The 69,231-nt window shown below is 48.4% G+C and overlaps 1 protein-coding gene across 5 annotated transcripts; it reads right to left on the bottom strand.

Moving 5' to 3' along the window:
• Positions 1-35,959: 35,959 nt before the first annotated feature.
• LOC122392128 lies at positions 35,960-60,173 on the bottom strand. Of its 5 annotated transcripts, none has more exons than XM_043386691.1 (4): positions 59,963-60,164; positions 45,194-45,367; positions 37,156-37,987; positions 35,960-36,542 (listed from the first exon to the last, which is right to left on the bottom strand). In XM_043386691.1, the coding sequence occupies exons 3-4, from the start codon at positions 37,984-37,986 to the stop codon at positions 36,231-36,233; spliced, it is 1,143 nt and encodes a 380-aa protein (XP_043242626.1). In that variant the 5' UTR covers position 37,987; positions 45,194-45,367; positions 59,963-60,164; the 3' UTR covers positions 35,960-36,230. The 5 variants fall into 5 exon arrangements, with proteins under 5 accessions (XP_043242626.1, XP_043242625.1, XP_043242629.1 ...); XM_043386690.1 differs by having other exon boundaries at positions 45,194-45,377; XM_043386694.1 differs by lacking the exons at positions 35,960-36,542; positions 37,156-37,987 and adding an exon at positions 38,405-39,861 and having other exon boundaries at positions 59,963-60,173.
• Positions 60,174-69,231: the final 9,058 nt, after the last annotated feature.

Here is a 69,231-nt window from a genome sequence, read left to right on the forward strand (position 1 = left end):
AATTTGCCGTTTATTTTAAAAGAGAGAAAATAAATGACTGTTATTAAACAAAGCTCGATTTAAAGGGAACAGCAATGCATGAGAAATCGAAATCCGATGATTTTTTTATTTGAAGAAACTGTTGTGGCATGCGCCATTCGTAACGTCCGAGACCGCCTTTCTGGATCTGCCTATGGCCTATGCTTCAGGGACAATTTCCCGGGAGCGTGTTTCCGCTTATCTTCGGCGCTTAACGACTGATTCGCCGCTGATACAGAGTGTCTCCTATACATCTGACACTTTTTAAATGTATCTAGGTACCGAACAACTCAACAAAAAATGTTTTCAAGCACACGAAATTAAAGCCCATGAATTTTTATTTTCATCCATGTCATTTAACTCACTTGCAGTCATCATGCTTTTCGATAGATAGCATAAAACCAATACCATTAATTTTTTCGCTTCTTAGCTGGTTATTGAAACGCAACGTAATTTGATGCGTCACTTTAAGTAGACCCAAGACTCCTTCAAGTGGCAAAATATTGCGGCAAGCTGATAGATTTAGGAATGAAGGAAGTTGAAAATCTCCATGGTATGGCTGGCTTTTGGCAATCACCAGAGCTGTTCACGAGATCAACGAGGAGACATGCGAAAGAGCCATCCCATCAGGTGTCGTTTTAAATCGACCAAAGGCTCCTTTAAATAGCAAAATATTGCGAATAGCTGATAGATTTAGGAATAAAAGAATTGTTGAAAATCTCAATAGTCAATGGTACGGCAAGCTATCACAAGGGCTGTTCACGAGATCAGCGAGAAGACATGCAGAAGGGCCATCAGGTCTGTTTTGAAGAGTGGAGCTGTGCGGTGTGCCTCGCTAAAAAATGGGAACATTTTGAGCACGAGCTCTTAGGAGCAAACGATGTCCATGTGAAGATTGTAACACGTCTCACTTAAAATAAAACTGTTTTTGCTACATTATGTCGTCTTGCACTTGATCATTTGTCGAATGGTTCAAAAGTTAAGGCAAATAAAAAACTGTGTCAAAAAAGGTCACGTGACCTAAGGTCAACTTTTGACCTTTCGACCTTTCGAGGTCAACATACATATGTTTCGATGTGGATCGACGAGAGGATCACGATGGTGATATTAGTTTGTTCCTAGCTGGGATACCTTGAAAGTTATTCGAGAAAAACTTCATATATATGTAGTACCGCAATTTTGACTTCCTTTTTGCTCCTGTGACGTCATCTTTGACCTGACCTGAAAATGACCTCAGTAAAAATTATAGACCTTATCCATTTGTACCCTGCACCGTTTACCGCTTGTCGCTATCTTGCTTTATTCTCGAGATCTCGCTGTCGCTCCCGCTCGTAATAATGGACAGGTCATAAAAATGACCTGACCTGAGGTCAACGTAGGGCGATATCCACTTTTTATTTTCGCATATGACCATTGCTAAGGCTTTAATCGTCATCAGACAAAATTGCAACTTTCAGTGGGAAAAATATCAAGGTCACTCTTCGAAAAATAGGTCAAAAGGTCACGTGATCAAAATTTTCAAAAATTGAAAATCCGAGATAGCCAAAATGTTTGTTGGTTGATTGTGAGTTGAACCATATAAAGTTTTTATCGTAGAAAACCAATAGTTTTTGAGTTATAGGCCGCCAAACATAGGGCTGCAGCGCGACATCCAGGAATTGCCCGAGGCTATATCTCGGAAACCGTTGTTCGAAGAAAAAAAATTCTTGCCACAGCTGGCTTCCCCGCCCATCACAACCCATTAGACCAATTTTAGGCAAACAATAAAATATGAGGGTGCAGGGCACTTGTCGATTTGTTGTGGAACGCCCCAGGCTAACAAATTGTACTGATTAAATGTTAATTCGGTTATCGGTACCTTGGGGAAAGATGCCCCCTGCCCTGATGGGGAAAGACGCCCCCCTATTTCCGTACGCTGTCCTTCAAGCAACCCGTCGAATCATGATTACATACTTGTGATAGGAGACAAAAGCCGATCTGAGACTATTGAGAGTCCAATACGGTCGGGTGCTCTCCATGCCGGTCTCTCGGCCAACACAACTTTTTGGGCGGCATCTGACTCTGAGAGCCCTCATGACATCCTCTGTGAGCTTCATTATTGACTCCAAGGCCCCTCACGACATCCTTTGAGGGCTCCCACGCTGGCTCCACGGGCCGCGCTAGCATCTGAGGTCCCCACGATGGGCTTGAGGGCCCTCAAGCATCATGAAGACCTATAAGGGCCCCACGACGGTCTCCGAACGCCACCACGGAGGCTCGTTTGGTCGCGCTGGACATGATGACCCTCACGATGACCTCTGAAGCCCCTCACGACGACTTTTTAGGGCCCTTATGATAGCGTTTAGTGTCTACCGCAGGCTCGAAGGGACTACTGATTCCTTCAGGCAATTCACGTGCCCATTTATGTCACTTATAGTGCAGGGGGCATCTTCCCCAACGCCAGGGGGCGTCTTTCCCACCCTCTGGGGTAAGATGCCCCCTTTCACTTCTTTGATAGCAAAAAAGTTATCATAATTCAGGCACGAAAGTGTGATATTTTTTTGCAGAAAAAAATGATGTCGGCTTCCGTTGAAACTCCAAGTTTTTTGCTTCCCGATTGTCATTTTCGAATAATATATGACATTGCAAAACCCTGGGCATCTTTCCCCACTCTTCCCTATCATCAAATAAAACACTGAAATGAATTCATAAAATGAAGATATTTGCTGTAAAAGAGATTATGTGCAGATTTGGTCAAATTAGGTGCATTCGCCGGATAGCCCGTCGTGAAAACGCCAGCCAGCAGTATAAATACTTCGGTAGGTATTAACACCAGTCGGACAGTGTTTATACCGACCGGGCATTATAATTGATGCAACTCAATTTTCCCTCACGTGCCATTTCAAAACTCGGGCAAAATCAAAACTAGCCTACAAAATAGTATCTATTTCCATGTAATGACTAATGCTTCGTAGGTAGGCCTGCAGTGGTCTTTACCATTGCAACCACGGGGGGGGGTCGGTTGGACCCCCTGCCGTTTGGCTTCTGATCGAGCTATAGCTTAGCTGAAAAAAAAACGAGCGTGTTGCCCGTGACGAGAGGAAGCCGATGATACCCAATTTCAATATCCTCGCCGGCACAGGCCATTTTGCGTCCTTCGACGGCACGGGGGGGGGGGGTAAGACCCCCCCCCCCCTCAGTCTCGCGTTTGGCCCCTGATTGATCTAGAGCCTCGCGAAAAAAAAAACATCGTGTAGGTCATCACGAGACGTAGCCAACGGTACCCGGTTTTAAAGTCATAGGTCAAATAGTGACCTCTGAGGTCAGGTTAATAACCCAAAAGTCGGGAAAATCGGGACCTGTGAGAACGTCGTTAAGTGTGGCTGCTATGGTTTTTTTTTTATTTCGGGGTGCTGATCACGAATATCATGTTAGTTTTGATCACAGATGATGTCTTCATGCATTTAGACCAGGTCGGGTCAGGTCAGGTCAGGTCAACCAGTAGGCGTCCTGCCGGTATTCGTAGTGGATGGCAACCGGCTCTGACAGCTTCGTAATGTGTTATGAAGGCACCAAAACTACTTCGTAAATGTTCAAATGGTTGCTAAATTCAAATTCAGCTAAAAAAAACTAGCCAGAAACGTGTAAAACTCGAAGAAGTGAATCGTGGTCATCAAAGGTCAATGGCCTGACCTGACCTTCAGGTGACCTTGACGACTACCCTAATGCATGGGACCAACATCATATCACATGTTTGAACGCTTGAAACCACAAAAAGACTGCAGGGGTTGCATCAACACCTTGTGCCGGCGAGGGTTAAATAGGTACATTCACCAACGATGCCTGAGCATGGAAATATATACCTACCTATCCTGGATCTATGATCTCCTAAGATCTAACGATAAACCAAGAACAAGGGTGAATGATCCGAGTGGATCCCACAATGTGCAGCCTGTGAAACAATGCCGAGTTATTGTAATGAGAACAAACTTGACACATCTTCATTTTGAATTTTTCATGTGCACTGGGAGCTACGCGAATGCATTGAAAGTATCCGATGCTTGGAAGAAAAGATGCAACTACCCAACTAAAATTATCTCAGGTTAATTGCCACAGCGGTTTCTAAGGTACAGACCTGTCAATTCGGATTCGGCTAGCGGATTCGGATAACGGATTTGGCGTGAAAAATAAGCCATAAAACATGTGTCGCATGCCCATGTAGCAGAAAGTGAAAACCGTGACCTTTCGTGACCTGACCTGACCTTGACCCGTGCTTAGTATGACCCTTATACGCACATGGTATCTTCACTAGGCCTTTGAGGTCATTTTTGGTGAGTTTCGAGCAGCAGCTATCGATTCCGCTGTCCGTAAGCCTCATCATGCAAAACCCCAGAATTTGACCTTTGACCTGGCCTGGACCCTTTAATTGTGTTTACTATAAGGGTAACTAGTAATTTCATAGGGAAACGTCCTGAGAACGATACCAGGGGAAGTTTTGTCGGAATCTTTAATTCTCGCAATTAAAGGGTTACGTGTTGCTACTAACGATCAACAATTTTATGACGATTGAGTAACGATTTGCAAAAACTGCATTTGCTTTCTCAGTCCAATTTCATCAACACACTTAGCTATGCCTATTATGTTTCATGTTTGGTTTCGCGCTACAGTGAGGTGAAACACTTAAAAAATATTTCGGCCTCATCCACTTAACTACCTACTGGTTCATTGGTTTGTACACGGCAGTGTTCCGATGAAGATAAAATGACACTTGTTAATTTCTATTTAGCTCCTACTATATAACTGCCTGTTTTCTTACACTTCATAGACATAAACAAACGTCAAATCGTCCCAGAATTTGCAATCCCATTCTTTCTCTCGCCCCGACCCCCTATACTCTACCCGGCCCAAGCGGGTCCGCCCGCGCTCCACGTGGTCCGGCCCGGCGGCTGGTGCTGTCCTCCCCTCATCCGTGCCGCTGAGCTCTGAAGCGCGGGTGCCCTAAAACCATGAATCACACCCACCCGGCCCGAGCGCCAGTAGGCCCGCATGGTCCGGCCCGGGCGGGTCTGGCGGCTGTGGATGGCACCGGCCTCGTCCCTATCGCGTTGTTGAGGAGTGTACCTGGCAAAGCACAGTGGAACGGGCAGCCTCATTGGTCGACCGCTAGCCAATCAAAACCGTCGCTTTTTTGAACCGCCTAAGGGCCTAATGGCGTCAGGCTCCCTGTAGGTCTTAATCGCACTTACGAGCAGTCGCACTTCTGAATCTGTAGCACTCGTGTAGTATTTGCACTAATGAACTGTCGCATATTTGATATACACCCGTGATATCATTGGCGGTTATGTGCGGCGCGTATGCCGCATGATTAGTAAGCGGCGACCACTAAATTAAAAACTCAATAGCTTTGACCTGTTTTCAATGGATAACACTGCATACCAAAAATGTCCATCGCTCTCGTCATAGGATATTATATTTAGAGTTAAATAACTAACTTATCTCACTGGCGGTCCCAGGGGGGGGGCCACGGGGGCCATGCCCCCCCCCCTTTGGTGCTGAAAGGTGGGGCCATACTATCTTTTGGCCCCACCTTTCAGATCGAACAAAAGTCCTAGAAAAGCTTTTCGTATGTTTCATTTTCTTTCTTGCGCCATCAAAGGACGTAAATTTCACTCATGAGTGGGCTCAGTTTCGCATTCTGTCAATTTGGCGGTCAGCGTCTCTGGCACCGGTTCACGAGTATGGCCGGATCTTATATGAAATATCAGCGTGGGTTTACTTGAGGCTCTCGTAGGCCCAGCAATGGCTGGCATGAGACCCTCTTCGGCAGTGGTGGGTGGGCCCTGCTAAAGGAGATTGGCGTAAGACCTCATGGGTTGGTGCTGTGTACCTCAGAAGCCCGGTGGTGACGCCGCATGCCGGCTTGGTTTCTTAAGGATTAGCGTGGGAACTCCGGGGCCTGCATAGAGTTTGCATGAGCTAGTATGTAATCTCAGAGGCATATGTGTGTAATGTGTACACAGTGGCGGTCGCGGGGGGGGGGCATCAGGGCCATGCCCCCCCCCCAAAGGTCAATAAAGGGGGCCATCATATCATTTGCCCCCCCCCCCCCCCTCAAACAACCAATGGGCCCCCATATAGGTGTATGGGGCCCTGGCAATTATTCGATCGTCACGAGGCTAAAAAAAAACCATGGCCCAGCTATTAATATAGCTCCCACACCGGTCTTTGAGCGTCCTACACTGACCTCTGAGGGAACTTCAGTGGCGGTCAAGCGCCCACGTTGGCCGCTAAGAGCCTACATCAACCTCTGAGACCCCACATCTGGCCTATGAGGGCCCCTAACCGGCCTCAGGGGTCCCAACCGGCGTCTGAGGGTCTCACACCGGTCTCTGGTGGCCTTATTTCTGTATGTGGTGTCCCAAGACGAACCTTTAGGTGCCAATGAGGGCCCCGCACTGGCTGCTGAAGACCCGACGCCGGCCTCTAAGGGCCTGCATTGGCCTCTGAGGAGGGCCCATCTTGGCCTTTGAGGGCTCTCTGCTGGCCTCTGGGGTCCAACGACGGCTCATGCCGGTCTTTTAGGGCCCCACGCTGACCTCTGAGGGCCCATGTTGGCCTGTAATGACCCACATTAGCCTCTGAGAGCCCAACTCGGTCACTGATTGTCTCAAACTACTTGCCTTTGTAGTTTGCAGGCCCTGTACTGGTCTCTGAGGGCCCTAAACTCGCCTCTACGTGAAAAGATACATGGGTGGGTTTCTGAAGATCAGAGGGCTCACGCAGTCACCGGCACAGCCTTACGTTGGTCCTGATCGAAAACGACGGCTCATGCCGGTCTTTTAGGGCCCCACGCTGACCTCTGAGGGCCCATGTTGGCCTGTAATGACCCACATTAGCCTCTGAGAGCCCAACTCGGTCACTGATTGTCTCAAACTACTTGCCTTTGTAGTTTGCAGGCCCTGTACTGGTCTCTGAGGGCCCTAAACTCGCCTCTACGTGAAAAGATACATGGGTGGGTTTCTGAAGATCAGAGGGCTCACGCAGTCACCGGCACAGCCTTACGTTGGTCCTGATCGAAATTACTTTACGTCCTGATGGTCCGGCTCAGATTCCCTCATATTTCGACGTCGGGACCCCATGAGCCGGTGTGGGTCCTGGGGCTGGCAGAGACTGATGAAGTCCTTAGGGCTCAGGGCCAGTCTTTTTAGCAGTAAGACTAGGCAGGTTGAGTGAGCCCCAATAGAGCCGTTGCGAAGCCCCGCAGGAGTCGCGCGCGGCCCTCAGATGCCAATTTTGAAAGCTCGGAACCTGTGGGGGGTCTCCAGAGGTCGGTGTACAGTAGGTCTATTAAAAAAGTCCCCAGCACTAGTGGGCGCTGCCTTCGCTGAGCCGAACCCCCGTCTGCCCGTCCCATGTCGCGCCGGGCTCAGGTCAGGTAGGGTCAGCGGGACCGCTCGGTCCGGCCCGCGGGCGGTGGACGGGCGGCCGGTAACGCTTTCCGCCAGCCAGCTGTAGAATCCAACAAACGAGACGGCCAATGCTCAGCGCAGCAAAACCGGTGTTAAAGAATGGCAGTAGATGTTCATGGCCACAATGATTATGAGATAGTCATTGTTAGCCCGTGCCCCACAGGAATGCCTAGACTCTCACGCCCTGTTGGAGGGGAAATGGGGATTGAGCATCATTCTTATAACTCAGCTTTGGGCATTTAGTTTTTCTCACAGACAATGACAATACAAAAACAATGTAATAAGACCAGACGTTTCGACAACAAAGTGCCTTCTTCAGTGGAAAACAAGATATAGGCTTTACATCGATAAAACATAGCTATAGAAGATAAAAAAAATGTAAAAAATCTATATTTTTATCTATGTAAAGCCTATATCTTGTTTTCCACTGACGAAGGCACTTTGTTGTCGAAACGTTTGGTCTTATTACATTGCTTTTGTATTGTCATTGTCTGTGAGAAAAAAATGTCTGACTCTTCTAATTTGGGCATTTAAGTGGTATTCGAAGTAGCGTCGAAAGTAGCAAAAAGAAGAAAAAATACTTTAGCCAATTTTAGATCGGTTCAGAGCAAAAGGTCATGTCACCAGAGGTCATCGATGGTAAAATTTTGCTAAGACAGGGTGCGTTGTGCGCACCGGTGCATTGGGTTTCCAATTTCCATGGAAACATCAACAGACTCGGAAGCTCGTAACGCTAGCGTGGAGCCGAATTCATATCAACCGCCGCTACAATGCATGGCAGCGCAGCGCAGCGTGCTGCAGCGCGGGACCTTGAAACGCCGCCCAGGGCTATCCATGTGTCAGGGCAATCCAACCCACGTGATGGGCTCGGCCCCAGCGGAGCATGAGGCTCAGGACTCCCGCCCAGGCCCCCTGTCTCCCCCTAATTCCTGTCATCCTTCCCACTCTGAAATCGACCGAAAGAGCCTAACCTAACACAACAAGCAGCTCGTTTACCGCTATGTCTGAATAATATTGTCAGATTTAATTAAGGTCGACGGCTTAGCACGTAAATAACAGCAACTGCCACCATCGGTATTATGTGAAAACCAATTGCTTTTCCACAAACACTAAAAGTTTTAAGCTAAACTTGCATGAAATTAATTTTACCAGCCTCGTGTTCCTCTTATCAAAACGCTTCGAATGAATCAAAAGTTGATCTTTAACCCTCGCCGGCACAGGCTATTTTGCATCCTTCGACGGCACAAGGGGGGGGGGGGGGGTGGCACGACCCCCGTCGCGCTTGGCCCCTGATTGAGCTAGAGCTTCGCGGAAAAAACGAGCGTGTTGCCCGTCACGAGAGGAAGCCGATGGTACCCAATTTTAAGGTCCTTGGTCATCGGGTGACCTTCCAGGTCAGGTCAATGACCCGAAAATCGGGAAAATGGCGACCTGTTAGAAAGTCGTAGAGTGTGGCTGCTATGGGGTTTTCCGGGGTGCTGATCACGAATATCGTGTTAGTTTTGATCAGAGGTGATGTCTTAAAGCATTTAGACCAGGTCGGGTCAGGTCAGGTCAGGTCAACCGGTAGGGGTCACGACGCGTATTCGTAATACCTGTCATCCGCCTCTGACAGCTTCGCAACATGTTACGAAGGCACCAAAACTACTTCGTAAATGTTCAAATGGTTGCTTAATTCGAATTCAGCTCCAAAAACTAGCGTAGAAAGTAGAAACATGTAAAACTCGAAAAAGTGAACCGAGGTCACCAAAGTTCAATGACCTGACCTGACCTTCCGGTGATTCAGATGGTCAAAGGTCATTTGGGTCAGGGCCATGAAATTTTCAGGGTAGGTGTAAAATTTATCAATGCGAGGGTACTGAAAGTTTCGTCGCGATCGGCCGCTTTTTACGCGAGTTATTCGCGAAAAACCTTAGGGGGGGGGGGGGGGTTGCATCAACCCTCCCTCCCTTTGCCGGCGAGGGAGGTCATTTGAAGAATTTGGCCTATGTTCAAAGACATGACCTGACCAAAAATGGTCATGATGGATAGCAGGATATTAGATCCGTATCGTGAAACTTTACAAACACTTTAGATGATTTCATAACTTAAGCATGTCTATCAAAAATATTTATTACATGGCTCATGTGTAAGCTGGGTGTGTGATCATGCTTACGAGTATGTTGAACGCAACTGATAATGTTCTGTTGGCCACAATTTCTATATTTAATTTATCCTCCCTGATTTCATATTTTTATTAATGACACCTTGACGTTGTCGAGAAAAAAAAAAACGCTTAGGAGATTTAACAGCCTGAGATACATTCAGTATAAGGAAGGGTCAAGGGTGCTAGATTCCTTCCGTCCTCGCTATGCTCAGGAAAAACCAATCCGCATCGCCCCTAGTCTTCATGCTTCCCTCTCTGGACTGGAGGTCACCCCACCAGCCAACCTGTAGTTGATGTCGGTTCCATTCCAAGACACATAACCCTCTTCGGGTGACCGTTGGGGAGACGGCTCACTGAAAACTTTTTTACCATTTTCTGAAGGGTAAACCCGCCATAGCATGGTACACTCAAAACTTTTTTACTACCTCCTGGAGGGTTCATTTTCATCAAACCAGCAAGATAAGAGTATATTGAAAGGGTAACTCTTTGCTACCATTATGTGCATGGTAACGGTACGTGGTTAATATGAACTTATTCGCCAGCGAAGAGTATTATTACCATGCAAATATCAACATTACTCCCGCGATCCAGAACATCACGAAAACTCTTTCCTTCTGGGTATCGTGACTCGTGTACAGATAGTCGTTTCATGCGTGGATCTTGTTTACCCTCGTGAAGATGATATTTGAAATGGAATCACTCAGCCAATCAGAAACGAGATCGGCCGTTTGCGGTTTGAAGGCCGCGCGCATCTGTCAGTTTTCGGCCGTTGGTCTCCGAGAGCGGATGTGAGCAGTGTCGGTGCCGCGCGGCGTGGCCGTTGGTGATTGTGCTTGCGTGTTGTTCATCGCCTATAGAGCCTCTGTGGACATTTTATTGTAAGTACCGATGTGCTAGAGCATTGCATGCCGTTGAGTGGTGCTAATTTGACCTGGTTAACAGGACCCCGTGCACGGCCACGTGGCCTAGGTTGTGAGTACGTACATTAATTTTGTTGTGATGCTACAAGTTTATGCATTTTGTTGGTGACTTTGAAAAAGTCTTGCACTGTAGTGATCCAGTCTCATTATCTCACGCAGACGGGCGACCACCCAGGAACGCCGTCGCTCTCTTCAAATATTGTGCGCTGTGCCTTATCCAATATGAGGGCGCTGAATGTGTTGTATTCACATTCAAAGTGCATTCAAGTTGTATCGTGGTGTTTATTTACCGCTTGTGCATTGCTGAACGCTTCGTATAAATTCGTATGCATAAGTGAAGAGTCTCACAATGTTCATGGCTGGTGTGCCCCTCGTATTGTTTGTACGGAAGCCAAATATACATTGTTGCTCTTGAAGTATGTTTTTTTAGTTGGTGAGCTCCGGTTAACAGAAGCTTCGTGAAGCTTCTGAAGCAAGCGTCTGTGAGTCTGTTACCATCCTCTGGGGGGTTTACACTAAAGGAAAGAGTAAACATTACCATGTGACAAAGGGTAGGCCAGAAGAATATGCTCTCTGTAGGAGGGTAAAGCACAGAGTAGATGATGCGTTACTCCCTAGAAAAGGGTTCCGTTTAAGATTTACCCTTTCAAAGAGTGTAACCCAAAAAATGTTACACTCTAGACAAGAGTAAATCAAAAGAGTTTACCATTCAGAAGATGGTAAAAAACGTCTGTGTGTCATGTTACCCCTCCCTGGCGAGTTTACTCTTCATGAAAGAGTAAAATTTACCATCTGGAAGGTGGTAAAAAACGTCTGTGTGTCAAGCTACCATGCTATGGCGGGTTTACCCTTCAGGAAATGGTAAAAAAGTTTTCAGTGTAGCTTGACACACAGACGTTTTTTACCACCTTCCAGATGGTAAATTTTACTCTTTCATGAAGAGTAAACTCGCCAGGGAGGGGTAACATGACACACAGACGTTTTTTACCATCTTCTGAATGGTAAACTCTTTTGATTTACTCTTGTCTAGAGTGTAACATTTTTTGGGTTACACTCTTTGAAAGGGTAAATCTTTAACGGAACCCTTTTTTAGGGAGTAACGCATCATCTACTCTGTGCTTTACCCTCCTACAGAGAGTATATTCTTATGGCCTACCCTTTGTCACATGGTAATGTTTACTCTTTCCTTTAGTGTAAACCCCCCAGAGGATGGTAACAGACTCACAGACGCTTGCTTCAGAGGCTTCACGAAGCTTCTGTTAACCGGAGCTCACCAACTAAAAAAACATACTTCAAGAGCAACAATGTATATTTGGCTTCCGTACAAACAATACGAGGGGCACACCAGCCATGAACATTGTGAGACTCTTCACTTATGCATACGAATTTATACGAAGCGTTCAGCAATGCACAAGCGGTAAATAAACACCACGATACAACTTGAATGCAATTTGAATATGAATACAAGACATTCAGCGCCCTCATATTGGATTAGGCAGAGCGCACAATATTTGAAGTGAGCGACGGCGTTCCTGGGTGGTCGCCCGTCTGCGTGAGATAATGAGACTGGATCACTACAGTGCAAGGCTTTTTCAAAGTCACCAACAAAATGCATAAACTTGTAGCATCACAACAAAATTAATGTACGTACTCACAACACTAGGCCACGTGGCCGTGCACGGGGTCCTGTTAACCAGGTCAAATTAGCACCACTCAACGGCACGCAATGCTCTAGCACATCGGTACTTACAATAAAATGTCCACAGAGGCTCTATAGGCGATGAACAACACACAAGCACAATCACCAACGGCCACGCCGCGCGGCACCGACACTGCTCACATCCGCTCTCGGAGACCAACGGCCGAAAACTGACAGATGCGCGCGGCCTTCAAACCGCAAACGGCCGATCTCGTTTCTGATTGGCTGATTGTTTCCATTTCAAATATCATCTTCACGAGGGTAAACAAGATCCACGCATGAAACGACTATCTGTATCCGAGTCACGATACCCAGGAGGAAAGAGTTTTCGTGATGTTCTGGATCGCGAGAGTAATATTGATATTTACATGGTAATAATACTCTTCGCTGGCGAATAAGTTCATATTAACCACGTACCGTTACTATGCACATAATGGTAGCAGCGAGTTACCCTTTCAATATACTATTATCTTGCGGGTTTGATGAAAATGAACTCTCCAGGAGGTAGTAAAAAAGTTTTGAGTGCTGGACCGCCCGACAGAGCAATCGTCCCACGGGAACAGTCACGCTTCCGGAGTCCGCAGATCACTGTCGCTGGCTCGCACAACCAAATTACTACACCTGAGCATAGTTATGTCATAGCTCTGCAAGGACCTTCTCAGACCGAAAAGATGGCTCCCAACAAAACAAACAATTTTCTCATTCAGTATTGTATCTCATCAGGCACCACATGTTTTCAGAGTGTTTATTATGCGTTCCATCAAAAAAAGCGCAGTTCAACTTTCTCCCATTGACTTTAGCGATCTCAAAATTGACCTTTCTGTCAGCAATGTCAAACTTGTAAAGTAAACGTTTTAAATGCATATACTGTTGCCCATTGAAATCGCTAAAGGTTCTAAAGCGATCGGTTAGTCGATGTATTTAGATGTGATGAGCACAGGAACTTTCCTTGAGGTAAGACAACTTGACGTGACCTGGTGTTATGACCTTGAATTGAAAGACTTGGGCGGGAGAAATGGATCATTTGAAATCTTAAAATGTTAGACTTTAACAATAATTGCAAACACTATCCCGGCCAAATAGTGAGTGAGAAGGGAGCGATTCCCCAACCCCATGTTTAGCTCCTATAATTGAGCTAATTGCTAGAGCCTCGCGGAAGAAAAACGAGCGCTTGCGTCGTTACGTGACGCAGCGACTGTCACCCCATTTTAAAATATCAGTGACCTCTTAGGGCAGGTCAAGGACCCCAAGGCATTGGATCGCTTTTTGGTGAATAACTTCGCAAAAAAAGGTCGCATTATCGTCATTTCGATACAATCGTGTTTTCTGTTCTCAGACGCGTTGATTTATATGCTGTTTTGCTTAGGTGAAGCAATTTAGGATGTTTAGGTCAATGTCATGTTAGGGCAACACAGGTCACGAAGCTGTTGAAAGGAGGACATGCTGCATAACATTTGATTCGACCAGTCTTGCAGAGTCCATTGATGGCTGTCCCGACTGGCTAGCTCATTTTGATCGGGAGTTATTGACGAGCACTCCTATTGACGAGCACTCCGTCACGCAAGGTGAACAATGCAAAAGTGAAGCATTAAATCTTGCCAAGAATGTATGAAGTCACGATTTCATGTGCGTGAGGTATAGTTTTAGCTCATTTCCGACGCCAAATTAACAGTTTCCATATTTTCCCATTATGCTTATATGACACTAAGTGCATTACGGATTTGCATCATTTTATAACCGACAACCGTGCAGTCTGCAGAGGTTTACTTAAGACGTCATAGTTAAGTGACCTGACATGAAAACGTGCTTGATTTCAAATGATCCGGCTTGAATCAAATGTAAGGCATATGAAATGTTAGCCTTCTATCATCAGTGTGCTTTGAGCTACCGAAAAAAAATACATGGTGGCGGCACCCACCCCTTCTTCTCGACCGGCGAGGGCTAAACCTCGCTTCGAATTATTGCAGATAATGATGCAACCGAAAACAAAGCATTTATCTGTGTCTAGAACGGCCGCTGACTTGTTGGACAAGATCCCCAATCTTAAAGGGACCCTCCCACCTTAACATTAGATTTGAGTTGAGATAGCCAAAATGGGGTCCCTGGCTCACAATTACCGGTTTCGGCACTCACAACACCGAGAAATGCCTTAAATCGGAAATATTGAATTTCAAAATTGCAGCATTTTGATTCAGAGGGGCTAATGCATAGGTATACCCCTCTGAATGTGTGACGTCAGCGCAGATATCTAACGGTTTTTAAATGTTTGACTAAAACGTTTTGTAGCACGCGGTGGTATATGCTGCTTTGCGCGCAACAAATGCCGCACTTTCAAATTAAGTCGCTATAGGAACAGCGGAGATCCCAAAAAGTAAACAAAAGTAAAAGTCTAATATCTTGAAAACCGGTGAATATTTTTCGATGAAATTTGGTAGATATTCGTTTTTGCTCTTTCTGAACCGAGCGACATCACTTTCATGCCAATTCATTAACTTTTTTGAAGGTGGGAGGGTCCCTTTAATTTGCTAGATGGGAATAAGATACTCAGCATATGATACATATATGCCCCTCGATTTACCCTCGCGCAAAGTCAATTCTAATCACCACTGTCGCTTTTTTTTTTATCCGAGATGATGTCGCCACGAAACGGGTTGTTTTGTTTGCTTGCTTGCGTTGAATGGTCATTACGGATTATTGAAGGGTTATGATATAATAGGAATGGGGCAAGGGAGGATATGCAGTATGCACTGCAGTGCAGGTGTTTAATTTAGATCACAAAGGCATCGTTTCCGGCATCGTTTCCGGCATCGTGCAGTCACTATCTTCCCCTCCTCTGCACTGCGGCATCTCTGCGCCCCACACACGGCGTCCTCACTCCACGGCCGGCCGCCGCCAACTGACCCACTCGTCGGGCGCCGCGACCTGACCCGTGTCACTGCCGCCTGCGCCTGCGCAATAAAGTCGGGGCTGGAATCCGGGGGTTCGGCCGGCCGGCCGCCTCTGGAGCGGGGGACTTTTTTAGTAGACCTACACTGAAAACAATTTTACCCGAAGCTGGCGAATTAAGCGTTGCTCTGCGGGTGGTATATGTGTATTAACTCGCCATGTCCAGATTCTAGCTAGAGGGTAAGCAGACTTGCCTGCCTTATTACTCGTAAATATGCACCGTACCCACAGTCTGCAGTAAGGTAGCTACTCAGCACCGGATATTGTCCCCGCGGGTGTCGGGTCATTGGCATAGCCCTCACTGAAAGAGTTGGAACTACTCGAGACATCGTAAACGCGTATCCGTGGATGGCGAACCTTTACATAACCTGCCCTGAAGGAGTTGGATCTACTGGCACAACTAGATGGCGTTGTCTCATACAGTTTTGAAGTACAGCAATTTTTTAACTTTTTTTTGCACCAATGATATGTTGGCACATTGTTTGGCGGTTTCAAGTGGGGGCGAAAGTACAATTGTTAGGGTGCATCTTTAAAACCTCTGCAATATTCATCACGGGACGATTGGCAACGCTTTTTCTTCCGAAACTACCAAGTGAGACCATTTTGATTCTTATATAGGTCACGAAAGCAGCGGCGACACATCTTCTTGATCTCGGGCGGTCTGTACGACTACCGGTGACTGGGTCATGTCGAAGTTTCTATGGGAATTCGATTTGACCGTTCCCACCAACGTGAAACTTTCTCACCGATGTTTTCTAGGTGTGAGATTGTCATAATATAGATAATTTCCCTCAAATATGGTCAGGCGTGGGAGTTTTTTTTGGTCCTCGTGACTTGGTCGGCGAAGGGTAGGCGTAGAGGGTAACCCCTTTTAGTCATACCTGCTCTGAGCGGATATAACCACTGAGGCAGATACGGCTACACTGCAATGGGACCTTACTGTACTCCTGGGAGGGTGGTTAAAAATGGTTGCGGATAGGGGTACCCGCGAAACACCGGTTTACTCGCCGGCCCTGGGTTAAACTGTTTTCAGTGTACTGTACCTACTCTCTCCCGCCGCCACACAACTAGGTATGTTACCTATATGGGTAGGTAAATGTCATAGTCTGAAAATGCTCTCTGGGTTTCACATGCTTGTTCAAAGCAAGAGGTATCTGTACTTTTCCGAATTGTTTTATAGTGGTAAGGTCATGAATCCGCGTGCCTGACCTTCCAGTATACCTATGCTACACTGATCCGTCGTCATGGTGCAGTGGGCCGACCGGTGGGAACACCGTGGGACGGGAAATGGAACTGGTGATTTTGCCTTAAATTGAGCTTAAAGATTTCACGCAAGAATCAGATGGATGAAGCATAAGTAATGCCAACTGCGCGGCACCTCGTGGACGTAAAAAATTAGCCGATCACCCCCCCCCCCCCCCCCTCCCGGTGACGGATAAATGTTATGTCACGCGAGTGTGACTTTGGCCCCCCCTTTTGCTAGCGGCTGCGACCGCCAGTGACTTATCTACATCATTGTTTTGAACCAAATTAATACTCAGCCGGAAACGTATAAGGTATAACCCCTTGCCGTTTCGCTCCTGATCAAGCTAGAGGTTCGCGGAAAAAACGAGCGTGTTGCCCGTGACGAGAGAAAGCCGATGATACCCAATTTTAAGGTCCTAGGTCATCGGTTGACCTTCCAGGTCAGGTCAATGACCCAAAAGGCGGGAAAATTGGGACCTGTTAGAACGTCGTAGTGTGGCTGCTATGGGTTTTTTCGGGGTGCTGATCACGAATATCATGCTAGTTTTGATCACAGATGATGTCTTCATTCATTTAGGCCAGGTCGGGTAAGGTCAGGTCAGGTCAACCAGTAGAGGTCCTGCCAGGTATTTGTAGTAGGTGTCAACCGCCTCTACAGCCTCGTAACATGTTACGAAGGCACCAAAACTACTTTGTAAACGTTCATGTGGTTGCTTAATTCGAATTCAGCTCGAAAAACTGACCTAGAAACATGTCAAACTCGAAAAAGTGAACCGAGGTCACCAAAGGTCAATGACCTGACCTGACCTTCAGGTGACCTTGACACCCACCCTAATGCATGGGGGCAACATCATATCACATGTTTGAACGCTTGAAACCACGAAAAGACTGCAAACGCGCTGCTAATGCGAGCCGACATACGCTGAATCGCGGTTCCGGCCAAACATGGTCTCGAAAAGTAGGTCACAGGTCAAAGGTCATTTGGGTCAGGGTCATGAAATTTTCAGGATGGGTGTTAAATTGATCAATGCGAGGGTACTGAAAGTTTCGTCGCGATCAGCCGCTTTTTAAGCGAGTTATTCGCGAAAAACCTTAGGGGGGTGCATCAACCCCCCCCCCTGTGCGGGCGAGGTCATGTTTTGATAGCAAGACTGAAACAGACTTTTTTGGGTAGCCAGGAAATCGCATGCCAGAGCCTATTCAAATTCTTTTATCGGCCTTTATATGCACCAGTCGCATACAGGTACGGGATTTAGCATACGATTTCCAGACAATCGAAAGACTGTTTGGAGACAACAAAGGAAGGAATGAGTGAGTTAAGTTGAAAGTATTAATTTGGTTCAAAATGATGATGTAGATAACCTAGTTATTCAAAGCTAAATATCTTATGACGAGAGCGGTTGGCATTTTTGGTATGCAGTGTTATTCATTGAGAACCGGTCGGAGCGTTTGAGTCTTTAATTTAGTGGTCGCCGCTTACTAATCATGCGGCATACACGCCGCACATAACCGCCAATGCCGCAACGTCGCTTAGATTTCGAAGTAAGCATTTAGTCCCACCCATAAAAACGCCTTTAAAGTGACAATCTCCCCGGCGAGAATGTTGAGGGTAAGACGCTTCAAGGTCAAAAGTCATCACCAATTGACGTCATTCTATCTAGATTGTTTTACATACGATTTATCCACTTTTTATCGAAAGAAAATTCATCTGATGTTGTTGGTTCATACAACTGATGAAATATTACCAGCCGCCTATCAGGACCAGACCACTTGAATATCACCTGAGGTCGAATAGCCATTTTACTGTGCAGAGTGTTTTATTAAAGTTGCCATCGCAATTCGCACCTTAAAGGGACCCTCCCACCTTAACATTAGATTTGAGTTGAGATAGCCAAAATGGGGTCCCTGGCTCACAATTACCGGTTTCGGCAGTCACAGCATCGAGAAATGCCTTAAATCGGAAATATTGAATTTCAAAATTGCAGCATTTTGATTCAGAGGGGCTAATGCTTAGGAATACCCCTCTGAATGTGTGACGTCAGCGCAAATATCTAACGATTTTTAAATGTTTGACTAAAACGTTTTGTAGCACGCGGTGGTATATGCTATTTGCGCGCAACATCTGCCGCAAACGCCGCACGTCTAAAATAAAGTCGCTAGAAACAGCGGAGATCCCAAAAAAGTAAACAAAAGTAAAAGTCTTATATCTTGAAAACCGGTGAATATTTTTCGGTGAAATTTGGTAGATATTCGTTTTCGCTCTTTCTGAACCGAGCGACATCACTTTCATGCCAATTCATAAACTTTTTTGAAGGTGGGAGGGTCCCTTTAATTCCAGACGATGAATAGATTAGACGATGATTTTCTTTTTTTAGATAAGGTAGGTATTGTACATACCTACCTACCTTGTACCTATTTCTATTCAGGGCATGATTGATAATGTAATTTGAATGAAAAACGTCATGTGCTTGTGTTATATATGCTGGAAAATGGATAATACTGAAACTGAATAAATGTATTTCTGTATTGCATTGTCATCAGAATAAGAGCAACCAATTATGAGAGACTACAAAGCAAACTCAGACGGAATACAACAACGTATACCTACATCATTACGGAGAATTTTGATTATATGATTAAAGGGACCCTCCCACCTTAACATTAGATTTGAGTTGAGATAGCCAAAATGGGGTCCCTGGCTCACAATTACCGGTTTCGGCACTCACAACATCGAGAAATGCCTTAAATCGGAAATATTGAATTTCAAAATTGCAGCATTTTGATTCAGAGGGGCTAATGCTTAGGAATACCCCTCTGAATGTGTGACGTCAGCGCAAATATCTAACGATTTTTACATGTTTGACTAAAACGTTTTGTAGCACGCGGTGGTATATGCTATTTGCGCGCAACATCTGCCGCAAACGCCGCACTTCTAAAATAAAGTCGCTAGAAACAGCGGAGATCCCAAAAAAGTAAACAAAAGTAAAAGTCTAATATCATGAAAACCGGTGAATATTTTTCGGTAAAATTTGGTAGATATTCGTTTTCGCTCTTTCTGAACCGAGCGACATCACTTTCATGCCAATTCATAAACTTTTTTGAAGGTGGGAGGGTCCCTTTAACCCGCGCCGTGCTGGCGGCCTGAACTTGACACCGAGTGCTGGGGGGGGGGGGGGGGGCGTTTTCACGTCCCCTGTCTAACTCGGCTCCTGGTCTACGTAGCGACACGCGGTAAGCGGCAATCGAAAGAACATCAAAAGTAAGGAAAAAACATCTCGGTTATTGTTAAGGTCAGGTCACCAGAGGCCATCAAAGGTCAAATTTAGTCCGTTTCAATAATTTTGAAAACTGCCAACGGCTAACTTGGGAACCAATTGAGCTACAGCGCCGGGGAAAAGCGCATTCGATAGCCCTTTTACGGACCTTTCTGGATAATGTTCTCAGATTTGACCTCAGGTCAACGGTTTAGCCTCAAGATGCCAAAAACTGTAAAAATAGACGTTTTCACGAAAATGTTTTTCGGCAATAACTTTTGACTGAAGAGAGCCACGTTATTACTTTTGGCAGCATGGTGTTCCTCTCGTCGAGACGCGTCGAATAAATTATTTGTTTACCTTGAAAGGTCATTTTGAAAATTTGACCTCAGGTCGACCGGAAAGGGTCATGTTGCATATCAGTCGATCCGTGTCGTCGAGCTGAACACATCTGACGTGTTTGCACCGCTCTAGCACATCTCTATCAAAAGTTATAGCCAAAAAACTGCTGGTGACCGCTGATGACCTGAGATGACCTCAGGGGCATACAGAGGCGTCACAGGTGCATTTTTCTTGTTCAGTGTGTCATGTTTACGTATGAACCGATGTTTGAGAGACTCTTGAACGATATTCGTCCAAAAGAGGCGCATTTCAATTTATTTCCCATTGACTTCCACTGTGACATCGGCTTAGCACCGATGTCAAAAACCAACTACGTGTACCGGCTTATTTTAAGCAGGCTAAATGGCTAAATGGAGCACCCGTGTCCAAAAGAAGCTCCCTGTAATGGCTTATTTCAAGCACCCTATATGGGTGCAACCATTTAGGGTGCTTAAAATAAGCCGGTACAGGGAGCTGCTTTTCGAAATGGGTGCTAAACTTAACCCGGCAGTTGCTGGGGTCGCCACTAGTGGTGTCAATCGGAACTTGAATCTTCGGAATTCCGATTTTGTCCAATGTCCAATTCGGAATTCGGTTGGACAATGACAGCAGGCTTTGGACAACTTTGGACAATCGCTTGCTACACCTCAACATTTTCATAAAGTAATCGTGTTTAACATTGATTGGCTATGAAAAAGCCCAGCTTTCGATATGATAAACACTTTTGAGCTGGTAACGATACATTAACAGCAAATTAAATAACGGTGTTGAGTGTAAACTATTGCGTAAATGTCGGACGTCTTTGGAAAAATGGCTGGCTTGGATATTTTTGGACGGACAGTCGACGCCAGCATTGGACATTGGACGGACATTGGACACATGTTTTCTGAAATAGACATCACTAGTCGCCACCCACCGTTTGCTGGGGGGGGGGGGGGGGCGTTAAACGCCCCCAGCCGATAACTCGAGAACCAATAGGCGCAGCGAAACGCACGAGGCGGCAAACGAAAGAACGCGACGAGACGCTTCAGGTGAGTACTTTAAAGTTAAATTTTGAGGTCACAGGTCGGGTCAAGGTCAGGTCAAACACCTGAAATCGGGCTTTCAGTAGCATGGAGTTCAGGACTTCGCAATGGGCGCCTCTCGTCATAAACTCTGTCAAAACGGTGCACAATCCATCATATAAGGCCTACAAGAGTGTCAGCTCCATGTAGGGGTCAGTCAAGCATAGGTCAGGGTCAAGGTCAGGTCAACCGGGTAGGCACATATCCCCGAAAATCAAAACTGATATTCGCAGCCCGTGACACATGTTTTATGGGTAATTTGGGGCGTAGAACACGATGGTGACATTCATTTTATCATATGTGTACGTGTTTGGCTCAAAAAGTTTACTTTCAAAAATGCATGTATCATGGCCGTGAAGTAGTCACCAGAAATTGCCAAGATTCAGTTCAAGATTTTGGAAAATGCGGAACGATAATCAATAATCGAAGATAGCCATTTGAATGTTCATGGTATTGGCAGTATAATGGCGTTTACTGCATGTCTGTATGTTGCAAGTGGCGGCTGCCTGATTTTATCTTTAATATTGGCTTTAATTTGTTATCAAGGATGCATCACGTCAGGTTACGTTAAAATCAAATCAGTGGTATTAAAACTATAATCCCTATATATATGGCCTTGCTATTATCAGAAAATCAATTCATTGTTCCGATCCAGGTCAATCTGGGTCAATCTATATTTTTCTGTCACCATTTTTCTCAGCTCACATTCATTTTTCTTTGATCATGCCGCTGCACGTGCTCAAATTCAGCATCATCATCTGCGGCACATAACACCCTCCCCCCGTGAGACACACGTCTCACCTCTAACCTATCCTGCCCTCCAACAGATGAAGCCGCTGGATGGGTCGCACGACGGTGCCATCCACGGTGCGAACGGAGGCGGCACGCACTCGGGCATCTCGGCCGTGGTGTAGCTCGACGATGATCCCTGTTCTCCACAAGGCACGTGAAGAGCGTGGATTGTCTCCAATGAGCACCAGGTCGTGTTCCGCGGGTTTACGTTGGCCGGTCTCCGGACGAGGAGGTAGACGTAGCTCCTTCAAATACTCAGTCTTCCATCTGTTCCACAGATGCTGAAGAACTTGTTGCCGGTATTTTCTTCCAGCCCTGAGACGCTGGCCGCCAGGGCCTCGTCTAAGGAATTTTCACTGGGGGGGCCAGAGCCTGAAGGAGCCAAACCTAAGGTACCCCCAAATCCTGTTTTCTCACCGGATTTAGACCACTTGTTTTTCATCACAGCCCTGACACCATGATTTTTTTTAACTAAAGGAAAAAATAATAGGGCATCCGACCCATGGTGTTGAGCGTTTTTGAGTGGCAGTGCCTTGTCTAAGGAATTTACATGCCGAGCCTTATGTCGGGGGCCCACACGCATAGACTGAGCGCTTGACTCTGAGCTCTGCCGAGTTCTGAGGGCTAACACCAGCTTCTGGGCCCACGCCGGCCTCTATGGTACCCCACACTGGCTTTATATGATCCATACCAGGCTTTAAGGATCAAGCTGAGTGGAGACAGTATTTTCCCACTAGGGCCCCCTCAGACGAGTGTAATGCGTACGTATCAACTTGGAGACTGATGGCTTCTCAGGTGGATTCTCCGTAAGTCGTAATCGCCGTGGATCTCCGACACAACCTTAAGGTTGTCAGAGGCTATAGATTAAACAAAAAATGAAGATTTCCCCGTGTTGTAGTGCAATTTGAGGCCCGCTGGGACCCTACAGGCTGGTATTTGGCTGGCATTTGCCCACCGGGACTCCACGCCGACTTCTTTAGATAATCCAGCGACAGACCACCAATCTGCGCCTACGTACGACCACCACGGGATCCTGCTTCATTACGACTAGGAGCTACTCTAGCCGCACACCGGTGACCGTCCAGCCAGAAGCTGGACGCCGCATAGTGAGGACGACGATAGGCAAAAACAAGAGATTGACGCCCCGAGGACAGAAACAACAGATTGATACGTAAAGGAGAATTTTTTGTCGGTAGAGCGTTGGACTCCGCGTGGTGAGGGCATGCGTCCCGGTTATAACAGTCCGGGTTCGAAGCGCGACAGAGTCGCTTGATGTTTATGAGCCTCCTGGCGAGTATGGTTACGGTTGGTGGCAGGCCGTAACCAGTCGAAGTCAGTGAGGGGACCGGCCGTGCGCGGCTATGTGCATACGTAAAACTTTGGGCTCTAAATTCTGCCATAGATCAGGAATTGCGCGATCGGAGGGTAGAGGGCAGGGCCAACGCAACAAGATCGGCTTAGCGGGGGCTCTGTCCTTGTGAATCCTTCCATTCAAAAGGTTGGGACTAAATTTATAAAAAAGAATATCCGAGACACGGAGTTGGGCGCCAAGACGAAATGTAACGTATTGCTGAGCGAAAAAAAATGGTTAAGGTCAGGTAAACAAAATAAACACTTGATAACAGGCCTAAGTAATCGGCTAGGTATCAATGTGCTCACATTGCATCCATGTTTCGTTTACACATTTCCTTTTATGTGCACTGACGCCTCGACCTAAAAATTCGTTTGCCTTTTGGCTATTGCCGGCCCCCCCAGTAGTGACTTTTTGCCCTGACTGGGGGGGCCAGGCCGATGACTGCGGGGGTTTGGCCCCCCCAGTTAACATGTTAGACGAGGCCTTGCTGGCCGCCGATAGAAGAGAGGTCAGCATCATGGAGACCAGTTTCATCGCCTGCAGAGTTGCCATGCAGGAAGTCTTGCGGAGACAGAGGACGGACGTCCTCAGGGTCATCAGTAAGGGCCGTCAGGGGTCTCGCGTTGATGGCTGCCTCTATTTGACACAGCACAGTACTCAATTCTTCCCACGTTAGGAGGCTTCTTCTTAGAGTTCGACGCAGAGCGTCCTTCGTCATGCGTATCAGCCTTTCCCAGAATCCACCCCACCACGGGGCTCGCTGTGCACTAAACTTCCACTTGATTCCTCTCGTGGCCAAGATAGGTGACGCCCCTTTGAAGTTCAATCCATTGTCGCTGAATATCACTTCAGGCTTCCCTCGTCGTGCTGCAAACCGTTCGTACGCTTTCATGAAGTCGTCTGTCGACAGAGAATCTACCAGCTCCAGATGTACCGCCCTAACAACAGTGCAGGTGAAAAGAACTAGCCACACTTTCAGGGGGATCGATCCAGGAACTTTTCGATAGATGGGGCCTGCTATATCTACACCTACAGCGGAGAATGGTGGTCTCGTTGTCACTCTCTCCCTGGGGAGCGGAGCAGCCTCTTCACTGAACGGTTCTGCAGAAAACACCTTGCATCTGCTGCAGCCTCGAATCAGCTTTCTCACGAGTTTCCGGCCACATGGGATCCAGAACCTTTCTCTGAGTGCATGGAGTGTTTGTTGTACGCCGCCATGGCATGATGTTTGATGGCGGTCGAGTACCAACAATTCCACATACTTGTGCTCCGCGGGAATGATGACTGGATGTTTCTCTTCCTGGGTGAGTTCAGCCAGCTGTATTCGTCCTCGCACTTTCATCAGCTGATCGTTGTCCAGGAATGGATTCAAGTTGAAGATCCTTGACTTCTTGTCGACTCCATTCCCTGATTGTAGTGCCGTGAGCTCGGCGGCGTACGCATCTTTCTGCACTTCTTTGAGCCAGATCGTTTCCGCTCGTTGGATCTCCTCTGGAGATAAGCTTTCCTGCCGCTCTGTTAGACCCGTACACACCGCACTCCATCTTAGCACCCATGCCGTAACTCGATGTAGTTTAGCCAAGCTGCTAAACCTGCTGATGTCAATCACGTTTTTCAGACCACCGTTCCCGTCCGGGTGAGCGTGTGCTCTTGATAGTATGACTGGTGCTATCGTGCCCCTTTCTTCACTGAGACATTCTCGTGGCTCAGAAACCCGGTAGCTCGGGGGCCACTCTGTTTCGGGCTGCTCCAGCCATGTCGGACCATTCTGCCACAGCTCACCTTGCATCTTCGTCACGGAGGCGCCCCTGGAAGGCAAATCCGCTGGGTTGCGTTGGCCAGGGCAGTGACGCCAGGTCTCCGGTGGGAACTTTTGTTGCACCTCGGTCACCCGGTTGGACACAAAGGTCCCCCACCGACGTGGGTCACTTCGTATCCAAGCGAGCGCTACTTCGGAGTCAGACCACAAGTGCACCGCTTCAGGTTGGATCCCCAGAGACATGATGACGTATTCTGTGAGTCGGGCTCCGATGACTGCCGCCATTAGCTCCAAACGCGCCAGACACATCGGCTTGGTTGGCGCCAGTCTGCTCTTTGACATCACAAGTCTGCTCTTGCGTGGACAGTCACCACTGGGCCGCAGGTACACGGCGGCGGCGTAGGCTTCTTGGCTCGCGTCGCAGAAAGTATGAATCTGAAAGGAGTCAATGTTCTCTGAGTCGTACGGTCTTGGAAAACAGATCTTCTCAAGCTCCTGAAGTTCCTTCTTCCAAGCGAGCCAAAGTCGCTGCACCTCTTGATTCATCGTATCATCCCACCCTCGTCCATGTATCCATAGCTGCTTCAGCATCAGCTTCGGTCGGACGGTGAACGGAGTCAGTAAGCCCAAGGGATCGAAAATCCTGGCTGAGATCCGCAGAATGTTCCGTTTTGTGGGACGCAGAGAGTCGCTCAACAGCATCAGAGAACTGGGATCGAACCTAAGGCTGTCGTCTGCTCTCGCCCACAACACTCCCAGGACCTTCTTCTCATTTGACCCGCCGTCAAGAAGGGAGACTGGGCCACTGCAGTCAGCATCCCTTACTCCTGACAGAGCTTTGTTGCTAGCCCATTTTCGCATGTTCATCTTCGCTTCACAAAAAATCTGTTTCGTTTCCTGGATGAAGTTTTCCGCCTCCTCCTCGGTTTTCAGACTGGTGAGCAGGTCGTCGCAGTACAGATCAGTGCTCAACCGCAAAGCCGACGAACTCCAGACGTCACTGTACTGACTCAAGTGTCGCTTGATGGTCGCTTGGAGAAGAAATGGCGACGCGCTGACCCCAAAGATGACACGTGTCATCCGAAATACGGATGGTTCTTCTCCCGGGGTTACTCGCCACAAAAATCGAGTCACATCTCGGTCTTGTGGATGCAGACTTATTTGCAAAAAGGCCTTCTCAATATCCGCTGACACGGCGACTTGATAGAGCCGGAAACGCAGCAGTATTCCAGCAAGATCTGTGATCAGATTTGGCCCGGGAAGAACGCAGTTGTTGAGAGAGTGGGGCTCCCCGGCGGATGCGTCAAACACGATTCTGATCTTCCCATTTTTGCGCACAGCATGGTGTGATAGAACATGTACCGGACCGTCAGGCTCGGCGGGGGCTCTCTCTGCGTAGCCCTCGTCTATGTATTGCATGAGAGCCTGACTGTACTCCGGTAGTCGTCCACTGCGCTCTAACGTCTTCTCACAACGCTCTAGGCGTGCTCGTGCGAGACTGTCATCCTCAGAGAGGTCGGCGAAGTTTTCATTTTTGGGCCAACGAACCTCGTATCGACCGTCGTCAAGACGCGTGCACGTGGTTTCAAAATGAGCCACCGCCTCCTCTTCTCGAGTTTGTTTTTCTTCACACGAACTTGCAAACGATGGGCTTCTGATGCCAATGGATTCTAAGTCCCAGAGCCGCTCGAGTTCATCACTTGTGTTGCTTGCCGTTTGCAGAAAGAAGACTTGTTTCGTTTCTTCCTCAGAAGAATGGAGCCGGCCTCCCAAAATCCACCCGAAAATGGATTCCATCGCGATTGGGCCCGACTTGTTTTTACGGATCCTTCCCGTCATGACATCCTGATATACATCCATGCCCAGCAGTAAGTCTATCTCTTGACCTTCCTTCCAAAGTTCCGGTGGGTCGGCCAGCTGCAGCTCCTTCAGATGGGTCATATCCTCTTCCTGTATTTTGAGGTTTGTGTTTACAGGGGCACATATTGCTTCGATCTCTGCCACATTTATCGTGAGGATATTATCTGAAGTATCTTCCACCTTCTTCAATGTGACTACCACTTTCTTCATGGATTTATAGCACTTATCAGCGCCGCCAAACGTCGATACATTTGTGTCTTGTTCTCCGATCTTCTCACAACCCAACTTCGTGGCCAGCTTCTTTGTAATGAACGACTGGCTAGAGCCTGAGTCTATCAGCACCCGGGCGCACTCGGTACCCGCTGGACCGAGAGCAACAACGCGAGCGGTCTGTAATGCCACAGCCGTGCTCTCTTGGATATGCGACCGAGCCGCTAGTACCTTGGCTGGACTTCCTGCGGCTTTAGATTCAGGTTCAAAGCAGAGCAGCTCATGATGTTTGCGCTGACACTTGCCGCATGTCTTCTGGAGTTCGCAGGTGCTGGCGATATGCCTCGGACGTAGGCAAAGAAAGCAAGACCCAGAAGTGAGCAGCCGTTTACGTCGGTCGTCGATGCTCATCCTTTCCACTTCTGGACACGTCTCCGATTCATGTGACTGTTCACAGAATGAGCATCTGGGCCGCCCGACTCTTGAGTTCACCTGTAAGGCTGAGGCCGATCGCACCGAACTAACCTTACTCGACTCTTTTGCGTACCGCGCTTTGGTGTCATTCCATGAAGACTTTCTTTCAAGATCGTACAAAGTTCGATTCCTTGCCTCCAGGTACTGCTGAGCCGTCTCGGTCATCTCTTCTAGCAATGATAGCTTCCTCTCCTTCAGAAATAGTCTGAGCTCAGCCGGACACGTTATCATGAATTGCTCTCTGATCATGAGCTCTTCCAGGGAGTCTCTTGAGTCATCTGTTTCTTCCAGGGCGATCCACTGTTTTAGGTACGCCTGGAGCCTGACCACAAATTGTTGTGGGGTCTCGTCTTGTTCGGGCCTTGATTCTCTCAACCTCCTTCTATATCCATCGGCTGTCAATCCATAGCGCTTCAGCAACGCATTTTTCAAGTGCATATAGTCTGCCGCGTCTTCGACTCCCAGTCGATGATAGACATCGAGAGCTTTCCCCGTTAGCAGGGCACTGAGAGAGACTGCCCACTGGTCCTCCCCCCATCCCGCCGCGCGGGCGAACCTTTCGAAACGTTGGAGGTAGCTGTCCATTTCATCTCGGCCTTCCATGAACGGCGGCAGTTTCGGTGTCTGAACAGTAGCTGTTGCTGCTCTAGTGACGCTGGATATCTCGCTTTGGTATTGAAGCTTTTCGAGTTCATGTTTGCGTTCCTTTTCCCTTTCCTCTCTTTCCTTTTCGCGTTCTTCTCTTTGTTTCTCATACTCCTGTCTTTCTCTTTCGTGCTCCTCTCTTTCCTTTTCTCGTTCTCTTTCACGTTCCAGTCTTCGCTCCTCTCGCTCTGCATCTTTATCCATGCGTTCAGATGCAAACTTGAGAGCTTCTTCCCCGTTTAGTCCGTGGCGAGCCGCCAATTCTAAGTATTTCTCCATCGTTGTCCTGCCAGGGTCGCCAGTATGTTGCAAGTGACGGCTGCCTGATTTTATCTTTAATATTGGCTTTAATTTGTTATCAAGGATGCATCACGTCAGGTTACGTTAAAATCAAATCAGTGGTATTAAAACTATAATCCCTATATATATGGCCTTGCTATTATCAGAAAATCAATTCATTGTTCCGATCCAGGTCAATCTGGGTCAATCTATATTTTTCTGTCACCATTTTTCTCAGCTCACATTCATTTTTCTTTGATCATGCCGCTGCACGTGCTCAAATTCAGCATCATCATCTGCGGCACATAACATCTGTATGTCTGTTCTGTGATTTTGTATGATTTTTTTAACATATGCCGTTTTTGGTCGAAAACTCAGAATTCATGACGTCACTAAAACCTCGATATCTCAAAATTTTTTTCAGACCGATTGTTTTGAAACTTTGTCACAATAAACTTCAATCAATTCCCTACAGGTACCAAAAATTTGGCGCGCCTGCGGCGCGCCGTTTTTATGCTATGGCCCGGCGAAAAAAGTGGGGGCGTTTAACGCCCCCCCCCCCCCAGCAACTCGCGGGTTAAGCAGCCATTTAGCCTGCTCAAAATAAGCCGGTACAGGGAGCTGGTTTTTGACATGGGTGCTAAACTTTTTACAGTGTATGGAGAGTTCGCGAAATTGACCTGATCTTAGGTCACATATGTCAAAAATCCGAGATATAATTTTTATACATACTGTTAGGTACTCATATTAATCGCTGAAAGTTTCAAAGTAATCATTCAGTCGGTGTAGCTATAGCGAGCCTTTGAATTTTTTTCTGAGGTAAGGTCACTTGACGTGGCCTGGTGACCTGACCTTGAACGGCCCGGGTCTGAAGTTTTTACATGTACGGAAATGATGAATGAACAGATGTACTAAATACGCGCCGCCGTTTTGAGATATTTTCGGAAAACCTGAGGTGGGGGTGGGGGGCGTAAAAACGCCCCCCCCCCTCCAGCACGGCGCGGGTTAAACGACAAAAATACTGGACAATAAATTCGTTAATGAAGATTAGTAGTACATACCTGCTAACCTAGATTGGGACGGATATAAATTAAAAAGGTTTATTGAAGTGTCAGGCTAAGTAAGACAGTATTATAATTTGACCTCTGAATTCAGCTTTCAGCGATGAAGGGCGTGGACAGGGCCCATTTCACTGCTGGTTTAATCTACCTATATGCTGTCCCTTCTATAGGCGCATGTTTATTGGTTGAGCCTCGTTAAAACAGTTCCGCTTACTTAGGTATACAAGCGTCTGGATGTCAAGATTACCCTGTTAAGCCAAATAGAGGGGCAGGATCTGAATAGCATGGCGTATTTAGGTCAAAGAAGAAATTCGTCTTGCATTTTTTTTTTTTTTGCTTTACAGACAAAGGTTGAAAACACTTTAAAACACTGCGAAAAAGCGAAACAGTTTTGATTAAGTCAAATACCTCATTCAGAGAATAATGACCTTTTATCAGACGCGACCTTATCCTCTTCCGTCTTGTCAGCACTAACACACAGAGGGTGCGTCGATCTGACTAAATGAGGACTGGGTCCGTTTATATATTTTTTTATGTAAAACTGGTGCCGGCTCGCAGGCAGAACACCGCACACACCACTGATTGAGCGATTGTCCAGAAACAGGCCTGAACCGCTCTCGTCTTAATTCCATCCCCATGCACATGCCTGTGCTCGCTCTTAATCGTCATCTTAATCCCGTATTTTCCGAGATGACTATTGACGCGTATTTAAGGTCAGGAACGCCACAAACCGGATGTCTCATAGTAAACCGAATTCTTTCCCAGGGTATGTTATAACCGTACACACGTTTTAGTCGACATGGCTGGGCTCAGCATCATCTTCATCACATCAGTGGCGCACAATGAAGGTCAGGATCACACCCGTGCATCGACAGTGGGTTGCGTGTCTATGGGAGTAACTATGTCACGCCGATGGATGTGTCTCTGAGCGCCTGCATCTTCGGCACTGCCTTAGGCCTATGTTCTAGGTGCTGCGTTTCAGCACCATTCACCATTCGAACAGACTGGATTTTACCTTTGTAAGCACACAGACAGCAAAAAAAAATGTGTACGTGCTGGAGAGTCATGTCTTGCCTCATGGGAAAACAGATGCACGAAACGGAAGTAACGGAAGAACGGACGAACAGGTCTGGATGTATAGACGTGATGGCGGGGACGGGATTCATTGGCCGGGTGGAGGGAAGGGGGGAGGGATAGACGGCATGACACTTATTTTATCTGCTCTATGTTTCATCATCAATGCCGATATGACATTTATTCGTCTTCCTTTGGTACTAAATCCCATAAGGCTTAAAATTATAATCAAGCTTATGTACGAAATCGTACGTAACGTCCTTTCATGCTGTCTTCTTATAAACCCCAAACGATAGTCCGGCACGCCTGATATTCGGGAAGCAGCAAGGGAAGTATCACCATTGAGCCAGCCATTAGATTTAGAAGCATATAGCTTAATAACTGCACTTACGACTTAAGACGCTTTACAGCTTGGCCAAGATATGTCGCGAACCCCAACTCTCCGGTGCAGTGCCTTTCAGTCGGTGCTGGGAGCCATGGAATAGTGAACAACCCTGCACCAGCCTTACCGTACGATGCATGGAGTATCTCCTTTACCTCCATGCCCCGATGACTCCGTTCAATAAATCACATGCTGCAGTATCCTACCACTCGACACGAATGGCTGACCGGTCAGCGGCAGTGTTATTGACCTGGTATCGCGGGATACTTCATACTGCCGCCATTACCCTCCAGTCTCACATACAAATCTGATGTCGGTTAGTAAGGTGGCGGCATGGCTGCACTCAGGCGGAACAGCAATCACCCCCAAATGTTCGGTGGTGCCATTGAGTCACGCCCAAAGCAATATTCGGTCAGGCTGGTGGTGGAAAACCTCCCTGGTGGTTTTGTTATGTAGCGGCGCAAGCAGCGCAAGGCCAGTCCAGCTTCTTGCCCTATCGCACGCCTAACTAAATGCGACCTAATATTTTTATACCAGTATATTCTTTTAAACATCGACTTTAATTGCTTCTTTGTTCCTTATAATATATTCCTTATAAATATAAATATAATATATACTCTTCTAAATATTCCTTGAAGTGGCAGAACGTCGCTTAAGTCTGGCAACAATTTGTCGCCTTTGTCGCCTTTCTAAGACCTAAACGAGTCTTACGGAGCTTCCAGACCACGGGCCAGTCCCTTAACCCTCGCGGGCCCGGGGGAAGGGCGTTTTTTGCTCCCCCCCACCTGGCGAGTATTTGCGATAGCTCCCGAACGCTGAGGGATAGGAAAGCGAAACATTCAGTACCTTTTTCCCCATCAATTTGACATCTTCTGAAGTAAAAAATTTGGACCTAGCCCCCTTGGTGACGTCACAGGGTCGATTTGTCTAGACCCCTGCACGGCAAACTTCGGCGTCACAGACGCGAACTTCAATTAGCAGCTAAATATAGAGTTTTAGAGATAAAGACAAATTACGAGCATGGTTGTGTAGCGTTTGACCTAGTGAAAAACATTTTTGGTTAACTGAGGTCAGAGGTCAGGTCAACGACCCCGAAATGTGGTTTTAGTTTTTCGCAAATAACTTCGACAAAATGACCCTAGAGCTACGGCAGTGGAACCATCGCATTTGCCTTGTCAAGCCGCGTCGAATGATATATATTTTGTTTGGAAAAGGTCAAGTTTTATGTTGACCTCACGTGACCTCGAATGACCTTTGGTTGACCTTGACACATGAAAGGTCGTTTATGATGGATTCGTACCCGCTGATCACGAATCTCGCACTAATTTACCTCTAATCCCTCATTTAAAGCCTCCGGATGGCAAAATTGTCTTATTTATTATTACTAACTTGACTCAGTGAAATAGCCTCTAGCAAGGATACTCTTCTGTGACCTTGATCTTTGAGCAGCCTTAACCCTCGCCCGTAAACGGCGATCTGCCACCTTCGCCCATGCAGGGGGGGGGGGGTTGGTGCGACCCCCCCCCCCTTGGCGTTTGAAAACGGAGCGTCGTAGAGCTTAGCGGAAAAGACCAACGGATTGCTCTCGCCGAGATCTCGCGATTGGTGGTATATTTTTTGGTCCTAGGTCAACATTTGACCTACTTTTGACCGGTCAAAGGTCAAATTTTCGGAAAAATAGACTTTTTTCAACTTTCCGCGGCGATTGCGGCAACACGGTGGGAGATATCGACTTGAAACCTTCTCTATCGTGTTCCTTGATCAATTCTCTATCGTTTGGTATGTATTTCGTTTCCCTAGCTCTAAAAATGGCGCGTTGGGAGCGCCGGAAGTCGGCAAGGTCACAGTCGGCGGCAGAAATTCGAAAAATCAAAATTTAATTTTTTGAAATCTGATTGTATTTTTGGATTTGGGAGGTCCATTTGCTCCCTATAGAAGCTAATATTGCTGCATATTCCCATTGAGGTGACAAGAATTAGCAAAATAGTGGTTCGGGCCCTTTTCAAAAATAGTACCGGACGCTGTTCCTCTTGTGACGTCATAGCTCCGTGACCTGACCTGACCCGGTCAAGTTTCTTATACCATATGATAGCCAATACTTGCCCCAACATGCATGGGAAGTTTCATCACGATCCATCAACCGATGTTCGTACCACCGGCAGGAAACCTCGGGCGTTGGCACTCAGTTTGTGAAAATCCGGCCGGAGGCTGTTCCCTTTGTGACGTCATAACTCCGTGACCTGACATGACCCGGTCAAATTTTTTTTATCAAAAGATGCGCAAGGTTTGCCCCATAAGGTACCCAAAATTTGGCGGCGCTGCGCGCCGCCGTTTTCGCACTATTTCCGAAAAGCCTCAAGGGGGGGGTTGCACCAACCCCCCCCTACATGGGCGAGGGTTATATCGTAAGATGAACCACAAATAGGGACCTGATAAGCCTCAAAACATTTCAAAACATCTTGGAAGTTAGCACGCAAGATGTACGAAAACGTGATAAGTTTGAGGTCAATTTTGAGGATGACCTTGAACTTGATCTTTGATTTTAAGCACATGTTTGGAATTCTCAGCTTCTCTTGTTTCGTTTGACACCCAATTTTGCCGGTTGTATGCATCCTGTCGTCCTTAAGAACGCTTACTTTGAGATCACTACACATATGCCGGTTTGTGCCTTTGACCTTGACCTCTGACCTTGAAAATTGACCTGAGGTCAAAAATTTTAGATGCTTTAGAATCGTTTCGTAAGGAACTTTCGTTTGATATCGCGTTTGTTTCCGTAGCTCCCTTATTTACGGAGATAGACAGGGGGGAACGCCCCCCTCCCGGGCTGCAGTGGTTGGGATTACCCCGGGCCCGCCCGGGTTAAATGGAGATCCTAAGCTTATCATAGCCAATTGATTGGCTTTCATGAGATCAGACCCACTATCAGTCCGGTGTCTATGGGCCTGAGAGATATCGTACCTACAACTGCGCCTACAACCTAAATCTATCCTTTATATAGTTAGGTATAATGTAGTAGCGGTATTACACATGTTTAATTACATATGCTATTGAGAAAAAAAAAATGGGGGAAATGGTACCTATGGCCTACAGCTACCTATTGATTCTTTTTGGCTACCTATTGCCAAGTTTTTAGTAGACCTCCTCCACGCAGTGAGATCAGACATCGTTCATATCGTTTAACCCTATTCCTGGCGGGCTCCGCCGGGACAAGAAACTGGCGGGGGGGGGGGGCCGATTCGGCCCCCCCCCTGAGATCTCGAGAACGAAGCAAGATAGCGACAAGCGGTAAACGGCATCGGATACGCACGGCCAAGATCTACAATTTTTACTAAGGTCATTTTCAGGTCAGGTCAAAGATGACGTCACAGGGGTCGAAAAAGTCAAAATGGCGGCGCTAGATATGGAGAGAGTTTTTCTCGAATAACTTTCGAATTAGTCAAGATAGGAACAAACTAAGGGCATCATCGTGATCTTCTTGTCAATCCGCATCGAATGATATATATGTTGACCTCGAAAGGTCAAGGTCAAAGGTTGACCTCAGGTCACGTGACCTCGAGGTCATCATGTATATCATTCGATGCGTCTTGACGAGCTGAACACAATGAGACCATCCACGCGCCTGTATCTTGTTCCTGTACGGAGTTATTGGCCAAAAACCTTTGGTGACCTTTGATGACGTCACATGACCTCACAGCTGCCCAACAGCAAAACAGAGCTCAAGGTAGTGAAGGTTGATCGTATATGAAGTCATGTATGGTATATGGGGCCATTCCGACCCGTTTTAGTGGTAAAAACAGGGAGTCGATTTTTCCCCCATTGACTTATAATGGGGAGGTCGCGAAATTGACCTGACCTTAGGTCACCGATATCAAAATTCAGAGATATACAAATTGCACATACTGGTACCCTAACTAAACCCTGAAGAGAAGAAATTGATCGGTCAAAAACTCTAGCTCTGGCGTGATTGCAAACTTTTCTGAGGTAGGGTCACCAAACCGCCTCTGGTGACCTGACCTGAGGTCAGATCAACTCAAAATTTTCAGACATGTTGCGTAGAAGCCTTTTAGGAAAAGTCAGAAAATTTGAGCTTCCTAGCTCAACGCGTTTGGGAGAAATAACCAAAAAACCTCAGGGGGGGGCTCCTGAGGCCCCCCCCCCCCGCCAGGAATAGGGTTAAACTTTCGACATGTATTTGAATATCTTTGCCTAATGTCGTATTGTTATCGACCGTATCAAATCGCCCAGAACGAAAATTGGCTTAGAACATTAAATCGTTCAGATCGTTCGTTCCGATTGAAACTCCCGAATGAACGATTTCAGCGTAACGGTAGGTATATGATTTCTGGCTAAGGTGTGCAAAAACACCGAATGCTCTAACGATTTAACAAACTCTGAAAAATGTCCTGGTAAGACCCTGTTCATTAGCTTCAACGGAACATACTGTGTACCTGCGTTGGAAAAGGCTTTATATTCATTTACATAAATACCAATCGTCCGCACTAATAGGAACCTAAGTTTATTTTGATCTCTGTCCTTCACTCATCCCACCTAATTCAAAGTGCTTAACGAAAAAATGACTGAACAGCCCCTTTTTCCTCCCAAGTCTCTGGGTGCTCATGTGCGTTAGCTAAAAGAATGACCAATGACCATGCAATGCATTATGTATTAGGTTCATACTTCTCATCAGCAACCGGACGCGGATGGACATGCAGTTGTTATTGAACATGAGTTTGGTGGTAAATTTGAGCCTAGGTATATAAGGCATATAAATTAGAAACATCCCTTCCCTGGAATGCCATTAATCCCTTCCCTGGAATGCCATTAATGTGGCGGGTGCGTTTAATGTTGGTGATAGTGATTTACCGTTCCACTGATACCTATCATTCGCATCGCTTCGTGAGTTCTCTCATGTGTCAAGGTACTATTTCAGAAGTAAAAACACAACAGGTACACAGTCAGATTGTATTTCAGTTTCATCAATCAATTTCCACGCTGCTGTTTCATCGGTTTGTGATAATTTAGAAACCGAAGCGTGGCCCGTAAAGAATAACTGCGCTCAACTGGAGTTTGTGGCCGAGACCCGGCTCCGTGAGGACCCGTCCTCATCACGAGCCGTCCTCTGAGACGCTCCTCACACTGCTCCGCCGCGCCCTCCGCCCTCTTCCCTCCGGCCCCGTCAATAAGTTAGCGAGCCGCCGCCGCGCCGGCCGGCCGGCCGCTCATTTGCCGTACTGGAGCTGAACGGTTGGCTCCGGGTAGCTGTAGCCGCACTTGCCCTCCACGGTCTGGGTGACGGTGGTCTCGCGGTACTCTGGCCGGGTGACGCTGACCACCTTCTGCACGGGCCGCTGCACGGTCTCGGTCCGGTAGACTGTGGTGTAGGTGTCCGGCAGCTGCACGGTGCTCGTCACGTACACGGGCACGGTACGGTACTCGGTGCGGGGCGCGTCCTTGATGGTCACCACCTGCGTGGTCTCCTCGTACTGGGTCTTCGGCACGTAGCGCGTGCTCTGCTCGTACTTGGTCTGGGCCTGTGGAAGGGGCGGTGGTCAGTCGACGGCAGGGGCACATGAAACACAGCGCACATCGCCCGCAGTTGAGCTGTGGTCAGAGAGCGAGGCTGAATTACACACAGGAAGTGTGTGGCAATGTGACAAGGGGCAGTCGCCATGGAAAAGGTGACACGAATCTAACTCCCTAGTGGATCCGTCACCACAATGCTGCTTTGTTATGCTTTCACAGTAAACAAACGGCTCTGACTGATTATCAGATGTCCCTTTCCTCTGCGAACCGCGCTGCTAGTTTTCACAATGACGGTTCTCCCTTTTCGCTGAGGCGGATATGATTACGTGTCGATCATATCAGGGGAGGCGGCCTTTGTCTAGCTCCTACACCCACCCTGCCAGCCCACACACCGCCGCAGTGACACCCCAACCCAGAGATAGGTATTCCAAACAACTTTCCGGTGACGTTATAGGCCTCTCCTTGGTGATGTCACAGACACAGCTGGCCAGTTTAGGAGCGCCATCAGGCGCAGCGAACCGAAAGCCAACCGGCACAGCCCCGTGACTTGACGGTGACGCTCCCCGTGACCCCAGTGAACAGCCGTGACCCTCTGCGACCCCGTGACCTCAGTCGGCTCACCTGTGCGACAGTGGTGTACTGGACGTTGTTGCTGGTGACATAGTTGGTCTTCACCAGCGGCTGGACGCGGGTGTTGGTGTAGTAGACGGGCACGGCCACGGTGGTGTAGCGGGAACTGAGGCGCACGTCCGTCACCACCTTGGTCTGGTAGACCACGTCAGTCTTGGTGGCCGTCACCGTCACCGCCGGCAGGTACTGGGTCTTGACGATCTCGTTCACCTTGGTCTGTGTCTTGGTCACGTAGACGGTCTCTGCCGGCAGCACCACGGTGCTGACGTACGTGCTGGTGATGTAGTCGGTGCGGTAGGCGGTGCTGGCCGGGCCCGGCACGCGCTGCGTGATGGTGGTGGTGACGTACCGCGGCACCTCGACCGTGGAGCGCACGTAGGCCGTGCTGACCGCCTCGCGGTAGATAGTGGTCGGCTGGTAGGCGGTCTTCACCACCTGGCGCACCTGGGTGCGCGTCACGTACCGCGTGATCGTCTTGTACACGTTGTTGGTGATGTACTGGTCGGGCAGCTGCACCTGGCTCGTCACCACCTGGTCGCGCACGTAGGTGCTGGTGGCGCTTTGCACCACCGTCTTGGGCACGTACTCTGTGCGCAGCACAGTGCGGTACACGTACGAAGGCACCACATTGGTACGCGTCACGTACGTGGTCTTGTACTCGGGCACCACGCGCGTGCTGTACTCAGTCTTCACGTTGGTCTTGTACTGCTTCTCGACCACAGTTGTGGGGTACTCGATCTTGCACTTGGGGGCCTCGTAGTTGTAGCCGTCCGGCGCGGCGGCGGCGACCGAGAGGAGCGCGAGCACCAGCAGGGGCGTCATCCTGGAACACCGGCGGGGGGGGGGGGGGTGTCAGCGGACAGCTGCAACATCAGCGGACGGCAGCGAAGCGACCGACTCGAACAGACAAGTCAGGCTAGAAGGGCAGGTCTGGTCAGGACAGAGGGTTAGAAGGGCGAGTTGACTGGAATATTTGACTGGAATGGTCGGGAAGTGATGAAAGGCAAATGGGGTTGATCAAAAGGAATAAGTCGGCTGGGAAGATCAGGTTATTAAAAACACAGAGAGTGAACAGGATGACTAAGGGTTTCCCAGATACAAACCAAGAAGTTATTAAGCGCAACAGGTTCGTAACATTACAGAAATGAATTGTTACTCACCTTGTAAGGTTTTTGTAGTTGGCTGGGTGTGTATTGTGTAGTGGATGAAAGTCTGAAAGTGACGCAAAAAACAACGGAAATATTTGACAGACCATATATTTCACTCATGTACAGTACAAACGCGTAACAAATTTGGAGCGTTTGTCATATCAAATGAAGCATTTTCTCGACAATGAGAACCGGATCCACTCGTGTTGTTGATGTCTGTCGCCGCCCCAGCAGGGGCCTGATGTTTGCTGTTAGCGCTGCATCACGTTGGCTGGAAATTTCAGACTGGTACGCCAATAAATATCCCTCCGCTCCGGCCGGCCGCTGGGGACGACTGCGTCCGTCAGCGACCGGTCGGCCCCTCTGCGACCGGCCAGCCCGCCGACTGGCCGTCCGGATCCCCGTCTAGAAGCGGAGAGGGTTGCTGGGCTCGGGGTAGCTGTAGCCGCACGGCTTCTTCACGGTCTCCGTCTTGGTGGTGTACTGGGGCACCACGCGGGTGGCCGTGCTGTAGATGGTGGTGTAGTCGGTGACGGTTTTGTACTGAACCTGCTGGCGCACCTGGCCCGGCACCGTGCTGTACTGGACGCCCGTGCTGTACTTGGTCCGGTAAACAGGGTAGGCCGGCACGCGGCTGCTGATTGTGCGAATGTTGGTGACGGTCACCACACGAGGCACGTCCACAATCTGCGTCTTGGTGTAGTACTGCGGCACGTACTTGGTACTGTAGATCACCCGCGGCACCACCTGGGTGGTGTACTGAGTGCTCGTCACCGTCACCTCGACCGGCACGCGCTGCTGCACCGTCTTGGTGAGCACCTGGGTGCTGTAGCGCACCTCAGTGCGCACCACCGGCTTGGTCTGGTAGACGGTGCGGACGTAGGTCTCGGTGGGTCCCGGCACGGGCACGGTACGGTACACGCTGGTGTAGGCCGTCACGTACTTGGTGCGGTAGACGGCCGGCTGCTGGCGCGGCTCCACGCTGGTGCGCACCACCTGTTTCGTCTTGGTGAGGTACACGGTCGGGCCGGGCACCACCACCGTCGTCACCGCCTGCATGTACTTGGGCACGTACTTGCTCTCCACGTTCACCTTGGTGACGATGCTGGTCTTGACCAGGGTGGTCGGCTGCACCAGGGTCGTGTACACGGTCCGGTAGACGTCAGTCACCACCTCCTTGTTCACCGGCTTGGTGAGGGTGTTCTGAACGACGCGCTTCTGTCCGGGGATCTGGACGACGCTCGTGCTGTAGCGCAGCTCGGTTTTGGTGACGACGGCAGTGCGGTACACGTAGGTGGGCTGCTGGGTGACGACCGTCGACACGATCTCAGAGGGCACCACCCGCGACGAGACCACCTGTTTGGTGGTGTAGCGGACTTCGGGGCGCACCACGGGCTTAACCACAGTGCGCGTCACGTACTGCACCTCGGTCTTTGTGACGGGAGCCGGCGCCGGCGGACACTGGGGCGGCAGGTAGCCGCCGGGCAGATCGTACTGGGCCGAGGCGGCCGCCACAGCCAGCAGCACGAGCAGGGCGGTGCGCACCATCCTGAAACCAGAGCCAGAGCGGGGTGAGCGGCGGCAGCGGCGTTGGACTGGGCCAGATGACGAGCGGACGAGTCCAACGCTGTGCTCTCACCCCGCTCGTGCTCTGGCCCAGGACACAGCGCGCGACACACTACGGGACTGACTGGGGCGGCGCACCACGGCGCCAGCCGTAAATGAGTTGGCAACGAGGCAACTCTTATGGGCAACTATCGGCCAGTTAAGTGTTATCGTTACATCGTAATTGAATAGAGGTATTCGTGGTTCAAGATTTTCGTGCTACAAAATAAATTACAGTCGGTTCGTTTGGTGATGATGATTATTTCAGATTGCTTTGCTACTTCAAATCCCGATATAATTGCTGTCCGTCTGATCCCTCCCAGCCGCGGCACGACCATCACTCCCCGTCTGGTGATAATGTATTCCAGCCCGGGGGTACGGCGGCCGCTCCAGTTGGTCATCTCGCAATCGGGCGCGACCGGCGGTCACCGCAGGGCGGCGCCCGCCCCGCCCCGGTGGCCGGGCAGTCCGCCGCCGCCGGCCGATGAAAGTGCGAGCGAACAGAGGTCGACAGGAGGTGCCCTCAGCCGACCGAGGTCGGGAGGCTCCCCTATCCTGTCAGCCGGTGCCGCAGCACCAGAGAGGTGCGACGGTACCGGGGCACCTGTGACACTTCAGCTACCGCACGGCACACAGTCACCGATTCAGGCAGCCAGGCATGGGACGGCCGTCAGAGGAGTGGTCACATTGCTGGGTCGATTGGCAGAATCGTGCGGTCCAGCCCACAGCTGCGAGCAGCTCCATCTCTGAGTGCTCGGAGAATGTCTCAGGTTGCAGGGGGCAGTTGACGTCTGACCTCGGCTCCAAACCTATCGGAGCTGTTATCTCGCGTGCCTTATGCATGGCTCCACTAAAAGGATTCGCCAATGCTGGGATATCAAGGTCGGCTGGGGGCACGGTATTAGCATACCGGGGCGATCTCCTGGCCGGACTTGTACGGCGCTCTGAAGGAGATCGGGCTACTTTGTCGGCACGATCTGGCTCATCACTCAGCGCCGACACGTACGGCCGCCCCCGCCCCCGCCGCCGCCGCGGCAGGGAGGAGCGCCGTGAGAGGGCGGCGGCCGCCCATTCCGCTTCCTTCCCGGACTACCCCGCCGGCTGATGACGGGGCTGGCCGGCGCGTGACTGGCCGGCGCCAGGCAGTACCGGCCCCAGCACCACCGGAACAGAGACCAGACCTGTCAGCCGCCGAGCCGTGACCATTCAGGGAACAGGGAGCAGCGAGAACAGGACTCCCCGCATCTCAAACTGGTTTGATGTGAACCAATAAAAGACAAAGCATGTCGCATCAATAGAGCTTTAGAGCATCTCTGATTGACAAGTTTCCGTATACAGGTTATGTTTGCATATATTTTGATTGAATCATTTAACCTGTTTACGGAATCGTTGGTGCTCGTCAGTACGCCCCCGCGCCGGCACCGCGTTAACAGCAGGTGTGTGTGGGCTGCCGGAGCTGCCCGGCTGACGTCATCCCCCCTCAGAGAGATGAGGGGGGACAGGTGTGGGCGGCGGCGGCGGCTCCGCCCGGCCGGCTGTCTCCCCTCCGCAGGGAAAGACCTCCCCGAGGCCGACCTTGGGGCAGGGGTCACTCGTCCCACGCCTCTGCACTGCCGTGAGGTTACCGCAGATCGGCACAGAAAGGCAGTCTGGTGGCGATCGCGGCGATTACGGGCGATTGTGGGCGATATGACGGGCGATCGCGGCAGCCCCGGCGCCAGACCGTGACGCATGGTCGTACGGCCGACGGTGGAATGCGGCGGAATCCGCCGGAACGACTCATACCGGTCGGTGGCGCAATGAACGCACCGACAATGGGAATTGTCACCAAAGGCTTGTCGCCTCGGTTTCTCCCGAACGTGGTTCAACTTTTACTGATGTGCCTACAAGCTCACACGTACTGAAATACTATTGGACGGATGCGACGGAGCAAACGCAATCCTGAAATGTCTGTAATACGCCGCTATGGCATGAATGTTGTAAACATAAATTTAGCCAGCATTGTTTAGACATCAGCCAAATGCCACTGAGCAGTGAGCTAATCCGTCCGGTTTGTTTCCTACCGGCGTCAACAGGTGTTCAGTTCTGCTCTCGGAGGAGACTGCAGTGACTCACAGGAGAGTGGCTCTCCGGCCGTCGGCTCATACTAGCCGCACCCGGTTCGGCCGGCGAACAGACCAAATCGGGGCACACGGAGGGTGGCACCGGGACACCCCGCCCCTCCTCTGAGGGGGGGGGACGTCCGAGCGGTCTCCGGAGAGAGGGGAGGGGCCGCCGGGCGCGTCTCGGAGCGTCCGAAATGACGCCGAGGCCGACCGCACCCCATGGCAGCGGTGTTGTAACACGACCGAAGACCGGCTGATGGTCAGCCCGCCCCGCCCCGCCCGGCCTGTCCCCTCCGGAGCACGCGACCCGGCGGCCGCTGACCGGTCACGTGACCGCCAGTGAGGCAACCGTCTCGGCCGCTCAGTACCGCGGAGGGGAGGGAGAGGAGGCTCCAGTTGCAGACAGGTCCGCGAAATGGGCCGGAGCGCGGCAGGGCGCGGCCCGCGGCGGTCCCGAGAACGGCCGCTGCTCCGCAGAGTGGCCTATGAACTCAGGGAGCCGCCGCCTTCTCCCTGAGCCCGCTGCAACACAGTGTGCCAACTGGACACTTTACGGCCTTTTTGCGCACGAATTTAGAAAAGACCAGCTGTTGGCTGCCCGGTTGGTAGCCGTCGTTTACAATGACTGCGTGAACCGAGCCATAGCTGTCATGACTGGTCGCCATCACCCGCGGCGGTGGTGCGTGCTTTGTGAGGGCATTGTTCCGCGGAGTTTGAGATAGTTTAGATGACGCCACCCGGCGGCCCGGCCCGGTGTGACCGCGTGAAGAAACACCGATCGCTATCGCCGTCTGGGGCAATCACACCCGAATTAATGAGTTCAGATGCCAATCGCAGGTCGGTGGCGCTTAATGGCGGGTGTCGCTATAAGGGAAATGTGAAATAGGTCATTAGATGAACCACCAGCGGTGTCAAAGTCAATTACTCAATCGTCGCATTTTTGGGGAAAGTTTGGGTGCGTTAGTGTTCCAGTAAATTTATTGAATGTATTCCTTGAAAGAAAATGGAATCAAACTTCTCTAATATCGATTGAAATAATTTTGCAAACATTTTTATATCCTCACAATTAGCTGCAATAACAGCGTCACTGAGTCTAGCTTTGTAAGCAAAAACTTTCTCATGAGCGTCAAATTGGACGGCATAATTGGTATCGAGCATGAAGGTCATTTCGCGACCTTTTAAATTTTGTGAAGCCAGAGGTAAAATAAACGATTTACAGCTGCATTTATGCAACCGCAGTGACAATCTCGCGCTTGGCAAAACATTTGGATCACCGCTCTGTGGGTAATTGGCCGAGAGACCGTTGCGAAAAGGTTAACTACCACCGACAAGCCCGGCATCACAGCTCCTCTGCGCACGTTATGGTATATGGCTCATGACCAGCGCTCGGAACGTATGACTTCGTTGAGAAGATACGGGCGGATTCACACCAGAAAACGAGACAATTTGACGGTGTTTAATAGCTAGGAGCGTGAAATTATGGCGGGGGACCCCTTGCCATTTAACGGTAGCGCTATATGAAGATATTGTGCGATGGCACTGTTCTCAAAGCATGACGTTATTATGTTGCTCAACAGTGACAGTTTATATGTCTCTTGAGTAAATGCAGACCATAACTGCTTGTGATGCACGATTTCAAATTTTTAATGCTGTAAGTTGCAACACCAATATTTCATTGCCCAACTCTGACAAAAACAGAGCTGACGATGACAGTTGTGGTGTTCGCGAAGCTGTTCTTCCCACGCAGTAATGTTACGGGCGTATCTATACGTGTAAGGCAAAATCCACATTTACTTTCTCTTCCGCCTACTTCTGCAAAACATTATACGTTGTTCGCTCGCCGCCCAGCCGGCTCAGAGTGGCGTCAGATCGTGGACGGGTTTGGCTCGGCGGGGTCTCGTGGGGCCCACCGCGGACCAGAGGGGGGTCTAGACGACAGGAGCTGTCGGCCAGAGGACCGTCTGCCCAGATGTATTGGAATTGCAGACTAGTTGCAGGCCTCATGAGTTGCACGATTTGGATCGTCACTCTGCATATTGCACACAGGTCCTGCCAAGGTCGGTGTGCAATGCGAACCTCGTCTCGAAGGGGAGGGGGTATTCAAGTACTTTGTTGAGACACTAGAATTATGTATGTAAGCTGAAGCGGAAGAAGACTGAGCTGCAACGGCAATGATTTGAAATTCATTCAGTTACTATATAAATATCTTGAAAGGATTATAATTTTCAGTACGTTTTGCAAAAGTGTATCACTTCGATTGATGGCTTCTTATTGCGATACTTTTCGAGGGCAAGTACTGTATTTTGGAATAGTTATGAAAATAAAATAAAGTTTCATTATCCGAATCTTAGTTCACATAAAGCAACTACGCAAAACTATGAGAGTGGATATCCTACCTTACTTGCTAAAGGAGCTTTATGGGGAGCACTGCATTGCTCATTTCAAATTTGTGTTTCATTAGTTCATCATTTGAATGTGTTTCACTTTCAAATTGCTTTCCCTTTCTATCCTGTTGAATGTGAATCAAGGACAATTCTAATATGCAGCGCATTGGATGCATTGCAAAGCAGTTATAGTTAGACGGAGTAGACCATACGAGTATAGGTATGCCCTAACTGAATAGGATGAATCGCTTTTTCACTACTTCCATAAGATTTATTGCATTTTGAAATAGTATTTGTGCGAGCTTTATGATAATGACTGATATAGACATAACAGCTCTGCATCAAATGTCTGCAAAGCTCAAATAGTTTTTTAACCTTTTCGCAGTTAAGTAAATTAAAAACGGTACACGGTACAATACATCGAAATAATATTAGCTGAAATATATTCTTGCTTATCAAAGAAGATATTCGGAGCCGGAAAAAATTGATATTTAAATGTTCGTAAGCGTATTTCAGAGGGGTAAATGAAAATGGGAAAGGTTGAAAACGATTTTTAAGTAAAGCGATTCACGCGTTTCGTACAAAAAATTTCATGACATTTTTATGGAATAATTGAGGAGGTACCTTTAGAAAAGTTACGAGTATTGTAGAGTTTTTAGCACAAGTTGAACACACTCGCTGGATTCAGCAGACACTCATGCACGATCGGGCGGCAGTAGGTGACCTCTGACCGAGTAGGTACTCTGCCTGGAACACTGCTGGCACTGGACTCCGGTGCGGGACTCACCTGATTCTGAGTGAAGTGACTGAGGAGATCACGGAGGTCCGATCGCGGACCACAACCACTGCCGAGTGTGCTGCTGGCCCGGCGGCCGGCGCCCTTATAGGAGGCGTCGCCGCTCGGCCCGCCGCCGGCTGCTGACCTTCAGAGACCCGCGGCGCGGCCGGCGGCCCGGCTCATCTGGAGCACACTGCACGCGTACCGGTCACCGACCAGGGGGCGGGGGGGGGGGGATTCGCCGCGACTGGCGGCATCGAGTGGACAGGTGACCGTCCCCGCCCGGGTCAACGCCGCCGGGCGGGTCACGGCTCGACTGCCGGGGTCACTGACTGGCCGGGTCACCACCGTTGGGGGAGGGGTCCTGGATAGACTATCACCATGCGTCGGGAGGGTCACTGCCCGGGTCACAAACGCCGTGTATGACACTGGGTCTAAGTGCGGCCGGGAAAGGTCAGGGAGGGCTCGGGTCACCGCTATGGGGTGGGTCACTGGCCAGGTCACGGTACAGCCGGTAAAGGCTGCAGGGAGATCCCCGAAGACGGGACAATACCTATGGACAATGAAGGATGGAGAGAGGGGGCTTATTACGGTACATACATGCCTACGGGCGATTAAGCATGGAAAGAGAGGACTAATTATCGTTCAGCATTGCCAGGACAGATAGAGGAGGGCAGTGTGGCAAATTGATGACGAGAGGTGGTGGAAGTGATATCGATGCCCCTCTCAGCAGGCGCATTGAAGATTAAATTGCTGAACGCAGCTGCATGGTGGGTGGTACCTAAGCCGCTCGTGCTTGCTTCTATTTCTCGGTTGATCTGGTTTATTGTCAGTGGAAGTCACTGAGCGGGACGAGTCTCCCAGGTGCGTGAGTTATGCTAAATAAGCAGCCTAAAATTAGACCAACCAAACCATGCACATTGCCCCAAAAGACGGTAAATAACTTTTGAAAATACCTATCTCCAATTTTAGTGTTTTCTGGACCAAAATTTTGCAAGGAATCCGATGGTGTGGTCCCCGAGATCCGAAAAATTTCCATTTTGGAGATAGCAGCTATTTTTTGAAAAATAAATATTCGTCAGGCATAATAGTCAAATAAATTGAAAATATAATGAGTTAATATTTGCAACAACACTAGAATGTGTCGAACATGAATTAGAGATATATTTTAGCTGAGATGATACTATATCTGCGCATACATGTACATGAACTAGTACATTAACCCTCGTCGGCCGAGAAGGGGTGGGGCGGGTGCCGCCTCATAGGGCTTTTCGCGATAGCTTAAAACTTGCTTAGGGTAGACAGCTGAAACTTGGTATACCTAATAGGGTGTGTCGATAGTCGCAGATTCGCGTTAGACAAAGATATAAACTGGCGCGAGCATACCAAAACACTAGCCCTGCAGTTGGTTTTGCGTAAAAATGCGATTTGACGAGGCTCGGGCAGGTCGAAGTTACAGCGAAAAAGTCGCAGTCGACAGTGCTGCCACCTACATTGCCAATAACGGGCACTATCATATCGTGATAATTGGGGTAGTTTCAAATGAGAAATGACTTCTATTTTTGTTCAAACTGCTTAAGAAGAAATAAAACTTTTCGGAAACACACATTTTTCCCAAATATCGCGTTCCATTTTTTCCTGTTGAGTTGTTAGGAAAGTGGTAAATTTCAAGGTTGACGGCTAAAAAACGAAACAGGAGGAACAGAGCAGGAATCACCAAGACGTGTGCCGCGCCGATGCTGTAGCCTGTAGATAAGGGGTGAGCAACAGAACCAGCATACCTAACGATTTTGATTACTGATAGATATTTTTCTCTAAATGGAAGACTATTAGTAACTCAGGCAAGCCTTCTAATATAGGTATCGACAGGGTTGCGGTAAAAGGTACAATCGATGGCACATTACAATTATTCTGAGTTGGGTAACAACACTCTTCAGATACCTACCATCAACAACCTCACTATCTCCTATATGGGAGCTATATCATCTGATTCCAGCGCCCTGAAAACAAACAGGTTATTACCAAAAATCTCTATATTAGCGCCTACCGACATACGCTGAATGACGCTATCAATACCCGACATTTGTAAAAGGTGATTCGCCACACAGCCCGCCGGCGTCTGAGGGGTTGAATAAGTGAGCCAGATTGCCAGCGACTCACCGCTGAACTACCGGGCATAACAAAACGGACGATGCGACATGACTCAGAGATCATTACAGACGCAACGAAAAATGTAACCGAAGGCCATCTGAGCTGTTGTTGTTGTTGTTGTTGTGTGTTCCCTCCAGCCGCGTCACCGCGGTGTAGCCGTGCGGCTCTGGAGGTCCCTCACGGCGGCCGCCAGGGCCGCCACCTCTCCGTCGTCGCGGACGTCTTCCGGGTTCAGGAAAATCGTTCCGTACATCCGGAGACGCCAGCCCATGAGGGCCGGGCACCGGAAGAAGAAGTGCCGGGGCGTGTCGGCCTCCTCCCGGCACACGGTGCACCGGCCCGCCGCACAGTCGATGTCAGGGCACTGGCGGCAATCGTCGGAAGGGATATGTCCAATCCGGTGAAGGTATTGGCGGGATCCTGACCAGTGGCCCGCGCGGAGTTGATGGACGTCGACGGCCGACGATCTGTCCCCCGCCGCTGCCGGTGGCGGCAGCCGGTTCTCCATCAGGGTCCGGTACCAGCCCTCCGGCCAGGCGGCGATGGTGCGGTCGCGGGCCAGTCTGGCGGCCCCGCGGTGGGCGGTAGCGACGTCCACCGGGACCGCCGCCTGGGGGAGCGCGGTCGCCTCCTTGGCGATCTGGTCGGCGCGCTCGTTTTCGTCGACGCCGCAATGGGACGGCACCCACTGTAGGTGGATCCGGCGGGACGGACCGGCCAGGGCCGCTAGTTCGGTCCAGATGGCGGCTCCTAGCAGGGTCTTCTGGGACGCCGGGCCCTCTCTCAGCGTCGCGAGGGCCGACTGCGAATCCGAGCAGATGGTGATCGGCGCGCTCGGCTGGTGCGGGTGGTCGCGCAGGTGGTTCAGGGCCGCGCGGAGTGTGACCATCTCCGCCCTGAAGCTCGAGCAGAGTTGACCGGCAGGGACGCGTAGCTCGTCGGTTGCACCGTCCGGCCACTCCACAAAGGCTCCTGCTCCTCCGCTGCGGACTCCCGCATCCGCCGACCCATCCGTCCAAACCCAGATGGCTTGCTGGGGGAGGGACGCTAGGTGTCTCTGCGCCGCCTGGTGCAGTTCGTCAGGTGGGGCGTCCCGCCGCAACGCTCCGATGTCCAGGGAGAATGTGACGTGTGGGCAGGCGGCCACCTCCCACGGCGGCGCGCGGGCGGGCAGCAGGGGCTCGATCGTGAGCACGATCCCAGCAGCCCGCCAGGTGTCGTGCCCCACCCCGCCCCATCTGAGCTCGTGCGGAACCCTCGTTCAGATACGTAATATCGCTATCTGCCACCTCGCGGTTCCCTTGTCAAGCCGATCTCATAGGCGGCGGAACGGGGAGGGCACCGCGGCACCGTGCCCCCTTTGATTTTGGCATTTTAACATTAGCCCTATGGGCGTTGCATGGAATGAATGGGACCAAAAGTCGGCAGTGCTCCCCTTAATTGAAGGTATTCCGCCGCTACTGGCCGAACTGATGACACGCAATGGCCAGTCAGTCACAGCTCAGCTTCCTGCGGAACACAGGAAGACACATTCAATGAGAGTCGGTGGTCATTGATTGTGTCAATATTATTGACATGGTGACTAAAGAACGGTTATATTGCGCCAATACTGTTACCAGTAGCAGCACCACCAATCTTTTGAACTAAAACTACTTGACATCGGTAAAAAGAAACCCTCTAGCTTTTTTCAAGCAATCCGTGAAATAGAGGGGATTAGAAAAACCGAAAACCCAAATATTAGCACTAGATAACATAGATCTTAAATTTTGGCCAACATTTTTAAAGCATAGGTACATCAGAGGAGCTGTTGGCGGCTTACCGTCGCGTCTGTGATGATCTCTGAGTCATGTCGCATCGTCCGTTTTGTTACGCCCGGTAGTTCAGCGGTGAGTCGCTGGCAATCTGGCTCACTGATTCAACCCCTCCGACGCCGGCGGGTTGTGTGGCGAATCACCTTTTACAAATGTCGGGTATTGATAGCGTCATTCAGCATATGTCGGTAGGCGCTAATACAGAGATTTTTGATGATAACCTGTTTGTTTTCAGGGCGCTGGAATCAGATGAAATAGCTCCCATATAGGAGATAGTGAGGTTGTTGATGGTAGGTATCTGAAGAGTGTTGTTTCCCAACTCAGAATAATTGTAATGTGCCATCGATTGTACCTTTTACCGCAACCCTGTCGATACCTATATTAGAAGGCTTGCCTGAGTTACTAAAAGTCTTTCATTTAGAGAAAAATATCTATCACTAATCAAAATCGTTAGGTATGCTGGTTCTGTTGCTCACCCCTTATCTACAGGCTACAGCATCGGCGCGGCGCACGTCTTGGTGATTCCTGCTCTGTTCCTCCTGTTTCGTTTTTTAGCCGTCAACCTTGAAATTTACCACTTTCCTAACAACTCAACAGGAAAAAATGGAACGCGATATTTGGGAAAAATGTATGTTTCCGAATTGTTTTATTTCTTCTTAAGCAGTTTGAACAAAAATAGAAGTCATTTCTCATTTGAAACTACCCCAATTATAACGATATGATAGTGCCCGTTATTGGCAATGTAGGTGGCAGCACCGTCGACTGCGACTTTTTCGCTGTAACTTCGACCTGCCCGAGCCTCGTCAAATCGCATTTTTACGCAAAACCAACTGCAGGGCTAGTGTTTTGGCATGCTCCCGCCAATTTATATCTTTGTCTAACGCGAATCTGTGAGAAAAACCCCTCTGTCGACACACCCTAATACCTAATCTTTTATTCAAACTGGATCTTTTGACCTCAACTGCGTTTTCAGGTCAGGTCAGGTCACTGACCTATGACGTCATAAATAAACCTCTGCGAAGTCCTCAGATGTTGCAACTTTGCAACGCCCTCAGTGCCAGAGGAACTTTCACAGGAAGATGAAAGTTACAGGACGTAGTATCCTTCTGAGGTCTCACAACTTGTTTATCTCGGATTTAACTTAAATGTCACATGAGGTCAGGTCGGTCACGTGACCTCACCATTATAAGTCAATGGGGGAAATATTGAAACTGTTATTTTGGCGCCGGAAATGATCTAAAACTATCCCAAGCACATGGAATCGTGGTTTCATGATCGGACCTTACAAAGAGTGCATGAAACCACGATTTCATGTGCTTGGGACAGTTTTTAGACAATTTCTGGCGTCAAAATAACAGTTTTCATATTTCCCTCCATTGACTTATTATGGTGAGGTCACGTGACTGAACTGACCTCATGTGACATTTGGGAAAAATCTGAGATATACAATTTGTGAGACCTCTAAAGGATACTACGTCCTGTAAGTTTCATCTACCTGTGAAAGTTCCTGTGAAAGCTCATCTTCCTGTTTTCCCTCAGCGTGTTTTGAGCTATCGCGAAAAACCCCTATGAGGCGGCATCCGCCCCACCCCTTCTCGGCCAACGAGGGTTAATGTACTAATTCATGTACATGTATGAGCAGATATAGCATCATTTTAGCTAAAATATATCACTAATTCATGTTCGATACATTATAGTGTTAGTATAAATATGCACTCATTATATTTTCAATTTATTTGACTTTTGTGCATGACGAATATTTACTTTCAAAAAGTAGGTGCTATCTCCAAAATGGAAATTTTTCAGATTTCAGGGACCACACCATCGGATTCCTCGCAAAATTTTGGTTCAGAAAACACTAAAATTGGAGATAGGTATTTTCAAAAGTTATTTACCGTCTGTTGGAGCAATGTGCATGGTGAGCCCGGCGAGTTGGCACATACCACCACGTGAATCGTTTGTAGTTAGCAGGTCGAGTCCTAGGAAGCGGCTTTTGTTGACGAGCCGTTGCGATTAATTGAATCGAAGAGCGCTGCGCATGAATTGGTCACTGACTTCAGCTGGTCATGGTATGTTGCTATGGCCTAAGGCCAGATTTTTGTGATCTCCCCAGTTCCTACTACAGTAACGAGAGAAATATCACACTAAACATAAAAAAGCTATGGGTAGACATTGGCAATAGTCGCAGCGTAGCTGCAAAAAAAAAACTTGTGCCATTGATCTGTGAGCAAACGGGATCAATTTATGTGAAGAACGACATTTTTAGGTCAATCTGCAGCTTGAGTTTGAGATCAATTATGCTCGACACTCGACACGCTTGACAATTTCATACGCTGGCAAGCGCTAGATGAAATATACCTAACGTGTTTTCAACAATACGAGTACCTAAACAGTATTATACCTATCTACTGTACTATTTCCAGAATTTATTTTACTTTACATTATTAAATATCGATAATTATTAAGGATGACGAAACCTTTACCCTAGAAACGTTCACTGAAACCGGTCTGTGCCCGCTTTCCGAAAAATTATGATGAAGCTCAACTGGGTCTAGTCCAGACAAAATGAAAACGGGAGTTCTGTGACTTTTTGTAACCGGCCATGACATACACTGAGCCACACTGAAAGAATAAGGAGGATAGGAAAGCAGTTTGGCAAAGGGAAGTAGACGGTTAGTGGAACAGAAGGATGGCCGTTTGGGTGGAGGACAAGTCAGTTGGGTGGAGGACAAGTCAGTGGGGTAGAGGGCAGGTCAGGTGGATCGGTCAGTTGGACGGAGGACAGGTCAGTTGGGAGGAGAGTTGAGGACGGGCCAGTGAGGAGGACCAAAGGTCAGGTGGGAGGAGGATCAGGTCAATTTGATGTAGAGTAAACAGGTTAGTTAGATGGACAGGTCACGTAAGTTAGATGGAGGACAGGTCAGTTGGGCGGAGGATAGGTCAGTTGGTCGGAGGACAGGTCAGTTGGGAGGAGAGTAGAGGACGGGCCAGTGAGGAGGAAGAAAGGTCAGTTGGGAGGAGGATCAGGTCAATTTGATGTAGAGTAAACACTAGTAAAGGTTAGTTAGATGGACAGATCAGGTAAGTTAAATGGAGGACAGGTCAGTTGGGCGGAGGGTCAGGTCAGTTGGGCGAAGGACAGGTCAGTTGGACGGGACGGAGGACAGAGGACATGCCAGTTGGACGGAGGACACATTAGTTTGGCGGAAAGGGGGACGGGTAGCGGACGGCCGCTGGGACAGAGGCCGCTTAGATTGGAGGACAGATGACAGGTCGGCTGGTCGGAGGACAGGTCAATTGAGTGATAGACAGATCAGCTGGGTAGGGGAGGACAGGTGACAGATCAGTTGGTCGTCCGGCCGGCTCTCCGTGACGACCACAGCTGATCGGTGCGATAATCCCATCCCAGGTGCCCGCCGAGCCACACCCCTTAATTCAGCTGCCGGCGAACGGACGGAGAAAGTGATCACCCAGTCCCGCCAGCGACAACGGTACTTTGACCTGTCCTGGCAGCCCTCTCACCCCCTTCCTGGTATGCCTCCCCTGTGGGTTGGGATTGGTCAAAGTCGCACACCAAGCCCTCCCTAAATTGTCCCGTGCGGTCAAACACCGGACTTCTCAGCATCCCTCCTTTTCTGTCGCGGCCATGTAACCGCGTTACCCACCATCGACTACAGCCACACTTACACAGCTCTGCACTCCCAATGTCATGCTGACTGATCGTGGGCCTTCATGAACTCTTCCTTTTGCAGTTACACATTGCCCTGAGTGATTCTCCTAGATCCCGTTTTTCCCGTGAGCAGCGATGGGAGTGGTGGCGACCTGCCCTGTAGCTGGTGCCATCACCCCTGGCCCTTCCTTTTGATTTGATCGGTCGGTCTGGATCATACTGCAGAGAATACTCGCATATGCTGCATACCTGTGTGGGAGGGTTGCACTGAAGTGGTCATCGACTTCAGGATTTACATTACATTCATGGTTCATCAATACAAATCGAACGCCATCACGGAAATAAAACTTTTAACAATGCATATTTCATTCAAACGTGAAATATGCCATGCATAGGACATTGTGGTATAACTCAACCATTGATTTTCCTACTTTTCTTTAACTATCATTGTAGATCCTTTCACTCATTACTTCATCATTGATTCAAAAGTGGTTTTAGCTACACATCTATTCCAAACTGGAGTGGTGTCGCTAAGGGTGGTCTCTTCTTACCTAACTTTACACTGATGACATAGATAACTGGGCCGGTTTGTTCCATTCTTTTCCTGTTACACCATTCTGCGTCGGATCGCTATTGGCTCCAAGGTACCGCACGCACACTCTCTTTAAGCACCGCCGGGGCTGGCTGCTAGTTCGGGCTCGGCCATCCCTGCACATCCAACCTCTATAGTCTGCCCTTTACCCAGTCATTGGGGCGGGATGGATAGGCACGTGGCGTGTGCTGCATGCTGCGTGTGAGTGTTGTGTGCGCGTGGAGGGAGGCAACTCAAAGAGGTCGGAACTAAATGACTGAAAATCATCTCTATGCAGTTTTCAACTAATTTTGTCGTCTTTTATATCTTCAATATGAAAATTCCTTGCCATCGATCTCATGTAAAGCTGGTTGAATAATTACAGCCATCGCCATGCCATGACATCTGAGAATGCTTCCCATGAATTCTCATCGCTTATTGGAATGTGCCTTTGGATTTCCAAGACCTTGACGAGACAAATACTTGGAGACCTTGAATATGTTAGTGCACACGAAGGCCAAGGGGCGCAAGAAATCGGTTTTTCCCCGTGACACTTGACCTTGCACATTGAGCGAGGTGACTGGATACTGCATGCCATTTGTCGCATCTAAATAGAAAAACAATAAAAGGACAACACTTTCCAAATGCAAACGAGCTATGAGTAATGTCAGTATCAGGGACGGCTGCAGTCTGCATGCTCAGAGCAATGGCCAGATGCAGCAATGAACATGGGACCACGGCGTCATGCGGCTCAATCAAGAATCTTGGAATTTGGTCATGATGACTTGCAAACTTAATGATAAAATCAGAATAAGAACTCATTTAGACGGCCACTGTCATTTGAAATAAATTTATGCTAAATAGTTTATAAAAAACGGCCTTGCTGATTGTTCGCTGAGAAACAGCTTCGTTTTGAATGAATGACAACTAGTGATAGAAGTGGCTAATACTTTGTACCTATGCGCGCATCTCTTTCGGAGATTTATTTCTCTTTCGGCTAAGCATCATTTCATTATCAGCTACCCTCTTAAGATTATAGGTATATTAAAGAAGTACATCGATAAAAGAAAGCCAAAGCCTCATAATCTCTCAAACCAATTCTCAGAAAGAACAGAAGCTTTCAATTTTCTTCTAAAATGCCTAGGAATGATAATATTGAGAACATTTGTGCTTCGAGGCGAAATATATTGTCGCAGCCGGCAGAAACTTAACCCGCGCACCGACGGGGGCCTGCGCCAACTTCGCACCGACGGGGGGGGGGGGCGGATGACTGCCCCCCTGAGATCTCGAGAACGAAGCAAGATAGCGACAAGCAGTAAACGGCATCGGATACGCACGGTCAAGATCTACAATTTTTACCAAGGTCATTTTCAGGTCAGGTCAAAGATGACGTCACAGGGGTCGAAAAAGTCAAAATGGCGGCGCTAGATATGGAGAGAGTTTTTCTCGAATAACTTTCGAATTAGTCAAGATAGGAACAAACTAAGGGCATCATCGTGATCCTCTTGCCAATCCGCATCGAATGATATATATATTGACCTCGAAAGGTCAAGGTCAAAGGTTGACCTCAGATCACGTGACCTCGAGGTCATCATGTATATCATTCGATGCGTCTTGACGAGCTGAACACAATGAGACCATCCACGCGTCTGTATCTTGTTCCTGTACGGAGTTATTGGCCAAAAACCTTTGGTGACCTTTGATGACGTCACATGACCTCACAGCTGCCCAACAGCAAAACAGACCTCAAGGTAGTGAAGGTTGATCGTATATGAAGTCATGTATGGTATATGGGGCCATTCCGACCCGTTTTAGTGGTAAAAACAGGGAGTTGATTTTTCCCCCATTGACTTATAATGGGGAGGTCGCGAAATTGACCTGACCTTAGGTCACCGATATCAAAATTCCGAGATATACAAATTGTAGATACTAATGACCTAATAATATCCTGCGACTTTCAAAGGCCTCCGACATCTACTGTAGCACTGGCACGGTGACAAAGTTGCAAAAAAGTGACTTGAGGTTGGGTCATTCAAAGTGACCTGGTGACCTGACCTTAAAAGGTAGGAGGTTCAAACTAGCACACCATGTGTAAAATTGATGAGAGAATAGTCGTACCAAATTTCGCGGCGCTACGCGCCGCGGTTTTCCCGCTATTCGCGAAAAATCTCAAGGGGGGCGGATATCCGCCTCCCTGTCGGTGCGCGGGTTAAAAGAGCCTTCTAAATCGTATAAAACACCGCCAATGAACGTACGTACTTCTGGACTGGGTAAACATCTTCAAAAAAAGGAAAGCGTCGCAAACTTGTAAAAGGCAAGAAATGGCTGACAGCCAACCCAGAGTACACCAGGGAGGGCACGAAATTTGGATCAATTTGGTTTGAGAATGAGGAGCGCGGGAGTGAGACAATACGCCGAGCGGTACACCACATTGCTGTTCAGGTTCTGGCCGACGCTAAAGAAGAAACTGGGAGGTGATTTGCGACTGATGAGAGCCAGGAGATGCAGCAGGACAGAGCGGCCGCTACCTGTGACTGGCTGCGACGCGCTTCCGGGAGCGGTTGCTCTCTCGGCTGGAGGTGTCATTACCCGTGCGTTGTCAGGAGCTCATAGCGCCCCGACTCCCGAGATTTCTCATTTTGGACGTCGAATGAAGCACACCGGATGAACAGGAAATCAGTTAGCTAAAAAAGTTAGGTGCGCGGTTCGGGGCATGCGACCGCAGATCTGTCGCGCGGAAATGGCACAGTTGACTCGGCGCCCGTTTTGTGTCTGGAGCGTTTTGGTAGTTTAATGGAAAATATGCTGTTCGGATGACACCTAGCATGGAACACGGACATGAGAACCATACCACAATAAAAACACTGAATATACCATCGTTTTGTTCGACTTTTGAGCTTGGTGTTTCTGGTGCTTTCGTTTTTCAAAGTAACTAGATGAAATTTAAATTGTCCGTTTTATTTTGCTGAGGCTCAGGATGTTCCTATATTCGATACTGCAAAATAACAAGAGGTGACAGTTTTCGACTGTGGCCCATCATCAGATCTCTCATGATGGTGTATGACTCTGGCCAAAGGGGTGCATTCTTCGTCCCTTTCGACCTTGAACGAGGTTAATGGTGCTCTGCATGCTATTTATCACATTTCTATAACGCATCAACGATAAGACACCACTTTCTAAAATGCATAGAAGTTTTGACATTGAATGTCAGATAACAGATTTAGGAACAGCACACCAGCCTCGCCTGATCGTGTATCGCCATTTGCAAGAAAAAAGAACCACGAGCTTTCACGGGGCAATCCGGAAAAATTGAGATTTGATTTAATGCATCACGGCTTGCAAAATAATGATAAAAGCAATGATGAAACATATTTCACATCATACATGCAAATGAATTTGCATAAACTAATGTGAAATAATTGAACAATAATATATATTTAATTGCCCGGTCCGAACACTATACCAGACATTATTCGGTCGCTTTCCCAAGGGTGTTTTAAAATAATGTCCGAACGAAGTGAGGACATTATTTTATCGAAAATAGCGTCCGAACGGAGTGAGGATGCTATTTTCGAAAATTGCACGAATGAAATGAGTGAAATTTTCGCATTGAATGTGCGAGCCTGCGAGCACATTCAATGAAAACACCCTTGAGGAAAAGCGACCGTATCATGGCTGGTATAGTATTCGGACCGGGCAATTAAATTTATTATAGTAATTTTTTGGCACCGAGCACCAACGCATCTCTGAGAAAGTTTGCTTTTGGGCCTCGGCATCAAGGAGGGGCACGGAAGATAGGGGGGGGGGGGCAGCAAATGGGTAAAGCTTTGGGCGTATAATGAAAATTATTGCCAATGGCCTTTAACACACGATGGGCGAATATTGAAATTAATCTACCACTTGGTCTCACTATACCTATACAAAATGTATATTGCCTACCACGTCGTATTTTGCTCTAAATTAATCCCCGATTTCTCAGATATTTCCTGGTAAACATGCGAGACGCGTCTGTTACTTTTATTAGACATTCATGCTACGAAGTAATTGCGAGTGAGGAGTAGGCGTTGCGGAGACATGCTTTGTCTTCATTAGTGGGAAATTGTCGTTGCGTTCTCTCCTCTTTCTTATATTTTGACATATAATATCCATGAAGCTATGATAACAAGCGTCGATCTTACTACGAACACTGGCTCCTGGCAGTGCTGTTCTTCCCGTTTTGTAAGGGTCATCGTCAATGGCTCTTTTCACTGGCTCTTGAGAACTACATGTGCCTCGAAACCTGCCTTCTAAATTTATGCGTAACCTGCTAATCCATCTCTTTGAAATAAATTTGAAATAAGTCATCACATTAAGGCTGTGCTCTTGCCAATATTCACTTGTCCACCTGTTTCGCAATTCACTTTATTCCAAGCTACAAGCTGGCTACAAGCCAAGCAAGCTACAAGCTTCCATGACCGGATTTTTATTGAGGTTTCAGTCATCGAACGCATTGTTCAACCGAGGGAGCTTTTGAAGAGAAGAAAACTGCCGTATAATGATATTAACCGCCGTGTTTTTATGCATGGGTTTTGATAGGCATTTCCGAGTTTTGGCATCGACTGAAATTAACCGTCTCTCGCGCTTCTGGCTTTCAGCAGGCCACCTTTATACAAAAATTTAACTGAACTTTTTAACATGCGTCGGTGGCAAAAATGTACTATAATTACTTTTATACCTTTTTCTTTGATGCAGCAACGTTGTATTTCTTATTAATTGAGAACTAATAAAAAACGCTAATATCCAATACCTACGTGTTATCAAAATATTTTTCTTAGTTGTAATTTTAGTATCATTCACCCCTTTAAACAATAATTCATGTCAAAACCGTCAAAACTACAGTTAACTATTACGAGACCAAAAACACGGTATATTCTCATCAGACCCAGCATCATATTCCCACTTCGCAACATCGTCACCGCCATCCAACCTGCCTCGCCGGCTCAGCGCTAGGCTCAGCATATCACTCAGCGGTTCTGACGTCCGTTTATCCGCCTAAAACGGTCCAGAATGCACTCATCACATCACTACGACACTGTCCTCCAAATCCGCCGGCATGGTTCATCTGGCGGGCAAACCGATTTTACCGGCGTTTCCTGGAAACGTAACGTTGTATAGGCGCGGAAACGCAGCTCGGAACTAAGAGAACATGACTCAGCGTGATCTTTACCTTCATATGCATATATCTCAGTGTCATCGTAGACATGCCTGGCGCTGTTAGCCTCAAGTCGTGCTGTCAAATAAGGAAGAGGACCAGAGTGGTGGGAATTGTGTGACGTTCTATCTGCCCGAGCGATCGGTAGGAGACACGCTTGAGTAGCGGAGAGCCGAGGGTGTCCATTCACGATGAAAAGCAGCATTTTGGGGCATAATTTTGGTGCACTGCTATGTTTCTAGTTTCTACCGAATTCGACAAGTTTCTATGAATTTCTATAAAGAATGTGTCAGTTGGAACAGTGCAAATAGCAAGCAGAGGTTCGCAAAGTGGAAGATTCATCAGCAATCCGGATTAAGAGCAGAGTACTGAACAATGCTCACAAACAAAACAACTATACCGGGTGGCCCAGAAAAAACGTTCCCAACTTTAAATCAATATTTCTCAGAAAGTGATAAAGATACAACATTGAAACTTCCAATAGTCAATGCGGCATACATTTTCAGTAAATGGTATGATTTTTATGTTATTCGGTCAATTGCTTTTTAAATAGTTCGTGTTTCTAGCATGCCATGTAAAAATTACTTTTTTGCTCAGATCTTTACTAAAAAATATGAGTGAACGGGCCACTTCCATCTCGGCACCACGGCCTGCAGCCATGACTGCTACTGGCAACTAGTCTCGTTGATGGTTCAGGCCTCAGGGTGACGCATTCCCTCTAGCTTTTTTCCTTATTCGGTCGACAACTAGTTGATCATCTTGAAGGGAGGGCGATCAGCAGCAACCCATGCACCGTGCCACTCCTGCTCGAAACAGGACTTGTTAAAACAAATGGCATCCATTAACACTATCCGCTGCGCGAACGAAAGCTACCCGACCCTATGAAAGACAATGGAAAGCGGCCGGATCATAGGTGGCGCGAGCGGCGCGGGAAGTGCGATGACGTAGCCCCCGAGCCGACCAATCCCGTCCCGTGGAACCACGCCGCCCCGCGGCTGTCCCACCGATGATACCCGCCGCCGTGGAAGGGAAGGGAAGATGCGCCATGTTGGAACCATCTGGCCAGGAAATGGGGGTCGGCCCAGAACAAGCACCATAGAGCACGTTGGGGCCGGACGCCACACGGAACAGACACGGGGCCGGAACGGTGCCGGCAAAAATATATACCATACATAGAGCAGGGGCAGAGCATCTAGCATAGCGCTTGTAAGCAACGGCAACCGCCGATTGACGGACACGATCCGGAAAAATACGGCAGGCGAGGCGTAACTGATACTGTGATTTACTGCCGCAGCCTGGACACGCACCCAACACAGGGAATTCACCGGGCTATAGCTGCTTGTGCTCTCAAGCGTGGCTCATAACGCCCGTAATGTGTACTCACGACAGAAGAAATCACTCGCAGAAACCACTCGTGTCCGCTGCGGTTGAGCTCTGAAGCGACAATGGCGGCTAGGCGATGCGCTCGTACGGCGCATGCGCCAACTACGCCTGTCTCCGGTACGGTAGATTTCACTTTACGGTACGGTTAATATATATCGCACTGTACTACGTTGCCGCACGGCTGACCGATAAATGCTTTCCAGGTGCCAGGGCCCCTGAAAGACCATTTTGGCTCAGTATTTGAATATTTGGCACATAAGTGGGACAAAAATATTTAAAATAACAACACACGTTCTGGTTTCATTCACGTGTTCTATTTTTTCATTCTTTTTTCTAACATGGTACGTCTCAGCCAATCATTACTGCCGTTCAACATCGGCAAAAAAAGCAAAAACGTGTTACTTAATTCAACATAAGATTGCTGGCTTGAAAATGATGTTACAGTGTTATAATTTGGCATACCAATGTGCAAAGAAATGACGCTACCTTGATGAAAATTTTGGCTCGTTATTTGCACTCGAATTTGAGATATAGGCCTCCAAAGTTTGGAACGTTTTTTTTGGGCCACCCGGTATACAGCCAATGACTGACAGAAAAGCGATTATACAGTGAAAGAAAAAAGTGCGCCTCGTAGCGTGAGCTCCTGCAGGTCTTCATGTGTACAATGTTCATCACAGCTTCGTTAGGCCCGTTTGTCTGCAGGTTTGCTCGGGATGACTCGTTGCGGTGTACTCGCACCCCGTCTTTCTGTCACGACTCTAATAGCTTCGCTCCAAGGGGAGACGGGTTGACTCAGCTGAGGCAGCCCGCTGAGACACGCCCGGAAGTCGCGCGGAAGCTCGCTGTGACGTTAATGTATCGTGTCCAGGGGGAGCCCGCCAGGTCCGGGAGTCCGGAGAGCCTGGAGAGTCCGCGGTGCACGCAGACCGTGACATCACGGGGATACATCGCAAGGGCTGCAGAATCACCAAAACCATTAATATTACCTAGATCATTAGTTCAACGTGGTCTCGTGCAATGTTTGCCTACATTCTAATATTGACCATTATTCCTATAAACCTTTATAAATAAATCATTTCTATCTTCCAACTACAACCAGATTCGCGTCTCTCACGTATGTATCCGGTAAAATGTAGACTGTCGTGTGCAGAGCGCAGGGAACTGCCGGATCCCAGCCGTCCCATGCAGTGCTAGTTGCATACCCTCGCGTCGTGTCCCAGTGCAGCCGTCCCATGGTGCTACCGTCTCACACTGGGCCGGGGGCCCGGAAAAGTGCTAGAAATTATCTGTGATTGAGTTGTTGATCTCAGTGACAAGCAAACATGCTAAAAACGAAGTGGGGCTGCTTAGCCCTCGCCGGACCTATTGTCGGACCCCCCACCCCCTCGGCCGGCCGAGGGGGGAGGGTTGGTACGACCCCTTTTCGCCGTTTCGCCCCTAATGGAGCTAGAGCCTCGCGGAAAAAAACAAGCGTGTGCGCCGTTTCAAGACGGAACGATTGATACCCGATTTTAAGGTCCCAGGTCAACCGGTAACCTCTGAGGTGAAGTCAAAAAGCCCAGGTAGGGTTTAGTTTTTGGTAAATAATTTCGCAAAGAATGGCCACAGAGCAGCGGTTTTGGCACCATCGTGTTCGCCTGGCTCAGGCGCGTCGAATGGTATACTTTTTGTCCGGGTGAGGTCAACTTAAGGTGTTGACCTCGAGTCAAGGTCAGGTCAGAGCCCATCAGGCCACGAACTTAATCGAAGGAAGTCATATTGCATATCATTCGATTCGGGAGGTCTTTCCGAGTCCATTGGTGGCTTTCCCGAGTCGCTGGCTCAATTTGATCATGAGTTATTGACGAGAAACTCCTATGACCGTAGTGACGTCATAAATGACGTCACGGAAGGTCAAAAATGCCAAAGTAAAGCATCGGATCTTGCAAGGAGTGCATAAAATCACGATTCCGTGTGCTTGAGATGGTTTGAGATCATTTCATGCGCAAAAACAACAGTTTCCTTATTTCCCCATTTACTTTTATTGGTGAGGTCACGTGACCTCGAAGAGTAGCAGGCATTAGCAAAAATTGCGAGTAGGGCATGACAGAAAGATACTTAGTGGTTTGAATGGCATGGTCATTTTTAGCGGCTCGAAATAACATTTCTCAAAAAGTCGGACTAAAGAGCAAGTTGTTGTTGATTATCACAGACTTGTGTTTGGGGGTTAATAATGACTGAATTTTTTAGTTTGGCCCAACATTTTTGGCAGCATTGTGTGCGTTGATCAATTCTGAGCTCAGGGACATATATTTTATTCTGATTATACGCGTTTGTTTTTCACAACTTCCAGCGTTTTAAAGAGCGCCGGGCCTTCAGTAGAGCGGCGAGGTGACAATTGCCCCTACATCATGTGGTTTACTGGCGCATATCTCGAAAAGTAGCAGGGAAAAGCAGCAAAGAACCTATATGGAACGAAAGATGAGTAATCAGAGGCTAGTATAAAATGTTCATTTTTAGCCGCTCGAAATCACATTTTTATAAAAGTCTAATTAAAAAATTAAATATGATTTTTAATTACGTCTTGCAGCTGCTTGCAAAAAGCTAGCTTATCTTGCAGAAAAACGATGCAATATGTAAGAGTGATGTTGGCACAGTGAACAACAGTGCCCTAAACTAGCCTGACAGGAAATTTCGTTCAAAACGACGATTGGTCAGCTAATAAATTACCATTAAAGATCATCATGAAAATCGGTAAATGTGGTGGCCGCTAGAGAGTCTAAATTGTCTTGTGTTTGGTGACAACTGACGACCTCAATTTTGACCTTAGGGAAAAACTGGCATCGGAATCGTATTCTTCGATCAATTTGGGATTAAATGATACCTATTTTGTTCATATTGCGGACAGTCAGTTTGGGGGAATTTCTAGCGCTTTTTCGGGCTGCCGGCCTACAGTGCGTCTGGTGCGTGTTGACAGTCTCCCAGCCGCAGCCGCCTGACGCCGGCTGGATACTGTGCCGCCGTGCTCGTTCGGCCGTCCGCCGCCCGCCAGCCACTGCGCTCACTGCCCGGCGCGAGTGACAGTGGCGGAGGCGGTAGTGGTTCGCTGTTGGCCGCCGCTCCGAAGCGGAAACACACCACTAGGCAACTTACAATTGGATAGGGTGGAACAGGCGCCAGGGGTGAGTCAGTTAGGACGTAATACAGATTGTTATGAAGATCGTTACTGGCATCTACCCTCCGGGTCAGCGACGTCTATAGCGATGTAGACGTCTATAGCGATCTCTGTGGCTACTGTCAGCGATGTAGACAATGATTGAGCACGTACTGTTCATTGTTCAGCTCGATATCCGATTAATATTCGGCCAGTTTACGGTCAGTGCGCGGTCAGCGTTCGGTCAATGTGGGGTCGGTGTTCGGTCAGTGTGGTGTCGATAGACGGTGTTCGATCAGTTTTCGGTCAGTGTTCGGTCAGTTTTTGGTCAGTTTTCGGTAAATGTTCGGTCGGCGTTCGGTTAGTGTCTGGTCAGTGTTCGGTTAGTGTCTGGTCAGTGTTCGGTCGGTGTTCGGTCAGTTTTCAATCAGTGTTCGGTCATTGTTCGTTTATTGTTCGGTCAGCTTTCGGCCAGTATTTGGTCAGTTTTCGGTCAACGTTCGGTCAGTTTTCGATCAGAGTTTAGTCATTGTGCGGTCAATGTTCGGTCGGTGTTCGGTCGATGTTCTGTCAATGTTCGTTAGGTCGGTATTCGGCTATGTCCGTTTGGTATCCGATCAGTGAGTGCCGAGTGGTCCGAGTTCGTTCGACATCAGATAGGTTTGGCCCCTGTTCCGCCTATGTATATCCGGTTCGGTTCCGATCTGTGTCCGGCCTGTGTCCGGTCACTGTCCGCTATGTGTCCGGTGTGTGTCCGGTCACTGTCCGCTATGTGTCCGGTGTGTGTCCGGTCACTGTCCGCTCTGTGTCCGGTGTGTGTCCGGCATGTGTTCAGCCTGTGTCCGACCTGTGTCCGGTCTGTCCGCTCTGTGTCCGGTGTGTGTCCGGCCTGTGTCCGGTCAGTGTCCGGTCCATGCTTGGTCGCTGTCCGGCCGGTGTCCTCTCTCTCAGCGCACTCGGTCCGGTCGGTGTCCTATGTCCGATTTGTGTTCGGTTAGTGTCCGCTCTCTCAGCACCCTGTGTCCTGTCAGTGTGTGAGCGGACCGTTCCATGTCTGCACGCCTCAGACCTGCTCTGCAGTGACGCGGTGACGGACCTCCTGTGACCGATTAAACCAGCGATACCGCTCACACTCGCATATCGGCATCTTACATAGATCACGACATTATCATTCCTGTAACACTGTAACATCTAGATTCTCACGTTTTTGAAATAGAGGAATACATTTCACTGAAGGACCGGGGCGATTGCCTTTCTACTTGTAAATGATTGTCACCCGATTCAGTGAAAGTGCGTACAATTGATAAAAAGAAATGGCAGCTATTGTTAAGTAATGCCATTGAGATCTTCCCATAACCGGTCGCTGAAGATCCAAAAGTTTGTTTCTTTTCATTTGTGCTAGGTTATACATACTCATCAAAATTTTAAGTACATCCACACTCATCACATTTCAAGCAAGGTCGCCGCTTCTGTCCTGAATGCGTCGTTTGGTTGGAATTAAGCAATAAAGCGATTGTTCCGATCGCCATTTGACCAGGAAAAAAGACCCGCCACACAGACTGATACCAGTTTCAGAGGGCGTGTGTGCACATTTCGTCACCATTTGGGGGTCGGTCCCGCGCTCCGGCGGCCTTAGCAAGGTCGGGGACGGGTAAGGAGCGTCCAGTTAGGCGTGACCGATGGACAGGCAAACGGCCAACCCTCTCAGTTAGGAGGGCGGGGGGGGGGGGGGAGGGGGTGAGACCCGCAAAACCGGAGCGGCGGGTGCGGGAAGCGTGTACTCGCTAACATTGTTCGCAGAGAAAATTACCCGTCGGACGAAATGAACTAGTCCAACTACTATAAGTCATACATGCTCTACTAGATGTTTGAAAAGTAATGGAGAATACCTAACACATAATTTATGTTTTAATTCTGTTTAGGCATAAACTATAGTTGCATAAAGTAGACATTATACGAATACTGCATGGGGGAGCGGGCAATAGCAAAAAATATTGCCCGATGTGACGTCACTGTCGCCCTCGGGTGAAGACCTCCACAAGTGCTATTGCCCTCGGCTTCGCCTCGGGCAATAGCACTTGTTTCGGTCTTCACCCTCGGGCGACAGTGACGTTACAGAGGGCAATATTTTTGCTATTGCCCGCTCCCCCATGCAGTATTCGTTTTATTACATGGCAAACTCTCGGAATCTTTACTTAGTACTCATTCATCCCGTAATAAAAATATCCAAACACAAATATCATGGTACAATTGAATGTATTGGATATACAATCATAGCCACGTCACATGTCTACGGCACACACTTAGTTGCTTTACATGTTAAAGTTGAAGATGCAGCCTGTGAAGAGCTGGCCGCCGCCGGTCTGAGGCTCCACTGATGTAGATGCTGTGGTCCTTGCTGTAGATGCTGTGGATCCTTTCCCATCGACGTCAACAGGTACTGTTTCACGCCGTACTTGAGAGTGTGGAGACTCTTCGATTTGTAGCGTTCACCGTCCTTGCGTTTTACAGTAATGAAGAACTCTTTCACAGCGTTGTCCAGGACATCGTTGCTGTGCATGCAGCTTTCAACAGATATGCCTTTTACTTGCAAGAACTCAATGAAGACGTCTCCTGCTGATTTAATCACCTTTTTAGTGCCCTGAGCCCTGCGCGATGAAAATAGCTCATCCAATTCATGCGGCTCCAACAAATTAAATCGGGGTATTTGAACGGACATGTTCAAATGACGGCCCAATTCTTGATGACTTGACTAGCCAATCACGAAATCAAACTGAACAGTCTGAGAAAACGACGATAAAATTACGAGTTACGACATTTGAATTTTTGTTCAAACACCACTGCGCGAGCAACTTACTATTGACCGTTGACATGGCAACCGCTTCTCACCTTCAGAAAGGTCAGTAACCTGACACTGAAAGGTCAGTAACCTGATGCCGGCAATAGTAAAAAATATCTCATGCCAAATTAACACAGGAGCCATGTAATAAATATTGTTGCAGTATGCTGCATAAATATGCAGAGTAGACATTTGTGTAGGATTAAGATTAGAATTGCATATCATATATCTCATCTGTCATAATGTGTAAACGTTATTTTCTATTTTTTTTAATCTTCGCATATTTTGACAGTCCTTTTGAGAGCTCCATTTCAAAGAATGCTGACTTATATCGCTTCTTATCACATCATTGAGAGAAACAGGACCTAGTTACTAGACAGCGTAGGCAGATAAAAATTAAAATGGCTCTGTTGTACAACCCTATTTAATCAATAAAAAATTACATAAATCGACTTGGGAAATGATTCAGCTATACACTACTTAAAGCGTAAATCACTGCAACAAATGCTTACAAAATATAGAAATAGAGGAAAATGATATTATTGATTTAAAATACGAAAATATGAAGAATTATATGCAGATAACAAATTATAACATGAGTCCGCAAAAGTCTCATAAGGCCGCGCCATGTGATGACGACGCGATGTAGTCATTGTAGAACAGGATCGCTCCTGGGTCGATGAGAGTTACCTACTGTTAACGCCAGAACCCTTGAGACCCTAATTTTTCGCGATTATTTTTAAATGCGTGGAATAATTTCAACCATATTTAGGACGGAGCTGTTTCAAGACCTGCCGAAACTTTTTCTTCCAATACATTTTGTTGTCACTTAAATATTTGTGGCACTTGTCATTGACTCGTAATGTTAACTGTTTTTCCATCCTGGATAGAGGCTTTCATACGTCATATGACATTAGACTCCGCCCACGACTGCGGCACTGACCCGTGCCCATCAGCGACCTCTGTACAAACGACACCCCTGCCATCTGTAAAGGACTATGAATTTCGCTGACGCTTCACGTGCTATGAATCAATTGCAGCAGACGGTCAAGCAAATGTCAGGCTCTTGGTGACTCTTGTATACCTATAGGACCAAGAGGACCATCACTCCTCAACCTACTACTCACACGTACTTCGAACAAACGTTAACGATTCCTAACAAATACGATTTTCGATGTAGGATATCTGTTTGAAATACGAGCGAGCCTTATGATGTGAAGCGAAGGCATTTAACTTATTATTGCGTTGTTTGATGGTTGCATAGCGATGTACAAATCGGCAGCTACTTGGTGACATCCGACATTTCAGTATCGCATTATCTGCAACGCCATAGGCTTTAAATACAGGTGAATATTTAATCTTATGTCAGTTATATGCCATCTGCCCGTCATTTGCAGCTTGTAAAAAATAAAACAAATATCAGCGAACATATCAGCATTGTACAAGCAATGCGCATTTAGCATTTATGGCTCCTCAGTCATCATGTCGCTCTTTGGGCACTGTCAGCCAAGACGTTACGCACAATTCCGCCGGCTTTCGGCACCGCTCGACCGTCCCCGCTCCCCGCCACAGCGAGAGTGACCGCGCGCCGGCCCGAAACCGCCGCAGGCCAAGACCACAGAGGCGGGACTTAGCTGTGACGTCATCACGTATCACAAAGTGACTGGTGATAGCCTCTACACACCGGGTGAAAATCTTGCTCGAAATTTAACATTACGAGTCAATGAGAAGTGCCTGAAATATCGAAATGGCGATAAAATATCTAAATTGTAAAAGTTTCGGCAGGTCTTGAAACGGCCATGTCCTGAGCTTGGTTGAAATTCTTCCACGCATTTAAAAATAATCGCGAAAAATTAGGGTCTCAAGGGGTCTGGCGTTAACAGTACACTGCTACCCGATGCATGAATTGAGAAAGGAGTCTCATGCCCTCTCCTCAACAGCAAATGCTGCGCAAAACACTACCTATTAGTCACTTGACAGATACGCTGAGGGAGCTGCACATTGCACAAGCTATTTATTCGTATGTCAATGTGCATGCGGCATACAAGCGGTACAGTAGAGCTCGGTAGGTGCAGGGCTGAGGGGCCGTCCCATTGTTTGTTTGTTTTGTTGGGTTAGGCCCTTTCGGTCGACAAGACCATTGCAGAGCCGGAAGGATGATAGGAATTAGGGGGAGACATTGGTCTGGGCAGGCACCCTAGAGAGTCGCCGGGGCTGAGCCCGTCCATAGGACAGGCCGACCAGCCCCCCAAGCACTCTCTGCACCCGGCTACGGGGTGCAGCTCCCTCGGGAGCAGCGGTGCCGCTCCAAGGGAGCAGCCCGCATGAGATAAAGTTGCCTGTCCAGCCCGGAAGGGGGTTTTGGCGTGGAGGAGAAGGATTTCAGTATCCTGAGGATAGAAGCACGGATAGGTGGCCGTCCCACTGCGCGGTATGTGTCTGACTCTTACATAGGTCACCATCCATGTCCCTGCAGATGGGTTTCCCCTATGGGGTCCCCTGGAGCGGAGAGCAGCCTCTGCTCACCACTGCGGCCCCTGGAGTTGTACCGTGAAGCTGATCAGTATAGTTCGAAAAGGCGGGAATGTTTCTCACTTTGCTTAACGATCTGATCAATGTTTAACTTGATCGTCATTCTGAAGTCGTTACCCGCATGAAGTCTTACACATCATTTGTCTTCTCCATCTTCTCCGTTCGTGGCAAGTGCAACTATACGTTATTCCATGCAGGATAACATCATCGGTGAAGCACCCCAAGACCAACGATGTGGAGTCACTGTATCATTTCAAAGGAATGTGAAGAAGACGAACGTGACAACTGTGACGAAATGTGACGAAGGAACTACGGTGTCACCATTCGCTTGTCATGCCATTCGCATCTTCTTGCCAGAAAAATCCACGAAGAAAAAGCTTGCGCTGTGCAGCTTTCGCTCTGTCAGCCACATTGTCCTATAAAGGTCAATGGTCAGCCCCATTGATAATACCCTTGATATTAAAAACGTCTTTGCAAATCGCCAACGAACTCGTCGTAAAATGTTCGCCTCGCTCCTTTGATTGAAAGGGACATCTGAGATATTCTTCCTGTCATGTTCAACATTGATGCTGGCATAATGAAACAATTGATACGAAAAATGACGGTCATGCAACATTAAATTAAAGTGGCGATGTTTATAGTTTTGATACTTATAAGTTATAGGGTTATTGTAGTTGTCCAGTGACCAAGGCCAAACAATATTGGCCGAAATATTTGGACTTGCATACGCAATACAATCCCAGTGAATTCCGATTAAGTTTTATAT

This window comes from Amphibalanus amphitrite, unplaced genomic scaffold (genome assembly GCF_019059575.1).
Source record: "Amphibalanus amphitrite isolate SeventyFive unplaced genomic scaffold, NRLGWU_Aamphi_draft 000470F_arrow, whole genome shotgun sequence".
Lineage (NCBI taxonomy): Eukaryota > Metazoa > Arthropoda > Thecostraca > Balanomorpha > Balanidae > Amphibalanus > Amphibalanus amphitrite.

What these genes read in the sequence shown, in the direction of transcription:
- LOC122392128 (XM_043386691.1), bottom strand. Translation starts at nt 37,986, where the DNA reads ATGACGCCCCTGCTGGTGCTCGCGCTCCTCTCGGTCGCCGCCGCCGCG. An exon ending in AGTACACCACTGTCGCACAG is followed by an intron (nt 36,543 to 37,155) that starts GTGAGCCGACTG and finishes CCCCTTCCACAG; the next exon opens with GCCCAGACCAAGTACGAGCA.